General features: G+C 46.0%; 1 protein-coding gene across 3 annotated transcripts; it reads right to left on the reverse strand.

Annotated features, from left to right (window-relative positions):
* Window positions 1-3,268: 3,268 nt before the first annotated feature.
* Window positions 3,269-54,649, reverse strand: SETDB1 (SET domain bifurcated histone lysine methyltransferase 1). 3 transcript variants are annotated; one of them, XR_010086302.1, is made up of 23 exons: window positions 54,462-54,649; window positions 38,077-38,290; window positions 37,159-37,319; window positions 36,307-36,347; window positions 35,550-35,628; window positions 35,133-35,318; window positions 33,906-34,107; window positions 32,391-32,464; window positions 31,440-31,630; window positions 30,884-31,013; window positions 30,398-30,524; window positions 28,490-29,188; window positions 26,264-26,842; window positions 24,826-24,942; window positions 23,314-23,483; window positions 20,821-21,389; window positions 15,405-15,430; window positions 15,163-15,292; window positions 13,270-13,426; window positions 12,177-12,376; window positions 4,472-4,560; window positions 3,533-3,705; window positions 3,269-3,502 (listed from the first exon to the last, which is right to left on the reverse strand). XR_010086302.1 is itself a non-coding variant. In XM_063439807.1 (22 exons), exons 2-22 carry the CDS (start codon window positions 38,286-38,288, stop codon window positions 3,588-3,590), a joined length of 4,254 nt encoding a protein of 1,417 aa, XP_063295877.1. In that variant the 5' UTR covers window positions 38,289-38,290; window positions 54,462-54,649; the 3' UTR covers window positions 3,269-3,587. The 3 variants fall into 3 exon arrangements, 2 of the variants coding, with proteins under 2 accessions (XP_063295877.1, XP_063295876.1); XM_063439807.1 differs by having other exon boundaries at window positions 3,269-3,705; window positions 36,307-36,344; XM_063439806.1 differs by having other exon boundaries at window positions 3,269-3,705.
* Between the last annotated feature and the right edge of the window lie 17,440 nt (window positions 54,650-72,089).

Consider the following 72,089-nt stretch of genomic DNA (forward strand, 5'->3'; position numbering starts at 1 on the left):
TTACATCCCGCTGTAGTGGTTATAGTGCCCTCCCAGAATAATTTGTTAAACAGATTGCCAACTTACCTGAGTCCCCTGGTCACACTCTGTTCCTGGTTTCTCCTGCTGGAAATACTGGACGTCTTCCCTGAGCTAAGAACAGGGCAATATAGGGGCGGCTCTGCTTAGGTCGATGGAGCATCTGGAAACAGGCTGTGCAGCTGTGGGATTAAGGGAGAGCGCAAGGGCACCATAACAACTACAACAGGCTACAGTGGTTATGTTGCTTGGACTGTTCCTCTGCTGCAAATTAAAAAATAGTTTGCGAAATACATTTGTTCCTGCAATACGTACAGTTGCAGATCATGAAAGGCTGATCTACAGCAGAGATTAAGATCTTGTACTCCCATAATGCTTAGCCAGCCTGGGAAAGCATCAAAAAAGAGTTTTACCTCTGGAACAGCTATAGATCGGCTTTTGACCACCCTAACCAGTCTATAGCGTTACAAGAACTGCCACTCCTATGATGGATACTCGGCTAGTCGGCAAAACAGCATGTGAGTTACAGTCCTGCCAGAGATGGTAGACCAGCCCTAGGCTTCAAGGCTATTCCAATTTGTTGCAGGACTGCAACTTCCATAATTCCCAGCCAGCAGGTCTAAGCTTACAGGTAGTCCATTAGTACTAATAGAAATGTATTACAAAACAAAATATAAACTCAGAATTCTAAACTTAGGTAAAGGAATCCATAATGGTTTCTTGGCTGGTTTTAATGCTTCAAATTGAAAAAAAAATTTTTTTTTTTAAAGTTTAAAAGGACATTCAATTTTTACCTGCGTTTTTCCCACCCAAATACTAGTCTTGTATCCTTATAAAGGGAATGGTGTAGCATAAGCGAACAAAATGAAGGACACTTTGGAGACTGTTCATTAAATCCCCAACAGCAGCCAGATGTTGAGTTTTCAGAGTTTGGAGAGATTTTATATAGAACATCTGGCTGCTGTTGGGCATTTAATGAACAGTCCCCAAAGTGTCCTTATTTTTGTTCACTGCTCGTATTATTAAAGGATCACACCAAGCATAACCTCAACAGTCTGTGGTAGTGGATATGGTACCAACAGTGCCCATGTAAGTAGTCAAACGAGACTAGAGGGCCAGCTGAGGGGTCTGTGACTAGCTCCTAGTGGATCTCACACCACTGGCACACAGTTTGACGTCTTAAAGGAGTTGGATTGTTTCTTTAAAAGGACACTAACTGTTTTATCTCATTGCATTTTATACCATGGCAAAAAAAGAAGCAACAGCCAACACCCCCTTTCCTGCGCAAACAAAAAAAAAAACAATTTCCCAAAACACTTTGAATATTCAGACATCTGCCTAAGCGGTCACATCTAGGACCAGCCCTGTGCCATTATTCAGTCTAGAAATCTGTTATACATATAGCAAGCAGAGCACTTAATTCCTTGTACTTGTTTGTTTAACAGGGCTCCTATTACTGAAAGGTGAAACTCATACGCATTGAATTTCATTTGTCTCTTCAATTGTACATGTTGTATTGTTTAAACTACTGAAGAATATAGATACAAGAAAACAAGCCCTACAAATCACGTTGGTCATCCAGGGGCCAAGTTTATTAAGTATAACACTGTCTAACACCACAATGGATCAACAGTGGGGCATTCATTGCTTTTAGTGTACACATGGGTCTTACATTTGAAGGGGAAATTTGTAGAGTGAAACATTGCTGGACCTATTCATGTTCCAAACTACTACCTACCCATCTATGGAGCGTGACATTTGGAATTTATTGATTTGACTGGATCTGCTAATTATTTACTAGAGCACCTCTTCTGAGGCTCACATACTATGAGATCACTGGATAAGAAATATAAACCGATATATGAAAATTCCTTTAATATTAAATTAAACTTGGGAAGTTGTGCAGACAGTGAGTATATCTATATATACGGCTTCACCTTAGAGGAACACTAAACCGTTAGGAATACAACCCCCCCCCCCCCCCCCCCCTTTACGTATTAAATCCTTCTCTGATCATAATGAACATTATTAAAGGGACACTACAGCTTATTGAATTTGTTCTGGTGAGTAGAATCATTACCTTCAGGCTTTTTGCAGTAAACACACTGCCTTTTCAGAGAAAATGCAATGTTTACATTACAGTCTAGGGATACATCCACTGGCCATGCCTTATATGGCTGCTAGAGGTGCTTCCTGGGGCAGTGCTGCACAGTGTGACTGACATTCAGTGTCTCCTCCCTCTGCATGCAGACACTGAACTTACCTAATAGAGATTCATTGATTCAATTCATCTCTAAGAGGAGATGCTAATTGGCCAGGGCTGTGTTTGACTTGTGCTGGCTCTGTCCCTGATCTTCCTCCTTGACAAGTTCAGCCAATCCTATGGCATAGCATTGTGATTGGCTCCGAGAATCATTTCTGATGATGTCAACCAAGCAGGCAGATTAGGGGCAGAGGCAGCAGCTGCAGACTTGTCTACAAGTAAGATTTTACTATATTTAGGGATGCAATGGGGAGGGCGGAGGATGGGGGGGAGGGCGGAGGATGGGGGGGAGGGCGGAGGATGGGGGGGGAGGGCGGAGGATGGGGGGGGAGGGCGGAGGATGGGGGGGGAGGGCGGAGGATGGGGGGAGGGCGGAGGATGGGGGGAGGGCGGAGGATGGGGGGGGAGGGGGGTCAAGATGGTGGTTTTAACACTTTAGGGTCAGAAATACAAGTTTGTGTTCCTGACCCTATAGCAGTGGTGGTAACCTTGACACCATAAATAGATTCTGGACTACATTTCCCATGATGCTCAGTTAGCTTTTAGACTCTAATCATCACTGCTCTATATAGTTCCTTTAAACATAATATACATGGTGGTTTCTAGAAAGGGAAAATCAGCACCAATCATTAGGGCTGTGCAGCTGTCATTTGTATATTAAAGATTGGAGGGAATTGGTTTATTTAAATAATATGTCTAGTCAGGGTTGAAGGCAAAAGTGACAGACTGTAGTAATATTTAGACATAAATAAATGTAACTACCAGGTCTATTAGCTACTTCTATGCTCGATCTAAAACCAACCCCTTGAATTCATAAAGTTCTTTTTTAAGGCATTATGGTCGGTTAGCAAATCACATTTTAAGCAACCCTGCGCGGTGTCAACATTCCATAACTAAATAAACAACTAACATACAAAATATACATTAAACAGAATTTCTTCCCTTTCAACCTCAGCATTTCCCGAAAAAGAAAGCTGAAATTGATCATCTTTTTATAACGCCCAACTCTGGCAGGGATTAACCGGTTTTATTTCATACAGATTTATACAGTTTATTTAAACACAGACAAACATATATCAAACATTACACCTATAACTCTACAACTAAGAAGTTCGGTTTCTTTTCCATCCTTTGCAAAGTAGCTTGATGGGGTCATATGCAATAGGTCCGGAAAAAGTAAAAGATACAGTGGAGGGGCTCACAGTAGTGTACAGACCCAAAAATCTGCTGTAAACTGTAAAAGGGAGTGAGAGGTGGGGCATTTAACCTTTCAACTAGGTAGCCAAATGAATTGAGCTGCATGCCATTACAGAAGGCGACCTCTGCAGTCAGTAGATCCACAGCAGCATAACAGTTTCTTTCCTTCTACACTTCCAACCTCGTAGTTATAATCCCAGGTCAGCTCTGTGCCGGCTCTTATCCTCCTGCAAGAAGAAAAACAAGAGAGTCAGAGAGTGTTGCCTAGAATTGACATTATTCTTCTAAGCTGAAACCTTCCAGTAGCTAAGAAATTTAACACGGCGTAAAGCTGGGCTGTCCAACCTGCGGCCCTCCAGATGTTGCTGAACTACAACTCCCATGATTCTTTCAATGAAACCGATAGCCAGGGAATCATGGGAGTTGTAGTTCAGCAACATCTGGAGGGCCGCAGGAAGGACAGCCCTGGTATATAGAATGCTTGCCTTCAGACTAACGTGTGAACTGCTGGAATGCAAAGTGCATTTAAATCTTAAAGGGACACTGTAGGCACCCAGACCAACTCCACTTGTTTAAATTCATTAGACCAATATCGACGAATAAGTCAAATATATTGTGCATTTGGCTATTTTGCCCAAAGCTTTTAAAATTATCTTTGAATTTTCACCAATCCACATTTTTGTGAAAAATTTAATTGTCCTAGGTTTCCAGTGCTTTTTATTTTGTAATAACATGTATCTGTTTTTGTGTTTAGTTTAGTAAAAAGTTGGGCACAACTTTAACCCCTTAAGGACCAAACTTCTGGAATAAAAGGGAATCATGACATGTCACACATGTCATGTGTCCTTAAGGGGTTAAAAGGGGGAAGAAAGCCAAATTTTCATCCACTATTTAATTGTATCATTATCTCTTTACCCAAAGTACCCTTAGACCAGGCTGATGTGTATGAGATTTGCATGTTAACAATTTAACGGTAATATTAAACCTTCTTACTTGCTAGCAAAGAAAGCCACCCATGGAAAGCGCAGGTCATGTGTGTCCACAAACACATTCTGTACGAACAGGTTAGGGCTGCAGCTGTGCTGTAATGGGACAGAAGAGAGTCAGTTCGGAAACATATTGGGCTATATCAATATAGTAACTTCAAACCAGTTGTATATAAAAAAAGACAGGGCCGGCGCCACCTGTAAGGCGACCTAGGCAGCCGCCTAGGGCGCACCTTAGCAGGGGGCGTCGGATCCCTGTGCCCGGAGTACCCGCTGTGGCACCTCATGCTGCGCTGCCTGAGCGCTTTGGCAAGCCTCAGGCGGCGCAGCACTGCTCTATGGAGGGCGGGCGGGTTTGAGTGACCGGCAGGAGGGAAGCGCAGAGCGCTCCCTCCTGCCGGTCACTCTATGTAGAGTGGCCGGACGGCGCGGAACAGGAACTTCTGTTTCCTGTACCCGGCCGCCGGCGGAATGACAGGAAGTGAGCACCGGCGGCGGTCAGGTACAGGAAACAGAAGTTCCTGTCCCGCGTTCCGCACCGCCCTAGCCATGCTACATAGGCAGGAAGGAAGAGGAGGGTAAGGACCATTAGGGGAGGGGAGGGGGGGGAGCAAGGACCATTAGGGGAGGGGAGGGGGGGAGCAAGGACCATTAGGGGAGGGGAGGGGGGGAGCAAGGACCATTAGGGGAGGGGAGGGGGGGAGCAAGGACCATTAGGGGAGGGGAGGGGGGGAGCAAGGACCATTAGGGGAGGGGAGGGGGGGGGAGCAAGGACCATTAGGGGAGGGGAGGGGGGGGAGCAAGGACCATTAGGGGAGGGGAGGGGGGGAGCAAGGACCATTAGGGGAGGGGAGGGGGGGAGCAAGGACCATTAGGGGAGGGGAGGGGGGGGGAGCAAGGACCATTAGGGGAGGGGAGGGGGGGGAGCAAGGACCATTAGGGGAGGGGAGGGGGGGAGCAAGGACCATTAGGGGAGGGGAGGGGGGGAGCAAGGACCATTAGGGGGGGAGGGGGGAGCAAGGACCATTAGGGGGGAGGGGGGAGCAAGGACCATTAGGGGGAGGGGAGGGGGGGAGCAAGGACCATTAGGGGAGGGGAGGGGGGGAGCAAGGACCATTAGGGGAGGGGAGGGGGGGGAGCAAGGACCATTAGGGGAGGGGGGGAGCAAGGACCATTAGGGGAGGGAAGGGGGGGAGCAAGGACCATTAGGGGAGGGGAGGGGGGGGAGCAAGGACCATTAGGGGAGGGGAGGGGGGGGAGCAAGGACCATTAGGGGAGAGGAGGGGGGGAGCAAGGACCATTAGGGGAGGGGAGGGGGGGAGCAAGGACCATTAGGGGAGGGGAGGGGGGGAGCAAGGACCATTAGGGGAGGGGAGGGGGGAGCAAGGACCATTAGGGAGGGGAGGGGGGAGCAAGGACCATTAGGGAGGGGAGGGGGGAGCAAGGACCATTAGGGGAGGGAAGGGGGGAGCAAGGACCATTAGGGGAGGGGAGGGGGGGGGAGCAAGGACCATTAGGGGAGGGGAGGGGGGAGCAAGGACCATTAGGGGAGGCGAGGGGGGAGCAAGGACCATTAGGGGAGGGGAGGGGGGAGCAAGGACCATTAGGGGAGGGGAGGGGGGAGCAAGGACCATTAGGGGAGGGGAGGGGGGAGCAAGGACCATTAGGGGAGGGGAGGGGGGAGCAAGGACCATTAGGGGAGGGGGGGAGCAAGGACCATTAGGGGAGGGGGAGAGACTAAGGACCATTAGGGGAGGGGGAGAGACTAAGGACCATTAGGGGAGGAGGGGGAGCAAGGACCATTAGGGGAGGGGGGGGGGGTAAGGACCACTAGGGGAGGGGGGGGGGGGGTAAGGACCACTAGGGGAGGGGCGGGGGGTAAGGACCACTAGGGGAGGGGGGGGGGTAAGGACCACTAGGGGAGGGGGGGGGGGTAAGGACCACTAGGGGAGGGGCGGGGGGTAAGGACCACTAGGGGAGGGGGGGGGTAAGGACCACTAGGGGAGGGGGGAGCAAGGACCATTAGGGGAGGGGGGAGCAAGGACCATTAGGGGAGGGGGGAGCAAGGACCATTAGGGGAGGGGGGAGCAAGGACCATTAGGGGAGGGGGGAGCAAGGACCATTAGGGGAGGGGGGAGCAAGGACCATTAGGGGAGGGGGGAGCAAGGACCATTAGGGGAGGGGAGGTGGGGCAAGGACCATTAGGGGAGGGGAGGTGGGGCAAGGACCACTAGGGGAGGGGAGGTGGGGCAAGGACCACTAGGGGAGGGGAGGTGGGGCAAGGACCACTAGGGGAGGGGGGGGTAAGGACCACTAGGGGAGGGGGGGTGGTAAGGACCACTAGGGGAGGGGGGGTGGTAAGGACCACTAGGGGAGGGGGGGTGGTAAGGACCACTAGGGGAGGGGGGGTGGTAAGGACCACTAGGGGAGGGGGGGTGGTAAGGACCACTAGGGGAGGGGGGGTGGTAAGGACCACTAGGGGAGGGGGGGTGGTAAGGACCACTAGGGGAGGGGGGAGCAAGGACCATTAGGGGAGAGGAGGGGGGGAGCAAGGACCATTAGGGGAGGGGAGGGGGGAGCAAGGACCATTAGGGAGGGGAGGGGGGGAGCAAGGACCATTAGGGGGGGAGGGGGGGAGCAAGGACCATTAGGGGGGGAGGGGGGGAGCAAGGACCATTAGGGGGGGAGGGGGGGAGCAAGGACCATTAGGGGAGGGGAGAGCAAGGACCATTAGGGGAGGGGGGAGCAAGGACCATTAGGGGAGGGGGGAGCAAGGACCATTAGGGGAGGGGAGGTGGGGCAAGGACCATTAGGGGAGGGGAGGTGGGGCAAGGACCACTAGGGGAGGGGAGGTGGGGCAAGGACCACTAGGGGAGGGGAGGTGGGGCAAGGACCACTAGGGGAGGGGGGGGTAAGGACCACTAGGGGAGGGGGGGTGGTAAGGACCACTAGGGGAGGGGGGGTGGTAAGGACCACTAGGGGAGGGGGGGTGGTAAGGACCACTAGGGGAGGGGGGGTGGTAAGGACCACTAGGGGAGGGGGGAGCAAGGACCATTAGGGGAGAGGAGGGGGGGAGCAAGGACCATTAGGGGAGGGGAGGGGGGAGCAAGGACCATTAGGGAGGGGAGGGGGGAGCAAGGACCATTAGGGAGGGGAGGGGGGGAGCAAGGACCATTAGGGGGGGAGGGGGGGAGCAAGGACCATTAGGGGGGGAGGGGGGGAGCAAGGACCATTAGGGGGGGAGGGGGGGAGCAAGGACCATTAGGGGAGGGGAGGGGGGGAAGCAAGGACCATTAGGGGAGGGGAGGGGGGGAGCAAGGACCATTAGGGGGGGAGCAAGGACCATTAGGGGAGGGGAGGGGGGAGCAAGGACCATTAGGGGAGGGGGGGAGCAAGGACCATTAGGGGAGGGGGAGCAAGGACCATTAGGGGAGGGGGGAGCAAGGACCATTAGGGGAGGGGAGGGAGGAGCAAGGACCATTAGGGGAGGGGAGGGGGGGGAGCAAGGACCATTAGGGGGGGAGCAAGGACCATTAGGGGAGGGGAGGGGGGAGCAAGGACCATTAGGGGAGGGGAGGGGGGGGGAGCAAGGACCATTAGGGGGGGAGCAAGGACCATTAGGGGAGGGGAGGGGGGAGCAAGGACCATTAGGGGAGGGGGGGAGCAAGGACCATTAGGGGAGGGGGAGCAAGGACCATTAGGGGAGGGGGGAGCAAGGACCATTAGGGGAGGGGGGAGCAAGGACCATTAGGGGAGGGGAGGGGGGAGCAAGGACCATTAGGGGAGGGGGGGAGCAAGGACCATTAGGGGAGGGAGCAAGGACCATTAGGGGGGGAGGGGGGGAGCAAGGACCATTAGGGGAGGGGAGGGGGGAGCAAGGACCATTAGGGGAGGGGAGGGGGGAGCAAGGACCATTAGGGGAGGGGGAGCAAGGACCATTAGGGGAGGGGGGAGCAAGGACCATTAGGGGAGGGGAGGGGGGAGCAAGGACCATTAGGGGAGGGGGGGAGCAAGGACCATTAGGGGAGGGGGGAGACTAAGGACCATTAGGGGAGGAGGGGGAGCAAGGACCACTAGGGGAGGGGGGGGGGTAAGGACCACTAGGGGAGGGGGGGGTAAGGACCACTAGGGGGGGAGGGGGGGGGGGTAAGGACCACTAGGGGAGGGGGGGGTAAGGACCACTAGGGGAGGGGGGGGTAAGGACCACTAGGGGAGGGGGGGGGTAAGGACCACTAGGGGAGGGGGGGGGTAAGGACCACTAGGGGAGGGGGGGGTAAGGACCACTAGGGGGGGGGGGTAAGGACCACTAAGGGGGGGGGGTAAGGACCACTAGGGGAGGGGGGGTAAGGACCACTAGGGGAGGGAGGGGGGGGTAAGGACCACTAGGGGAGGGAGGGGGGGGGTAAGGACCACTAGGGGAGGGGAGGGGGGGGGGGGTAAGGACCACTAGGGGAGGGGAGTAAGGACCACTAAGGGGTTTGGGAGAGGGAGGATCACTAAGGGGGGGGGGAGGACCACCAAAGAGGGGGAAGGAGGGAGGACCAGTAAGGAGAGGGGAGGAGAAAGAGAGGGTAATGACCACTGGGGGGGGGGGGGTGAGGTGAAGGTCTACTAAGGGGTTTGGGAGAGGGAGGACCACTAAGGGGAGGGATGGAGGACCACTAAGGGGAGGGATGGAGGACCACTAAGGGGGAGAGGGGGGAGTGAGAAGACCACAAAGGGGGGACTGCAGAGGGACAGGGGGCCAAGGAGAGCACTAAGGGACTGAAGGGGAGAACACGGAGGGACAGGAGGGAAGGGGAAATCAATAATTGACAGGAGGGGAGAGCACTATGAAAATGTTTTAAATAAAGAGCTGCTCCCCTCTCAGTCCCTAGCCTACCCCTCAAATCCTCTCTTTTACACTACACACACACAAACATACAATGCATTCCTACTCACACACAGACACACCATGCACCCTTTACGTTCACACAAACACTCATTCTCTTAAACACAGAAACAAATCGCATCTCTTACACAATCAATGCACCCTTTACAGAAACACACCTTGCACCCCTTACACACACAGAAATATACAATGCATTCCTTACACGCAAACACACACTGCATCCCCTATAAACACACTACATCCCTTACACAAATTGGTATCCCTATACACTACATTCTATAAGAACACACACACATTGCATCCTCTACAATAACACAAACATCCCCTACACACATACACTCCACTTCCTGTGAGAGAACTCATGGGTGGGCATTGTAGGCATACTCACGGTCAAGCCCTGGGGCCCAAGACCTTGAGCTGTGTAAGGGGCCCAAGACCTTGAGCTGTGTAAGGGGCCCAAGACCTTGAGCTGTGTAAGGGGCCCAAGACCTTGAGCTGTGTAAGGGGCCCAAGACCTTGAGCTGTGTAAGGGGCCCAAGACCTTGAGCTGTGTACGGGGCCCAAGACCTTGAGCTGTGTAAGGGGCCCAAGACCTTGAGCTGTGTAAGGGGCCCAAGACCTTGAGCTGTGTAAGGGGCCCAAGACCTTGAGCTGTGTAAGGGGCCCAAGACCTTGAGCTGTGTAAGGGGCCCAAGACCTTGAGCTGTGTAAGGGGCCCAAGACCTTGAGCTGTGTAAGGGGCCCAAGACCTTGAGCTGTGTAAGGGGCCCAAGACCTTGAGCTGTGTAAGGGGCCCAAGACCTTGAGCTGTGTAAGGGGCCCAAGACCTTGAGCTGTGTAAGGGGCCCAAGACCTTGAGCTGTGTAAGGGGCCCAAGACCTTGAGCTGTGTAAGGGGCCCAAGACCTTGAGCTGTGTAAGGGGCCCAAGACCTTGAGCTGTGTAAGGGGCCCAAGACCTTGAGCTGTGTAAGGGGCCCAAGACCTTGAGCTGTGTAAGGGGCCCAAGACCTTGAGCTGTGTAAGGGGCCCAGACCTTGAGCTGTGTAAGGGGCCCAGACCTTGAGCTGTGTAAGGGGCCCTAAAAAATGGAGCTGCTTCCTGTGTGTTAATTGTTGTGAGCACTGTTAAAAACAGTCTCCAGAGAGCCTCTTCTACACCAGACCTGTGGAGCCAGACTGAGCCCACCATCAGCCTCTTGTCCTCATCTGGTGTTAAGTAGGCAATCCAATATATTATTAGTTGCACTAATCTCACATTAAATGGATACTATAGTCAACAGAAGCACTACTGCATAATGTAGTGGTTCTGGTGTCTATAACCCGTGCATGTAGGCTTTTTAATGTAAACACACTGTCTTTTCAGATAAGAGACACTTTGTGAAGACTGGCGTTGGCCCATATGGCAGAGCATATGGGAAGGGCATTGTGATGTCACATGGTGGGCAGGACATATAGGGGGGGGGGGAGGGGGGAGGCAGCAAAAAAAGGTTTTGCCTAGGGCGGCAAAAATCCTTGCACCGGCCCTGAAAACAGATGGGGCGTTTTACTCACCAATTAAATAACTACATTTAAACATTTCTATTTTAGATTACAGTAATGTCAGACAGCGCTCAGCGTAATATGCAGATCATTTAAAATCTAGTCGTTGGCTAGTCCAGCAAGTGCATTTTTCTGCTACGTTAAGATTTGTCAGGTTAAGATTATAGGCTTCCCAATGAGAAGCATCTGATTGGTTATTTCCACGTAAATAAACGGTTAGTCTCTTCCAAGGAATAAGGGGAAGGCTTGCCAATGCTGCGGCTTTTACAAGCTCTTGTAAGATATATCCCTAATGAATACATACACGAAAATGCATGCACGTATTCATTGGGGATACCCAATCAACTACATATTGACTTGCACCACTTTCGGCAGTGGAGTGTCCTTTAAAAACCCCAGATGGACTGCAAGCAGAGCTGAAAACGTTGGTCATCAGTAGTCATCCTTTTGCTGGGTTACATTATTTTGCCATTGTGTGAGGATAAAGTAATATAGGTTTACCAATATGTTTGTAGGGGATTTTGCCAGAACAATGTACACCCAACTAAAGGTAATTTTTCAATGGATGTGTATTGTAGATAACAGATTTATTATAAATACACTAGTTTCTAGAAGCTAAAGGATAGCTGATCCTCCAAAAATGAGATCCAGAATGAACAATTTGTTTGGTTCATTCATTAAATCAGTGGACATACCGGGGTGGGAATGTCTGCTTACAGCCTGTACTGGCTATAAATAAATAACAAGGATCAAACAAGTAAAGGCTACATGTACAGTAACACATTCTGAAAGTTAAAGGACTAGTGGTTTTTAAGCCCTGTGTCTGAAACCCAAAATTGGCTGTCCATTTGATTTCATTGGATCGCCTATAGGTGAAAGAAACATCAAATCCAACAAGCTCTAACTGGCGGCAATAAACAGGTTACTGTAGCAACAATCCCTTCATCTGTGCAATGGTTTAGCATAACTAATCACAATATTTATTCCACAAGATTAGAAGAATAGGCCACCTAGTCATCTACAAATTTGTGCCCCTGCGTCCAACAAACACAGTGTGAATACCCCAACACAGCATTGTTGCTTTCTCTTTGCGTCAGAGCTACAATCTTCCAAAACACTTGATTCTGATGTCAACAGTATAAATTGTTTAGTTATGTATCATTTAAATTCCTGAAATGCACATCATATGTGCTTTCTAGTTCTTCTCGTGGATTTAAGCCTGTAGTGCCGTTTATAAGCCAAAAGAGTGATGTCTATGTCCGCTGAATATAGTGGAACTTACATTCAAATATCGTCCTAGGTTCCCTTCCAGCTTTGCGTCAATAATGTAACAAGACTCCTCTCCATCATAGAACTGCCGTGTTGTCCTGCGCCCAAGGCCTCCCTCGACAGATGCCATATTAGATTTAATAGTGATACCGTGAGTTGACTTCAGGGCAAACCCGCGGGTGGATTTCACAGCCACTTGTCGTTTAACTGGGCCTGACCACAAACAAAGAAAAAACAAAAAAGATAAGTTCATCTTTCAGGCACAACTGTAATCATTTGATTAAATGATGTTGTAGAAAAATCAGTGGAGCATGTTAAACGTGACATTGTATTATGCTTAACACAGAATAAAACTAGGATCAGGAATCTATGGCACACAGGTCTTACCTGTTCCTAAACGTCTCTTAGAATTGCATTGGATCTCTGTTCTGTTTTTCAGAAACTAAACTTGAATTACTTAATAGAGTGATCAGGCCTTGAACTGCTGAATATTCTGGTGGCTATTTAACTCTCCAGATAATCGCTCACTGAACAGAAATAATGTCCCTTCATCCACAAAAGGTGAATAACAAGACAGTGTAATAGCAAAGGCAGGAGAGGCAAATCTAGTTAAGAGAATACCCCACTCCCAAAATGGTATTCACAAATCATATCAGTTTGCCCACTTCCAAAGGCTGCATCACAATGTCCATCAAGCACTGCAGGACACTGCAGGACACTGCATGCATGTATATGGAAGCTGGGGGGGAAATATAGCAATATTTTTACCATATGTTTGCAAACATTTTGCGATTCATGCATTACTACTCAACGTAAATTACGATTTTAATTAATAATGCATTTCCCATGTACTGACGACAATGGATAGACTATATAGTTGCTAGATATGTAAAAATCCCACGTTTCCATTGCCTGGCTGCCTTGTCTATCCTGTAGACTTTAGCTGTAGCAGTGAGCTTTGTCCAATACACGGTTTGTATTGAGGAATTAAATCTGGTGCCCTGATGTCACACACACACACACACACACACTCCCTGTATAAAGTGGACTTGTTACATATGGGAGGGCAAACTACATTAACAGATAAAGATGTATGATGCACTCACCGATATTGGCAGATATGTTCTTCTTTTCCTCTTCCTCGTCTGAGCCCGAGGAGATGGTCTGAATATCGTCGCTGTCATTGCCCGTGGCCTGTGCTGCCTGTTTCTTGCCACTGTTTGCCTCACTCTCCGAGCTGCTGGATAATGTCAGGATTTCCTTCTACAAAGAAAGGGTACTGGGTATAAAGAACTATAGAACAGATCGACTGATAATATTTCATCATTGGTGGAACAAACCGTAATAACTGCCTATATGTCATGCAGACGTTTTAAAATCTATTCAGCAGCTGGTTTTAACTAGAAAATAAATAAAGGATTTATGGTTAACCCGGAAACATCACGTGCTTCAGCAAAGGGGTCACACAACCATGTTTTTTCATTCTATTCACAGTGGAGTTTTGGAAGTTAAACAGCTGGGATCTCAGATTCTGATTGGCTGCTGACATCACACTCTCAGCAGCATTTTTGTTAAATTTTAATATTTGTCAGTGTGAGCATAAAATCACGCCATTCATAAAAAGTCTTTTGAAGATAAATTAAAGGAACACTAAAGCATTACGAATACACTTCTGTGTGCCTATTGCTTGAGAGTCCCTGACCCTCTCTAGTAGCCTTCTCATCCATTCGTTTTACTTACCTTTTTCCAGCCCCGGGTTTTACTTACCTTTTTCCAGCCCCAAGGCTCTCTCTGAGCCTCTTACCTCTCCACCTCCTGCGGCATCATGGAGAAGGCAGGGTCTCCTCCTTTGTGAGTCCAATCAAATGCTCCTCATAGAGGACCTAATGTGCATGTGCGAGCGCATCACATTTCCCTACAGCATAAAATTAGATCAAGGCTTTCCTGTGTGGGCTACAGTCATGTGACTGAATTTTACTGTGTTGCTGCAGCAGGATATGCCTCTAGTGGCTGTCACTGTGAGAGCTACTGGAGGAGTGTTTAACTCTGAAATGTAAACAACTGCTTCTTTAACTGCCACATCTTCAATCAGTGAAGCACAATTATATGCAACTGTTATTTATCTGTTGCAATTATGGTTTTAAACAGATTTATAGAAGAAAAGCTCAAGGTCCATCAGTATGTGCAAAGGATAAATAAGACTAAGTAAGGTTAACGTACTAGTTTTTATTTTACATTCACCATGTAAGGATAGAGACATAGAATATGACGGCAGATAAGAGCCATTCAGCCCATCTAGTCTGCCCAATTTTCTAAATACTTGCATTACTCTCTTAAAGCTAGGAGAGCCTTATGCCTATCCCACGCATGCTTAAACTCCCCCTCACTGTGTTAACATCTACCACTTCAGCTGGAAGGCTATTCCATGCATCCACTACCATTTTCAGTAAAGTAATCCTACCTGATATTTTTAAACCTTTGTCCCTCTAATTTTAGACTATGTCCTCTTGTTGTGGTGGTTTTTCTTTTTTTAAATATAGTCTCCTCCTTTACTGTGTTGATTCCCTTTATGTATTTAAAAGGTTTCTATCACATCCTCCCTGTCTCGTCTTTCCTACAAGCTATACCTGTTAAGATTCTTTCATCTTTCCTGGTAAGTTTTATCTTGTAAACCAGTTTAGTAGCCCTTCTCTGAACACTCTCTGAAGTATCAATATCCTTCTGGAGATACGGTCTCCAGTATCCACTGTTCTATCTAAACACACACTGACCCAAAGCACTAAGCAACCACTTAGAATTCAGCCATAAAGTGAACCTGCCATTTTCATTACGTTCATAAAGAAAGATTTTATACAAAAAAAAATTAAAATCCCAGTAACAGCTGCTTTGAAAATAAAGACATGCTACAGTGTATTGTGGTGCCAATGGTCCATGGGGTCTTTGGCACCAGTTGTGAGGTTGATCACTGCAGTAGGTTTTAATTATCTATTTATACTTACCGCTGGAGGTTGGGTATGGTTGGTCAGTCGCCTGATTTGGTGCATGGATGTTTTGGTCATAGGCCTCCTAACTCCTTCTGGCTTGGCTGGGGAAGGGTTATATCCGTACAGCCGTGTGCTGCCTCCAGCCCTGCAGACAAGAGCAAAGACTGAACATGGATATTCACACGCAATGTTTGGGAAAAGCAATCAGATGAAAGAAAAATAAAAAAAAAATATATGAAATGATATGTGATGCTTACCCCGCGGTCCGGTTTGAATCTTCAGCCTGAAAGGAAAGACATGTCTTTATTACATCAATAAAAGGATTAAAGAAACAACACACTCAGTAAAAATAAGACTAGCTACTCTGATTACATACTGTGTAAAAAACTTTCTATGTTCCAGAGCACCCTTAAGGGGACACTGTAGGCACTTTTACAACTTTGTTTTAATGAAGTTGTCATGGTGTCTGCAGTCCTGCCCCCTTCACCTACCCCTTTAAAACACTGTAGTAAATTAGAGGGCATGGAAGCACAGTCCAGGCACTCTAGTATGAGAGCCAGGAATCTTACTTCCTGGTTCTCATACCATAACATACCAGGCCATAACGCATGCACACACAGTGCCGTCACAGTCAGCCATAGAGAATCATTGTGTTAAATTATTCTCTATGGCAGAATTTAGGCACATCGTGGCGAGCATCGAACATGTGCCTTTGGTCCCCAATGCTCCTCTAATGATAAACATTGGATTGGACAGTCATCCTGGGAGGCATGTCTCCGGGAGGACATCACTTGAGGAGGAGGTTCCTGCTGTGCCGAGGGAGACTCTGTGCAGGAGAAAAGCCAAGTTATTTGTTTTAATTGTAATTATTTTTTTTATCTTCGACTCAAAAACTTATAGCTGCTTGTTATCCACACTGTACTGACTGTGGGTGTTCTGTATCCTACGAGTGCTGTATATGATGTAATTTCTGTTTTTGTGTGCTTGTTTTAAGAAATGTTCTCTCCAAGTGAGAAACAGAACATATGCTGTAATTTATGGAGAGAGATTGTAGAGCTCTTTCTAGTATAATTAATAAAGAGGCCATACATCGCCTTGCCTTGACTGGGATGCAAGTGAAAGGGTTACTCCAACATCCATGGCTTCTGCTTTTAGAATGGAGAAAGGAATCTGTATGCGAAGGGTTTCTGCTTTGAAAAATAAGATATTTGCAGTATTTTGCTGGGGAATAGTTGCACCCTAAACACATGTGGTTCGGGCAGCCCCAAACTCTGCTCCTGGCTGGCAAATGTTAAACCTGTGAAAAAAATATGTCTGTCGTCACCATACATTGCAGGTGACAGACATTACCTCCTACCCTTGCATCAAATTTCCACCATTCATCTGCAAGGAGAAGCTTCAATGCCTCCCTCCCAATTAGTGCAATCCAAGCCCTGCTGCATTTGGCAGCAGGGCTTGGATTCCCCCCCCCCCCCCCCCCCCCCTCTTTACTCTAATCCCTATCTTCCCTCTGACCTCCTCCACTACCTACCCGGCTTGGCTTGGAGCGCGCACACATGAGTGCTCTTAGCCAGTGAGAATGGTTTAATCAAATGCCTCTCCTTGACCATTTAGAGGAAATGAGTGACAAAACGTGATGGGAGGGAGCATAGTTCATTGCCTGGTGCTAGTTTCCAGGTAAGATTTAAACTAATTTTAGCGTGGGAACCTATTAACTAGTACCCATAGGACACCATACAAATTGTTGGAGTAACTCTTTAAAATATAAACAAACCGATTTAAAAATATTTTAATATTTTAATATTAGCTATTTGGTTGTGCTAAAAGTAAGGAAGTGACAGTTTCTCCTCAAAATTAAATTTAGTCCATCAAGTCTCACTCATCCTCAATTATACTCTGGGAATAACCAGTCTGTAGAAGAACACATTCCCCTCTGCAAGAAGTCACTGATTTAATGCCAGTAAATTAGCTACTGTTAGCGTTTCCAAACAGTACAGGAAGCTTCAATGGGTCATATTATTCCTCCAGACATTGACTAATATTTTAATGTCGGCTTTATATTACATTTATATACCTTTATTTTAGAAATATACTAATCTAATTTACTGTATGTGGGCATTATGCTGAAATGCAGACATTCTTTTTACATTGTTATTTTTAGTAAGCTGCACTGCTAGTAATGCTTTCAGAGTCTATACAAATAGCGATAAGCAGGATATCTGACCATTTTTATCTATTTTGTTCACATCTACTATAAACAACTACTGTTATATGAAATATTGCAGGATTAAGGACTAAAGATTTTTAATCACCCAAATGTTTTTTTTATGAAGGAAGAACAAATAAATAAAATAAAAATTACAATTGTGTAAACTTGCATAAATCTAATTTTGACATTTGTCTGCAAAGTAATTATACATAAAATCTCTGTATGATGATATGCTTATATGCTAGCTTATACATCCTTTGCTTCAAATACATGTTAATATTTTTTCAACTAAAAAGTGCTCGGCTGGGATGGGGTTAACGAACAGGGACATGATTGGAAGAGATGGTTCATGGAAACTCTGCATTGTTTCAGCACTAATCCTGGATGCAAGACGATCCAAGGCCTGGTGGACACAGGACACAGTATGTACACTGGGAGATGCGTGATGCAGCTTTATATACTTGTGGCTTAATGTGAAGTCTTTGCCTGGTTTACAGTAAGCCAATTTACCAAGCAGCATAACCACATGTTAATAATCACAATATTTGTGTGTTTTGTTTATCACACATGTGCCAGAGAGTTATAACAGTGAGAATTACTTAGTGAAGGTTACAGTACGGGTGATATTTGGGTGCCATGTGATGTACAATATTTAGGTCCTAAAATTTTCCGCTGGCTCAAACTACTGGTCATTATATGTCGTGTCCTGTTCTGCATTACTGTGGAATGAGTGATCGCAAATCATGTGTTCCTTCCAAGGGTTAAAATTTACAATTATACTCCAGGGAAAGAAAATGAGAAAAAGTCACAGTTCAGTTCTATAATTAAAAAAAAATATAAATCATAGGTTCCCAAATAATATTTTAAACCAATATATGGACAATAAATTCTTTGGCAGAATATGGATACATGTTATTTCTGTTCTATGTGCCCGGTTTCCAAACTGCAGGGTAAATTGTGGAGACTGTGCTATAATTTTTTAATATACTTTTTTTTGTGGCTGGCTGTCCGTGCGCTGTCACAGAAATATAAATCTTGTGGTCACTCCCTTCTACCTCCTAATGGCACCTACTGGGAACATAAAATGCTGCCTCTCAAGGTTTTGCACCTCCCCTACAAGTATGCCAAATTTGCTGCCACAGAATTGGAATCTGAATACATGGAGGTCAATCTACATATATTCCTTTGGTAAAATGAGAGATACTTATAGGTCACAGCCATTTGAGACAAGCAAGATTGTTCACTTAAAGGGACACTATAGGCATTGAAACAACTTTAGGTTAATATAGCCGTTTTTGTGTATAGATAATGCCACTGAAGTCTCACTGCTCAATCCTCTGCCATTGAGAATTTAAATCACTTTTGTTTCTGTTTATGCAGCTCTAGCCACACCTCCCCTGGCTGTGACTGACACAGCCTACATGAAAAAAAAAATTTTGTTCCATTTTCAAGCAGGTGTAACTTACTTAAGAAGTTTTTATCTCCTGCTCTGTAAATTTAATTTTAATCACACACAGGAGGCGGCAGGGTTTCAAAGGCTATCGACAGAGCAGGAGATAAGACCTTCTAAATTATGTGTGCAATAAATTAAGTGCAAACATTAGATCTCACTTTACAGGAAGTGTGTATGAAGGCTGTGTAAGTCACATGCAGGGAGATGTGACTAGGGCAGTATAAACAAAAAAGTGATTTAACTCCTAAATGGCAGAGACTGCAGAGACACTATCAAAACACCAAACCTGCTTTACTAAGCTAAAGATGTCTTGGTGCTTATAGTATCTATTTAAGTCAAAATTGTTGTGAAATCAAAGTGAATTTCAAATTTAAAGTGAAAAGAACAGAACTGGAAAAATTCTCTAAGTCGGCTATGCTTCAAGTTCAGCTACGTTGGCCTTAAATCTAAAACTCTTTCATTTCTCACTTTAGTGAATAACTCTGAAGGAATCAAGGAAATTATTTTATACCTTGACACTTTTTTTTTTTTTTTTTAAACCATTACTTATTTAATATAAGCAAAGATTAAATGCATCACAATAGGTGCATGTAGGTCCGCACACAGACAATCCTACATAATCCACAGAAAAATAATGTATATGAAAAGAGTGCATATTTATTGATAAAAACGTATGCACATCAAAGTGTAATTGTATCATGCGGTCACTGCAGCCCACATAGATGCTAAAGGTAGCACAGGCATATCACACCAAAACATTGTAGTACGCTGAGATGACACAAATTTCCCAGCACTGTTTTCGTGTGGATTATTAGGGATTACCCATGTGTGCGGACCTACATGCACCTATTGTGACACATTATTCATTTTTGGGAAAGGTTTAGCACCGTGGCAAGAATCCTGTTAATTTAACGATGAAATGACTCACAAGTACAAGCTAATATTTTTGGGGCATTTCTGAGATAATTTGGTGTTGCGGCTACACATGTGAATGGAATATTATTTCCTGTTCACACGGTCTTTAGTTATTAAAGATTCAATGCAACTTGCACACAGAGGAAAACATGAGAAGCATTAATAGATCATCCTGTGATGGGCACTACCATTGTCATTGCGAGACCTGCAGAGTGTGCCACAAACTCGCACTGCATGTGAGGGGATTATCCGTGTGGTTTCAAAGCAGATTATTTTACAAGTCATCGCACACCTGACACATGTGGCTGTCAGTAGAGGGGTTAAAGGAACACTCCAAGAACCAGCCATAGTAGTTATGGTGCCTGGCTCCCTCCTAAAGTAAGTTGCCGAACCATTTTAGAACAGTTTAACAACTTACTTTTTTCAAATCAAGCACCCGCATATGCATTCTTGCTACTGGATTCTCCAATGAACTTGGCAATAAAACTCTCAATGGCTGAGAGCGTCCACTCAGCTCTGCCAGGCAGTGAGTGCAGTCTTGGATTGACATGGTTTAATGAAGACATGCAGCTCCTGCAGGGGAAGACCAGATGAGGCATGAGGCCCAGGGGACTCAAAGTTGTCAAAATATTCCAAAATACTTTGAAGAATTATTTTGGGAGGACACTCATGCCACAGTAACCGTTTCAGGCGACTCTAATGGTTACGGAGTTGGGAGTGTTCCTTGCAGTTTTATAACTGAATAGCTCCACGCCCTTATGCTTCACCCACTCCTCTTCTCCTGACGAATCAATTGCTACCATTCTGCCCATTTACCAAGTGCATGTTGCAGTTGGGGGGTCTGTTGCGGGGAGTAATAGTTACAGATAACTTTAAGCATAGGACTTTAAAACTTTGAGGCTGGATTACTCTATTTTTTTTCTGCATGCTACTTTCAGATTAAGGACATTACAAACCATGCATAAAAAGAAGTACATTTGGACATTGAATGACCATCATCTGCAATTTCTAAAATTGCAAATGTTCAGATGTTAACCCACACAAACCTAATGAAATTTGCATTTGGTAGAATTTAATTGCGTAGAAAAAGTCTCACCTTAACATTCTCTTCTTTCACTGCAACTTTCGAAGAGGGATCCACACTAGGAGGATTTCCCTTATCTGTCGCTGGTGTTTCTCCCAGCCGTAAAGAAGATCTACTGTCTGAGTCCATAAAAGAGTCTGCCATAGTGTTCGAGCTTAACCATGAAGCCACCTTGTTTTTGGAAGTCTCCTCAGGCAGTTTGCAGTCATTGGTCTCCTCTTGACTGGTCTGCCTGGCTAGAGCAGAGTCCTTGGAAGCAGTCTCTGATGTGCCATTTTCTTTCTGACCCCTTGTTTGCCTACGGGTGGCATAACTTCGCCACACAGAATTAGTGGTAATGTCTTCATTCTTACCAAAATTATCATCTGAGCTGTCATTGGACTCATCTTGGTCATCACTGCCACTGTTCTCCTCTTCGTCCTCCCTGAGGTCAACACCACTGCTATCAGACGGGGACTTGACATCACTCTCATAACCGTCTTTGTAGTTCTCCACACTCTCAATGTGGTCCAAATTAGCAAAGTACTCATCACCCATTTCTAGCCCTTCCTTATCTGCAAAGTCATCAGTCAGGATTTTACCTGTGCGGGAGAACAGGAGAGAGAAAGGACGGGACATGAAGAGTTTAACTATTGCAATAGAGTCCATCCAAACATCTAAACATGATCCAAAGTCCACTGCAGGTATTAAAGGGACACAATAGTCACCTGAACAACTTCAGCTTAATAAGGTTGTTCAGGTGAGATCTATAGCTCCCTGCAGCCTCTCTTCTGAGAAAATACAGTGTTTACATTCAAAGCTAGGAACACCTCCAGCTGCAGTCACTCAGACTGCCACCAGAGGGACTTCCGAGTTGATTGAGGCATAAAACTCCTCTCAATCCACTCAGATCTGCTGTCAGCAGACAGAGGGCAGCTCTGTGCACGAGCATTCTGTCTGCAGGCTGTCACGTGGGATTGAGAGCTGACAGGCTAGAGGAGCTGACAGGATGAAGACCTGAGACTGAGCAGGAGGGGAGGATTCAAACTGTAAGTGAGTGAGTGAGTGAGTGTGGGTGGGTGGCTGAGGTTGAGAGGGAGGAAGAGAGAGATAGAAAGGCATAGAGAGATAGAAAGGCATAGAGAGATAGAAAGGCATAGAGAGATATATTGATAGATAGAGATAGAGATATAAATAGATAGAAAGAAGTAGAAATAGTGTGTATGTGTGTTTAAAGGAACACTATAATCACCTAAATTACTTTAGCTAAATAAAGCAGTTTTAGTGTATAGATCATTCCCCTGCAATTTCACTGCTCAATTCACTGTCATTTAGGAGTTAAATCACTTTGTTTCTGTTTATGCAGCCCTAGCCACACCTCCCCTGGCTATGATTGACAGAGCCTGCATGAAAAGAAAAACTGGTTTCACTTTCAAACAGATGTAATTTACCTTAAATAATTGTATCTCAATCTCTAAATTGAACTTTGATCACATACAGGAGGCTCTTGCAGGGTCTAGCAAGCTATTAACATAGCAGGGGATAAGAAAATGTCAATTAAACAGAACTTGCCATAAAGAAAGCCTAAATAGGGCTCTCTTTACAGGAAGTGTTTATGGAAGGCTGTGCAAGTCACATGCAGGGAGGTGTGACTAGGGTTCATAAACAAAGGGATTTAACTCCTAAATGGCAGAGGATTGAGCAGTAAGACTGCAGGGGCACGTTCTATACACTAAAACTGCTACATTAAGCTAAAGTTGTTCAGGTGACTATAGTGTCCCTTTAACAATATTTATTTAAATTGTGTGTGTGTGTGTGTGTGTTTGTATGCAAACATTATGTATAGAGAAATCTCTATATATAGTGTTTGCACACAAAGTTTGCACTATGAGGGTTGCCGTAGGAGGGGTGCTGTCAGTCAGCTCAGTTCGCAAAAGCGCATTCCGCGCACATGCGCGGTAGAGGCGCTGAGTTCATTCATAGGGCGGCATTTAATGCCAATTTATGAAGAACGCGATTGGTGCAGCGCAAAGCCACGCATGCGCACCACATCGCCATGACGCCTCTCTGAGAGAAGCGTCTGATTGAGCGCCACGATTTCGTCATTTTGACGAAAAAGGGGTCGTGGCATGGTGGGGAGCTCGGCGCTGGAACAGAGGTAAGTTTTTAATATATAAAAGCTTCGAAAATTGTTTTTATTTACTGAAAGTTCGTATAAAAGCAAGAAGGAAGGCTGGGGGACCTGTCTTTCTTGCTTTTATATGTAGACTATAGTGTCCCTATCCCCTGAGTGACGGACCTTGTCCGTCACTCGTCATTAAGGGGTTAAAAAGGATCAATACAAACAATACTTAAAAAAAAAAAACTTAAATAGAAAAATGTAAAGTACATCATCTCAGATTATTTCCCTTCAATGACACAGTAACTCCATTATATATCGTATCTCACTCAATGGAAATTTATATTGTCAACAGTAGACTGTCCCTAAAAGGGTTTACCCATCGGTCTCAAGACGTTCCAACATACCTGCGTAAATACAGACAAACGAGCCCTTGGCTATATCATCCAGACATCGAATCCCCCAGCCCTTGTTTTGGGTTTTGAAGAGCTGAAGACGTACTTGGAGTCCATGTTGGACTAAACGGTTGTTACACATATTCAGATTGCATTTACACATCTTGTTGCACTCGTACACCCTGCACAGAGGGGAAGACATTTCAAGTTTAGGACACAGACATTTTTAAACCACAAGGACATAGATACTAAACATAGTGAAGTTTAAAATAAAGGCAAGATAAAAGCTTTGATTAGAAAATGTACGTCATGTGAATATCACTTTCCTCCCGATGGCCGTTGCAACAGCAACGATAATATCCCAGAATGTTTAGCACACAGTGACACCCTATGCATTGTGGGAGCACACAAACAGTGGCCATTGGATTCACATTTGCATTCTTATTATAGTTGTGGCTTAGCAGAAATTATTTTCTGAAGAGTAGGGGGTTAGATTATGGGTAACAATAAAACAAAGCATTTTGCCAGCAATTTAGATCACAATGTTTGAATTAAAGATTATCCCCTTCAAAAAGTCACCACTTATTTTAAAGCCATAAATGCTTTAAACAAATCTGGAGCAATTTGGAGAAAAGGTGATATTCCACCGAGTTCCATGGGCATTACTCCACTTTTCCCCAGAACTTCCTTAAATCAAGTTTTTATTTGGTTGCTGCTGTATCTTTACTAACTGTATAGGCTTCATTTCCACGTTACACTTTGAGATTCATTAGCTTTATCTGCTGTGTAACTTGGTTAAAGGGACACTGTTACCAAAATAATAACCACTGTTTAGTAGATATACCGCAAATGAAAACTTGCATTGCATTTAATTATGCATTCATTTCGTTGAGTGTGTATCTAATACCAGCTTGTAAAAGCTGCAGTACTCTTGTCTGCAGGCTTTGCAAGCCCTCCCCTTCTAACCCCGCCCAGATTTTCTGTGGCTGTCCAATCGCAGACTTTCCAATGCAGCTCATTGAGTAGTCTTGTAGTAGTCTTAGGTGCCCTGGGCAATTAATTTCATTGCAACTAAACTCACTGAACCATGAAGTAACAGGACCGGTTTTCTGCTTGAAAATCCAGGGCAGGTGGGTGGTTATAATTCATTTCTATTAAAAATTGTTTTCCATTTAAAAAAAATAAAAAAATAAAAAGGACACTTTTCACACAGATAATTTCCGGAAGTTAAAGTGCGTAAGGGGTCCGGAGTGTCCCTTTGATGGATGATGTTAGTCTGTGGTCATGTTAATCTTTGTGAATTTTGGGGAGAAAAGGAAGGCTTTAATAAAAAAAAATAAAAAATAAAGTCACTGGCACAAATTAACTTTGTGGCTAGTTCTCAGAGAGCTTACAGATGGGTTGTAAGATAAAATATTATCTTATCAGAGCATCTCATTTTAAACAGGGCATATTTTGAAAAAGCAAAGAACCCTCCAGGCAGCTTTAAACACGCAAAGACCAGGTGAATGTATCTGTTCTTACCCTGTGGGAAGGCACTCATCCAGACGCTTGTGTAAGTACCCAGCGGAGTGGTTCATCTGAGCTCCCGGCGTGCAGCCTGTGGCCTGGATAGTCAGTTGGTGACAAGCACATTTGGACCTGAAACAAAACATTCTCTATAGTTAAGACTCGAAAAGATAAGCAGTAGTAGGATTCAAAGAGGATACAGCACTTTCCCAAATGCTATATTGTTTAGTTGTGTGTAATTAATAAATGTATGATTAAAGATATACATTAAACATGAACATATTAGAAGGATTGTTCTCCCATCAGAATGAGCAGCTTCAGCCATAGTCTAATAAAGCTGTCCCTGCACTTTACAGTAAGCGGACCGGTGCTGCCATCTGTAGGAGGAGTTATTGGAGGAGAGGATTTTTTTTTTATTTTATTTTTTTATACTGATTTTGCCCCACGTGTCACTGAACTCAGTCCTGCTGAAATAAGGTAGCCCTTACCTGTCCAATGAAGCACCTTTTAAAAAGAATGAGTTAGAATGATTTTATTTTTTTTCTCATTTAAAAACGTATTGTTGTAGGATTCAGTTAATGTAACAGACATAATAAGGTCCGTACCGTGTATAACTGCACATTAGTGCCTACAAAATGTATCATTTAAAACAAAATACAACTTAAAAAAAATCAAAGAAGACAGCATATTTTGAAAGCAAAAAAGTGCTTAGTAAACCAGACATCAAGAACCAACCATGGATTTTACCATTTGTCTACAAATTGAGATATCAATTAAAGGCTTTCTCCACATTTTTTTTTTTTATCTGTGAATAATGCCTCATTGGCATTATTCTTCAGGGTCCCCACCAAAAGAACGATTGCAAAGCATTTTAAAATAAGGCTTTACTACCCTTAATGCAGCACTGGGCAAAGAGAGAAGCCTTTGATTTGACCATTTAACTAGCTCCAAGCACATGTGCATGTTCTGAGACGGCTAGGGGAGGGGGAGTTAAGGAGGGCTGGGGAAACAATACATTTCGGGCAAGATAGGGAGGTGGGAGGGATATTATTAAGGAGGGGGGAGGGGGAAGCAATCTGAATCCAAACGTAGAAATGTTTATGTCTGCCAGCAGAGTGCAGTTCGCTCTGACGACAGACGTGTTTTAGGCACAGAATAGACATTAGGCAGTCTGGAACAGAGCTTTGTCTTCGCTAGGTCACATGTGCTGGGGGTGAAACTAGGCCCTAGCACACAATTAACAAAACCTCTGGATGTGCAGTGTTTCAAGCTGAAACACGGCACATTTGGACTTTTACCACCCTGACCACTTAAAAAAAGCAGAAGTGGTCATGGTGTTGGAGTAACCTTTTAAGCTTAAACCATAGGTAGTAGCCAAAGACTAGTTCAAGAAACACTGGTGTATGACGCACTAAAGCCTGATGATTTCTTCATAACAATATCTGAATCTTACCTGTCTCTGCAGCCATCGGTGCAGTCACATCCCACCAGGAATTCCGCACCAGTGTTAATAAAGACCCCTTTGCCTGGAATCCGCTCCTTGCTATAGGCCACCTGAGGAGGGGGTGTTCTGTCTATTTCGTTGACACAGGAGAGTGGCACATCCTCCTTTCCGTATGTGATATCTGGGATGTAGTAAAATGGTTTCTGTGGTTGGAATTTGCGGTCTACAAGCACGTAGGGGTCAAGACAAAACATTTCCAAGAGGAGCATGTCACAGTTCGTCTCAAAGATGTAACGTTCAATTTCTGGCATGGTACGCAGACTTAGACCGCATGGTGTCTTGTAGATGACATGGAAGCCCATCTTTCTGTTAACCCTCCGGCGAGCAGTCATGCGTCGAAAATCATACAGCAGCGGTACCAGTAGAGGATTCTTGCCTTTGGAAGTGCCAAGACGAATACGAGCCAAGCACATGCGACTGCAAACATGAGGATGGTAGACAAGCTTGTCCATGGGGGCCTTGTAGCTCTTCTCCTGAGGCATGGGTTCTGATGGTAATATCGGGACTGGCTGGACAGTGGTCAGGAACCTACACAGAACAGGAAAGGTTTATATAACATTCCATAAAAAGAAAAAACGGCCAACATGTATCTCAACTCTGGGCAACTGTTCAGGAACACTGCAATTCTCAAAACTGACATAATATTCAGTAAATATAAAAGCTGGCCTAACTTGGAAACAAGCACTATCAATGCCTGATCAATACTATCAAAGATCTCCTACATCCGGCTCCTATGGGGACAAAAGGTGGTCCTAAGCTAAGGGCCAAACATTTGCCTGGATTTTTTTAGAATATCAATGTGTATCTAAGGGCCTGTGCAGTGTCGGTTAAGCCTTCAACCATCAATGTGCAGTGCACTGCATAAGAAAGGGGGGGGGGGGGGGGGGAGGGGAGACTGCACATAAATTGTGTAGGGAAAGAGATACTCACCTGTGAATTCACGCATTGTTAAAGTGACACTCTAAGTACCATAACCATTACAGTTTATAACCGGATTATTAAACCGGGAGCAGCACCTGTTTACCACAGCTGGCTGCAATGTTTATATTGCTTTCAGTAACTCATAATGTAACATTCCAAACATAGTTTGGTAACTAGCTCTGATACTCAAGAAAAAACAGCCGCTTATAGTTACATATTAGTCATGCTTTAAAACCAATCTATAATACATTTTTATTTACACACTTTGACTTTTTCCTTTATTCCCCGATGACAGGAATATAAGGAGAGAGACACAATATATATGTTCTAGTAATTTTTCAGATATGGTCTGAGCTATCAAACTGTTTTCGTAACATATAGTAGATGTGACGAAAGGAGACAAACAAAAAATGCACCAATACCCTGATTACAGGTTTTTGTACGGGGCCGGATGGTAGGGGCAAAAAGACAGAAATTAATCAATAAAATTGTGTGTGGAGCTATATAAACTACTATCATTTTTGCATTACAAAACATAGGTTAAACCTGAATGTACCTGCTTAATGGGAGGGAAGAGGTTAAAGTATTCTTTTATTTCTAGATCTGGGCCCAGAATGTTACCCATCACTCAAGAGAATTGAGATGCCCAATCTACACATTATCAGGGTCTACGAGAGGCCTATATTACTGGTGTATTGACTATGGTCTTTTATATGGACTCACTAAATTAGATACAAGTAAAACAAATGAGGAAGAACAACTTTAAAGGGACACTATAGTCACCAGAACCACAACTGCTTAATGTAGTGGTTCTGGTGTCTATCGTCTGTCAATAGAGGCTGAGTACTGTAAATGCTGCCTTTGCAGAGAAATGGAAGTGTTTACATTGCTGCCTAGCACCCCTAGTGGCAGTCTCTCAGACGTTGCTTAGTAGTCTAGTGCTGCACAGTGTGCAGGGAGGCTAGTCACCTAAACAGCCATTTTATGACTATAGTGTCAAGAATGCATGTTTGTATTCATGCCACTATAGTATTCCTTTAATAATTCTTTAATACATCTTTGGATGAAAGCTTTCCTTTTTCTTCATATTTTAAATCATTATCCATACAAAGAATTACACCACCAGTAAATCCCTCATTTAAAAAATGGATTATTTTCATAAGTTGGGTTATAAAAACACTTTTAAATAGATAAATAAGCCATACATAAATAGAATTTTAACAAATTAAAGCATAGTACGCAACAGTGACCCACCTGTTTGGTTGGATGGTCTGTCCACTCTGAACAAACTGGATTGCCTGCCCTCCTTGAATGGCTTGTAAAGTCTGTCCTCCTTGAATGGTCTGTCCGCCTTGAACAACCTGAACAGTCTGTCCGCTCTGAACAACCTGAACAGTCTGTCCGCCTTGAACAACCTGGACAGTTTGCCCACCACGAACGACCTGGACAGTCTGCCCACCACGAACAACCTGGACAGTCTGCCCACTCTGAACGGCCTGGAAAGTTTGTCCACTAGGAATGGCTTGAAAAATCTGCCCACCTTGAATGGCCTGGAAAGTCTGTCCACCCTGAATGGCCTGGAACCTCTGTCCTTGTACAGTCTGAAAAGTCTGTATTGTCTGGAGGCCTTGCATAGTCTGAATAGTTTGGAAGGTTTGGTTGGGTTGCAAGATGTGAAAGGTTTGGTTTGGCTGGAGAGTGTGAATGGGTTGACTGGCCTGAAGAGTTTGAGCAGGCTGGATGGCTTGTATGGTGTGGTTGGGTTGGGGAGGTTGGGGAGGTTGGGGAGGTTGACTGGGCTGAATTGGCTGGGTAGACACATTGGGCTGTGTAGGGCGTGGACCAGGTTCACTGAGGACAGGTGAAGATTGGCCAGAGCTCACCGATCCCGGCCGGAATGATGTACTTTTCTTGGCAACTTGCTTCTTTGACTGAGCCTGCTGACTGTCTGAACTGACAGAAGCACAGAATGAACTTCAAATTTCAAGTAGGGCTCAAAAAGTGTTGGGAAAGGACCCAACATAACATTTAGGAACAGAAAATACTACTAGAGAAAGCAAAAAAAAAAAAACTCAAGAAAGGCCCAACATAACTTGGGAGCGGAAAAGTCTACTAAAGAAAGCAAAAAACAGACAAATTTAAATCAGCAGACAGATGCAAAATTACAGAACAGGCAGAGCGTTAAATACAACACAAAATAAGAAACTTCTCAGGAATTCTTTTCATATTATCAAGTACTTTGTATAATCAGAATGTCTCAGATCTGAACTGTAACACTCAGATTTTACATCCCATGAATTTCAATAAAGTGTAGACATTTGTTCATTAAGAGAATTGTGTTGTAAAATGTTAGCTTCAGACAAGCTTATAAAAGTAAGCCTTACCAAAAACATCTAATGATCTTAATCAGAGTTCAGCTACACTCCATGTTTAAACAGATACGGGTGAAGACCAGGAAAAATACACAGGAGTTAACTAGTGTAAGGCCCGGTAAGAGTACTGTAGCCTGGAATTTCTTCTAAATCCCCCAATTTTGGTAATATAGGAGGATTGCCCTATTATTCGTTACAGCATAAATTTGCAATAGTATTCTCTCGGTTACCAATTATTCTGTTTTTGGGATTCATATCCAATGGTAGTGATTGCAATTTTGTTTTAAACTGCAAAGAAAAGAAGTAACGCTTGTATATCAGAGCATCTAACGTACGAAACTTATGTTCTCATCAGGAATTAAACGTATAATTAATAATGATTCATTGGAGACATTTTAGTGTTTGTGTTGTAAAGTCGCTTGGTGTCTGGTTTTATAATAGTTATTGTGATGAATAAAAATAGTCTGTTTCAGTGACATCTGTCATTCTGTACTATATTGATGCTTGTTTTTTTTAAATGCTATGTTGTTTTATTTGTCATTTTAAGTAGATTTTGTTACATAGTCATGTAGCTAACTTTTATATAGCTTTTACTTTATAATAAAAGCATATTTTTGCATCAATGTCTGTTTAAATTGACATCCATAAGGCCAACCTCCATGTGCCACCAGGAAAGCTGATTGCTTTCATCTAAACTGCCCACAACATCAGCAAGAAAAAGAAAATGAACTTGCTTCATCCTGGCAGTTCGCTTTATCTGTAACAAGTGTAAAGCAGAGGCAACACTTACTCAGTATCAATGAGCTGGGGTGATGGTATGGACTGTGGTGAGGATGGGGCAACATTTTTGCTTGGCGTTTCATCCACTGTCAGATCATGAGTGTACTGTACCACAGGTCCTTTGCTACGAAGCGCACCTAGGGCCAGAACATTTTTTTATTAGCTTACATCATTTCACATGTAAAATTCCCACCCCTTTTCGGTCATTAAAGTAAAGGAGTTTTAAAATATTACGTGTTCAGAAATGTAGGAAAAGAGACGGTGTACAAATACCGCAATATCGTGCTTCAGCTGGTCGCAATACATGCCACATCAAAATGAAAAATGCTGCTTCGAGGGACAGATTAATAATAGGAAAACGCTACCAACTACGGTTTACTTCTGAGACGACTACAGGTGCAAAGAGATCACTCCCTCCTCCAGGGAAATAAAGAGGAACCCCAGGCATTTCTATGTAAAGCTTTATGAGAGCATGTATTGTTTTACTTTGACTCACCCATATTAGGCCGCGTCCTCTGATGTCCAGACTGTTTTTTCTCTTGTGCAGTGGCGTTGGACGTCTTCATGCTGAACATGGGTTCCAGACGAGTGGAGCCTCTGTATATCCACTCACACCTCTTGTCATCCTGGAAGAGAGTAAAAGAGGAGGATTTAGATCTTCCAATCAAGTGCACTTTGAAACACACCAAACGGACAAGAAGAAATATGACTGATGTCAACAAACAGATTCGGGTTTTGCAAAGCTCCCACTACGTTCTGAAACTGGCTCTGGAACTTCCCATCAGTCAAATTATGCTTATAGATTTATAAAAAAAAAAAAAAGGGGGTGGACACTGCTGTCAAAAAACATTTACCCAAATTTTACTTTTTTTTATTTTATGTTTAAATTGTATACTTATAATTAACCAATATATTGACTTTTCAGGTACTGTCCATATTACCATTATATAATTATCTTATAGTTTTCTTAAAAGCCTACGGGTATACACACACGACATAACAATTCACAATTTAAATTGTCCAGAAAAGAAGCAGATGATGGCATCACCTACCAGAAATAATATCTTCACTAAGCTGCCATCCACTTCCTCCACTTTGGATTTCCACCATGTTCCCTCCCACTCTGTCTTTATCATCTGACCGCTCTTCAGCAGGACCATAGGCCTGTTGGGATAAGCTGTGACATACTCCTCAATAAAGTCCCGGCAAGATACGTCTTCAATGTCCTCCCACGACTTGTTTACTAGAAGAGAGGTAGGATACTTGGTTTGGATTATAATCAGTATAGCCATAGAGACTGAAAAAAAGTCCCAATACAATACTATTTTCTATCCTAATTTTAAAAAAAATCATATAAAAGTCCTACATAAAGCACACAATTTTGTAGTATTTACAACAAACAAATTACATCTACAAAATGGGTAGTCTGACACAACAACAACATTATTAAGATCATTACTAATCTTACAGTCAAAAGCAAACTATTTGTCAGAAACTATGATTTTCTCTCATTTGAGTAGGGCTCTCTCGCCTCTCAACATTACTTTGTATATCAACAATTGTTTTATATCCCCAATGTATGTGTCATTCTGTTAGAATATAAAAATATGTGTATTATTGTAAAGTGCTAAAGCACATGTAGGCACAAGGTAATGATAACTTTACATGTTAGGTACAAGTATGCAGAATTCCACAGAGATAAATTACTCCAACGACACCAGCGACCTTGTTACACATTCTTTAAATTAGATTTTGCTAAAGTTGTAGCACGCTATCACATTGCTGATGCGTCTAGTATGACAAGATTGGAAGCTGGAGTCAAGTAAGCTGACATAATTTGGGAAAGTGCTACCCAAGGACCTAAGGAACAGTACACTGGGAGCAAAGTGGTAACATATCTACCTATAAATTAAACAGCTGAGAAATTAGAAGAGAGGTAATGTATACAAGTGAAGGTTTCTTCCTCTATACACAAGCATGGAAAATAACAAAGAAGAACTCACGGGGCCTGCACACAGAATACAGCTCTGTCTGTGTAACGTAGGACGCATACCCATCATCAAAGAAGATCAGATATCTACAAAACAATTCAAACATGTTAATCTTTATTCAAACTTACCGTAAGCCTATTTAGAATCTCTATAAAAAAAATAAAAATTAAAAAAAAGCTTTCAGCAATGCCAGTCCATTTCTATTGCTAAAAAGAGGAGAATCTCCCTCAAAATAAGTTAAGGATTTGTCATCCAGACTTTTGTCGGTTTATATTGATAATGTGTTTCTCCCATTGAAGAACAATTAGAGGTAATCTGGGATGGCATTGGAAGTTTCTGTGAATAAGGCAGGGCTCGACAAATCACAGGCGCCAGGTCGCCATGGCGACTAGAAATTTTGGCCTGGCGTCTGGGATTTGTCATACTTTTCCCTAAAGAGGCCGGCTGAGCAAACAATGGAGCCAGCTGGGTGTCCGCCAACGGGAGCATGGAGGCGGCAGGCTCAGGGAGCATGTAGCTGACCACCCTGGGAGGTATGGAGGCGGCCGGGTTCACGAAGCATGTAGCTGACCGCCCTGGGAGGTATGGAGGCGGCTGGTTCACGAAGCATGTAGCTGACCGCCCTGGGAGGTATGGAGGCGGCCGGCTCTGGGAGCATGTAGCCGACCGCCCTGGGAGGTATGGAGGCGGCAGGCTCAGGGAGCATGTAGCCGACCGCCCTGGGAGGTATGGAGGCGGCTGGTTCACGAAGCATGTAGCTGACCGCCCTGGGAGGTATGGAGGCGGCCGGTTCACGAAGCATGTAGCTGACCGCCCTGGGAGGTATGGAGGCGGCCGGTTCACGAAGCATGTAGCCGACCGCCCTGGGAGGTATGGAGGCGGCAGGCTCAGGGAGCATGTAGCTGACCGCCCTGGGAGGTATGGAGGCGGCTGGTTCACGAAGCATGTAGCTGACCGCCCTGGGAGGTATGGAGGCGGCCGGTTCACGAAGCATGTAGCTGACCGCCCTGGGAGGTATGGAGGCGGCCGGTTCACGAAGCATGTAGCTGACCGCCCTGGGAGGTATGGAGGCGGCCGGTTCACGAAGCATGTAGCCAATCGCCCTGGGAGGTATGGAGGCGGCAGGCTCTGGGAGCATGTAGCCGACCGCCCTGGGAGGTATGGAGGCGGCAGGCTCAGGGAGCATGTAGCCGACCGCCCTGGGAGGTATGGAGGCGGCAGGCTCAGGGAGCATGTAGCCGACCGCCCTGGGAGGTATGGAGGACCTTACATAGGTCCATACATAGGATAACACATAGCATTATCCAATTAAGAGAGAACATGTCCTGCAAGTCTATCAGGGTTAAGGCTGACTTAATAAAATAATTTCCCACAAGACTTAGCTACTGACTAACAATCAACTGACTGCAGTTACCATCACACAATGGTTCTATCCCCTAAGAGGACTTATCCCTGACTATTGTGTTTGAGGAGAATCATTATCTATCACCAATAGTGGGTAAGGATATAATAAAAGCTGGACCGTACCTCATTTTATTTTTGCTGCTGGGAGGTTCTGCCACAATTCCAGCATATAGCCACATTTGGTTCCCGTCCTTATACTTGGCTACGACCCTGCTTCCTACAAACAGCTTTTCGGTAGGTGGGTGGTAGTCGTATGCGATGTGGTTGCCGGATAAAAGGCTCTTCCCTTTATTATCAAATTTCACCTTGAATTTTTTTCCTGGACCTTTATAGAACAATACAGAATTAAAGTACAACAGAACACCAAATTATCTAGATCGTACGGGTTGCATGAAATGGTTCTCTACAGCAAGGAGTGGTAAAGGGATATAATCATGAGAAGGGATATGATAACTTTATACAAATATATTCGGGGCCAGTACAAACCTTTATCTGGAAATCTATTCATAAACAGGGCTATACATAGGACACGAGGTCACACATTTAGGCTGGAAGAAAGGAGATTTCATCTAAGGCAAAGAAAACGTTTTTATACAGTAAGAGCAATTAGGATATGGAATTCTCTGCCTGAAGAGGTGGTTTTGTCAGTCACTACAGATGTTTAAACTGCAATTGGATAAATACTTACAAAAACATAACATACAGGGATATAATTTCTAATTAGTGGGGTAACAGCTGCTTGATCCAAGGAGACATCTGACTGCTATTTTTGGGTCAAGAAGGAATTTTTTCCTAGTTTGTGGCAAAATTGCAAGCGCTTCAGACTGGGTTTTTTGCCTTCTTTTGGATCAACAGCAACAACATATGTGAGGAAGGCTGAACTTGATGGACGCAAGTCTCTTTTCAGCTATGTAACTATATGTAACTATGCCACAAAATCAAGACACTATATCACAGCACCAAGGTACCTTAAGACTGAAATCAAGTCTTAATGAAAATTCTAATCGCAATGGTTCTGAACCCATTAAACAGTCACCATATCTGTTATCAATATCTGTATTTAGTAGCATTACATCAACAGTGTTGATCTATTAGTTTGTTGGGACTTATTGCAATATATAAACGAACAACCTGCCTTATCCAAATAAAGATTGTCATTTGTGGACGATATAAGGAGTATGTCGATACAGACAAAGTTGGCTCGGCCAACTTTGGACATCATGCAAAAGTTTGCATTTTAGTCTCACATTTATCACACTTGAGTTTGAGATAAGGAGATCATCCTAACAAGGTCTAGATAATGAAGAAATATCTCTTTAGTTTAACAACGCTGCAGCAGGCAGCACTCACCCATTAGTTGGATGGAGATTAGGGTCCCTTTATGCCAGGTCTTGGTTCTTTTCTTTCCAAGAATTCGCATTCCAACCACGAGATCTCCATCTTTGCTCATATCATTGAGCGTGGTGGTCTGGTTGGAACCACCTACTGAGCTAGTTGGTGAAGAAGGACGGGAAGACACTTTGCCTTGGGGTCCATCTAACAGAAGAAAAATAATAATTTTAATAATTAGAAAAACAAAAGAAAAAAAGGTCTGACCTTTATATTACTTGTTCATGTTTCAGATACTACGTAACCCTAAGCCCTCTCCTTTAATTCCAGACACTTACATAAAAATATCACTTTTCAGAAGAATGTAATGAAGCGAAAAACAAAAAGCTTTTTTAAAGTTACAATAGAAAACACCAGTGTACAATAAATTACTCCTACCAGATTTTTTCTGGATGGCTTCAACGATGTTCTGTACATCTTGTCTGGTTCTCTTCATAGCAGCCATTGCCTCTTTTAACTAAATCAAGAATAATCACAATAAGAGACAGGAAAAAAAAAAAAAAAGAAATCAGTTGGGTATTATTAAATCAGGTTTAATAAAAATAAACGAATCATGGTTCGCATTTGATAACAGAGTGGTCAGACACCATTAAGTTGGAATAAACCCATGGTACATGTTTGTGTACTGTTAGCTCAGTGGACTGCACGGATCTGAATATCCATCAGAACTATCGGCTTTCATGTCAAATCAGAAGTCAGATGGAGAATCTAAACTTCCTCCTTTGCCATCCAAATACGATTACTAGTTTTTGCAGATGACTGTTACAGTACCCTTAAAGCACGTTAATCCATGAAAGTGTCCTTTTATTCACTTATGAATCCACAAACAAATTTCAAAAATTAACAACCCAAACAAGTTTATACTCTAAAATGTGAATTGTCAAGAAAACCGTTTCATCTATTTTGCACTAAAATGTGAAATTCCCTTTGAATATTTAGTGAATAATCTTTCGAGTGTTGGCTATATGAGGCGATGACGTTCTACTATGTATTACAGTAAGTTCACTAGTGTATGATCATTCTGCCCAGTAGAATAATTAATTAGTGGTTAAGGTAAACTAGGAAGTAAAATAAAAGAAACCCGTATCATTTACAAGTTTTTAGATTCCAGTATTCATACAGTATAACAACTTACCAGATGCTTTTCTCGTGGAGTCTTACCATCACCGTCACCTGCTTAGGAAGGAAAACATTTGACATGTCACCACATTGTACCAGTTATATAATATTTATACTATGCATCAGCATGCTCAACTAAAAAGACCAAAAAAGTGCATTCATGCAGAAGAGGTTCATGTGAAACAGTTTTAGACCCATTGGGGATGGAGCCTTGGCCCTGAAGAGCAAGTGTACATGAATGCCAACATCACAGTATCACGCTATGTATCTTTTCCCGTTTCCTTTTTTTCTAAGGTATTTCTACTAAATTACTGAGCCCCTGCAAAACACCACAACATTTGGACTCTGTTTTCAGGACTTTGTCTTAGACAGAACTTTTGGACACTTTCTTTTTTTATATGACTTTTCTATTTCTGCATATTAATGCACCCTCTTTAATTTTAAAGGGGAACATTAACTTAGCGCTGAAAAATTTTTTATTGCAAATTTGTATTTTGGAATTTGGGAAAATTCTTGTGTTTTAGCAGCTATTATTGTTTGAGTACCAGAAGGTACCATATTTTGTGTATTATCCACACTACACAGACTTTTTATATAGGTCTTTTATTTTCGAATTGCGCTCTCTTTTTAAGTATTTCTATATGAATGCCAACATACAGATAAATAGAGATGGATAGGTGGAGATAGATAGAACGATGGATGGATGTGCGTACAGCTAAAAAGCATGGGCAAAAATCAAACTTTAGGACAAAATAAAGACCATCAATTCTAGAGAGGAATAAAAAGAATAGCACTCCAATCTCACAATTCCAGTCTACCTCCCACGTAAATCCTTAATATGGTGATTTCACAGCTGTGTTCTACAAACCTGAAGCAATACTCAGTACATCATCATCTTCTTCATCGGGAATCTCAATCACTTCAACAGGTTTCTTGTTTGATCCCTCGTCCTCTGAACTGCTTTCTTTATAGGTCAGTCCCATCTCACTGTACAGTGCTTTCACAAGGATTTCACAATCATTCACAGCCCTAGTGCAGAAAGAGGTTAGCTGGGAGCCAATTCAGAGCAAGACTTCATGCTCTGCTTGCAGTTCACTTTTTATATATATTTTATCATAATCAACTGCATTTTTATGTATTCATTATTTAACAGTGGCTTTAAACGGAAAGCTCTCAAGGAGCACAGACCCGTAATTAAATCACTTTTCTAAGGGCACTGCTCAGCAATACACAATGCTACAGTGGATTTCGTCAGAAACTATTTGGAACAACATATAGCATTTTCAAAATGGCCACTAATTTTAATTTGAACATTTTGAACTTGTTCAGCGGTTTTATTAGAAAAATAAATAGACTTGCTATGAACACGCACCGACAAAAGGCAGTTCAAATGTTGCACTACCTATATTCTGCACAGTGGAATGCTGGGAGTTAATCTGCTCAGCTCTAGAAAGGCAAGGTTTTCATTAGTTGCTGGAATCACAAACACAGCAATCTTGTTTGCGGTCAGTAGGTTCCAAATCTGTGAGCCAAATTCAAGACGACCAAATCCACTCCAATATAACCTATAGCAAAGCAGCTTTAAGGGCAGGCAAGCTTACCTTTGAGGGACAATGAAGGAAGACCATAAAAAAGTAGTGAAAAGTTGTAATTAGTGATGACAACGCTTTGTTCACTTTTAGAACTTTCACCACTATTCTGTTAAAGACACTTTTATAAATCTGCCCAGTCTGCACGAAGCTGCCATTTTTATATGTGCCCTGTCCAATGCAACCGAAAAAAGTACCTTGAAGCATTATCAAATAGCTTGTCCACCCGTTCCACCTCGTCCTCCTTCTGCTTCACCCACTGCTCCAACTCCATCAGCTGGCCCTTTCGTTGCTTCACTATCTCCATCTTCTCCACTTCCTTGTCTATGTACTCACGGAGCTCACTCATGGAGATACCCAGCTCCTCGACCACCATCTGCTCCATTTCTGCGGTGTCCTGCACATCCATGGCTGTGGACAGAAAACACAAGCATAGGGCTTTATTTATTAAACATTGATCTTGCCCCACCCTCCTAATCCTATTTGAAGATCTTCTACCTTCAGTGGTCTTTTACGCTTGCACTAACCTGACATCAGTAGCCTATTTCTTAACTTCTATTTAAAACCAATTCACTTATTTCACAGATTCTAGAGAATAGACATATGCGTAGATAGAATTGCTCTCCCTCACAGTCACAAATATATATAAGAGTAGACTCCTTCAAAGTGAACAGTATTTTAAGTTAAATTGACTAGATCACGTAAGAATTTTGAGAAAAATCAAAATTAGGTTTTACAGACTATAACGTGTTTAATTGCATGATGTTTCTGAGGAGGTACATAAATCCTATAGGGCCAAAAATGTTTTGCTGCTGATTTTGGTTTGTACTCTGTGTCTGGTTAATCACATTGTAATGTTCAACAACAGTCAGCCAGCACTGATGGATTCTAGCTGCCCTGTAGCAATTTCATGGTGAAACCAAGATTTGTGGGGAAGAGGGCTAAGTGTGAATGCCAGAAACGTATGTTCAGTGTGATGTTGCATGTCATGGTTATGTCACGATGGGTAGGGGTCTCCTCACGCTTATCTAGGAAAGTCAGTATGTACAACCAGTCCTAACAAGCGGCTGGGCTTAATGCTATCATAAAAGCAAGAATGGTCGGAATACAAGCAGAGGTCGAGATAGAGAGAATGATAAAATGGAGGAATTGACATGGCCAGGGAAGAACAGAAGTAAGACTAGTCAATATAGATCAAAATGCAGAAGGAACGAACCCACGGGCTACTAGAGACCATGACACCGATCTTCTAGTGAGTCAAGTTTAAATAGACCTGGCGTCTGACAGCACCAGGGAAACTCTAAAACATCATTCATGTAGCAAGGTAGGGAATTTTGCAAAGTTTTTTTTTCAACTTCAGTCAATATTTACACGAGAATTCCCAGATTTTACTAGTAACATGACGTAAAGTCATGATTTTATTAAAGACACGGAGGCGAGTATTATGCATAACTCTTTCTTTATTTCCTCAGCAGCAAAGATAGAGGAATATAAATATTGTCAAAATGAAAGAAAAACTGTATAGGCATAACGGGTAGCCGATCACATGGTAGAGGAAGTAGCTATATAAGTCCTGTGTCTCCCACAATCCCCCTCTTTCTTGCGAAAACCGAAGACCAGGTAAGAAGAACGATGTCCCACTTGATCAACACAGGAGACAGGAACAATACGATAACTTCAAGCTAAAAAAGACGGAGAAATATGGTAATTTCCAGACTCAAAACTGTAGACTTACCAAACATCACTGTGAGGAGTCACAAACAACAAAACTGGATTCTGAAATACAAAATATAAATAATTAGTAAAAAACATAATGAGACGTACAAATATCATCCAATCATATAAATAAATATATATAAATAAATACATACCTAATAGAACAGCAAAAACCCGTAGAGTCTCAAGCATCTCGTATCCCAAATCCACACTGGGAGGGTGGGAGGGAATAATACTCGCCTCCGTGTCTTTAATAAAATCATGACTTTACGTCATGTTACTAGTAAAATCTGGGAATTTTATTAAAGACACGGAGGCTCATATTATGCAAGTTCAAAGCTGTGCAACCACTCGAGATGCGATGTGTTCAATAGGTCTGAAATAGAAGTCCCTAAAGGTCGATTCTCTGGACCAATCTGCCGCCCGCATAATATCCTCCAGACGACATCCGACTGAGGAGGCTTTCGAAGCCATCGCGCCCCGTACAGAATGAGGCGTAAAAACAGAGGTGTCTATACCTGCAGAAGATAGTAACCAACGCACCCAACGTGCTAGAGTAGGTGTCGAAACTGGCCGGTGAGGTGACTTAAAAGATAAGAACAAATCATGTAGATCAGCGGAGCGGAGGGAACGTGTAGCATCCAGATAAACTTTGACGCAATCCACTGGGCAAAGTGCCGGACAACCAGAAAACCTAGGGTATGTAAAGGACTTGGATGCAGATTTCGTCCTCCTGGATATGTCAAAAGTAACGCCTTCCGGGGTGAATGCAACGGCGTCCCAATCCAGGGCCCTGACATCAGAGACCCTCTTGCAAGAGACCAAACAGAGTAACATCACCAGTTTGGATGACAATCGCTTTAAAGTCAATTCTTGGTTCGGGTACCATGATGAGAGGAACTGCAACATCACGTTGACGTCCCAAAAGGCAGAGAAACGAGGCCGAGGAGGACGGGCAAGTCGAATACCTTTGAGAAGGCGACATACAAAAGGATGTCTGCCGATAGGGGAACCATCCAAACCCTTGTGTCCGGCCGAAATAGCCGAGCGGGATAGGTTGATCGTGCGGTAAGCCTTACCCGAATCAAACAGGAATGTGAGGAACTCCAGGATCAAATGTAGAGGGGCAGATATGGGATCCACTGCCCGTTCCATGCACCAACCAGACCACGATCTCCATGAAGCTCGATAAGCTGTTCGTGTGCCTGGGGCCCAGGCGTTATCGAGGAGTAGGAGAGTTGTCTGCGGAACGTCTGAGACAACCCAAGGTCCCCTGAAAGGAACCATGCTATCAGGGGCAGCAGGTGTTGCAACACCAGTTCGTGCGAGTTCCCATCCGGATCCAGAAGGAGGTCCTGGAAGATTGGGATCAACCGAGGGAAATCTATGGACAACTCCATCAAGCGAGGGAACCATGGCCGAGATCTCCAGAGAGGAGTGACCAGCGCCACACGACAGTCGTGGCGAACCAGTTTCGAGATCGTGCGTGCGATCATGTTGAACGGGGGAAAAGCGTACAGGTGACCCTGTGGCCAGTCTTGGAGGAAGGCATCCGTCGCCACCGCTGCCGGGTCCGGCCTCCAACTGTAGAACTTCAGCAGTTGTGTGTTCAGCCGTGATGCGAACAGATCCATCTGGAATTTTCCCCACAACATTTCCAGGCCCTGGAACACCGAAGCGTGCAAACGCCAATCGCCAGAGTCTCTTAAGTGTCTGGAATTCCAATCCGCTCCCGAATTGTCCAGACCCGGAATGTGTTCCGCTGTCACCGAGACGTTGTTGTATAGGCAGAACTGCCAGAAATCTTTTGCAAGCATCGCTAACATTTTGGACTTCGTACCTCCCAGGTGATTTATGTAACGGACCGCCGACACGTTGTCCATCTTGAGGAGAACGCAGCAATTCGCCCGCCCTGGGGTAAGGCTGCGGATCGCGAACGCCCCTGCCAGGAGCTCCAAGCAGTTGATGTGCAACGACTTCTCCATGTCTGACCATCTGCCTCCTGTGGAAACGTCTCCACAACGAGCACCCCAGCCGTGTAAGCTGGCATCGGACTCGATCACTACGTCCGGGATGGAGCCGAAAATGGCCCTCCCGTTCCACGCCTCCATGTGTGCCAGCCACCACACCAATTCGTCCCTGGACTCCGCGTCCAGGCGTATCCGAGATTCGTAGGAGTGACCTGACCGAAGGTATGCCCCTTTGAGCCGCTGGAGGGCTCGGTAATGTAGTGGACCTGGGAAGATCGCTTGAATAGAGGCCGCGAGAAGGCCAATTATCCTCGCCAGTTGCCTGACGGACAAATCTGGGACGCGAAGAGCCCTTCGAATTTCCTTCTGGATGGCTCTCACCTTGGGGCCCGGTAGAAACAGAAACTGTCGGACGGAGTCCACTCTGAAGCCCAGAAATTCTATGGACTGGGCGGGATCCAGGACCGACTTGTCCCAGTTGATCAGAAAACCTAACCTCTGCAACAGTCTGGTAGTCCACTCTAGGTGAAGAAGGAGATCCTCCTTTGATTGGGACAAAATCAGAATGTCGTCCAGGTAGATAATGAGACGAACCCCGCGGGTTCGAAGGAACGCCACTACCGGCTTCAAGAGCTTGGTGAAACACCAGGGAGCCGAGGAGAGACCGAAAGGCAGGCAGGTGAAGCGCCAGCGACGCCCATGCCATGTGAAGTGGAGATAGTCTCTGAACTCCGGAGCAATAGGGACCGTGAAGTAAGCGTCCTTCAGGTCCAGTTTGGCCAGCCAGTCCGACTGGCGTAGAAGGTCTCTGAGGCAGTGTATACCTTCCATCTGGAAGTGTTGGTAACGCAGGAAGGCGTTGAGGGGACGAAGATTTATCACAGGGCGAACTCCGCCCCCTTTCTTGGGCACCAGGAACAGATTGCTCGTAAAGCCCTTGGCGGTGAACGGCAGTTCCTCTATAGCGCCCTTGGACAACATTTCTGTGACCTCTGCGGAGATCATCTCGTCCTGATCTGGTGGAAGAGATAGTTCTCTGGGAGAATAAAACTGGACAGGCATGGAAACAAACTCTAGGCGATACCCCCTTACGCACTGCAGAACCCAAGCATCCGAGGTGATATTTTCCCACTCTCGGTAAAATAGGGCCAACCTCCCCGCTACTTGAATGGCAGGGGAAGAAAGGGTACTTACCATAAGGACGTCTGCCGGGGTTACCGCAGCGGGAATACCTGGAGCCCCAAGCCCGACCTCTGGCCGGGAAGAAGGGAGGGGTTCTCTGGTCCTGAAATCCCCGGGAGGGAAAAAAGGAACCTCTGGTTGCGCGGAATGCGCCTCGGAAACCACGGCCGGGTGGACAGTTCCTGCTACGCCCGGCCCCTCCGAAAACCTTAGGCGCGAAGACGCGCTTCATATTCGCCTGTGCCTTGTCAATGGCAGTGAAGGTCTTGACAAAAGACCCCATGTCTTTAACAAAAGAGGTGCCGAACAGCAAACCCTCATCGGTCGGATCAGGCTCCGCCACAGTCATAGTGGCCAGTTTAGGGTCTATCTTCAAGAGGATCGCTTTACGCCTCTCAGTGGACATCGCCGTATTGGCGTTCCCCAGTAGGTATATCGCCCGTTGGACCCAACCTATGGCCACATCCACATCAACAACAGAGTCTCCCGCTCTAGCAGAGTCGAGGAGCTCATAGAGCTTCGACAGGGGTCCCAGCGTATCCAGGATCTTGTCCTGGCAACCCTTTAGGGAATGGTCAAGGCCCTTCTTAGATTCCCACCCCGACTTATTCAAAAACTGGGCAATCTGCGGATCAATGTCAGGGGTCTTGCATGCAGAGCCCGGGAGGGAGGGTCATGGGCATTCGGCGCGCAGCTTATTGCGGCCTTCCCTAGAAAGGGGCGTGCGGATGCGTTTAGCCACATATTGGGCAATATGATCCGGGGGGACCCATTCAGCGGACCGGGGGTGGCGCAAATCGTCAGGGTCGAACAGGGGGTTACCCTGTGGGTCAAGGATCGCCTTGGCGTCCCCGGAGGGGCCTAACAACTGGCCCCGGTCCATGGCGGAGGACCCCGAGGGGGTGACGCCCGTAGGGGGCAAATCCTCGCCAGAGTCATTATCATCAAAGGAGTCGTACTCCATAAGGTCGGATTCATCGTCCACACTCCGGTCGGTATCCGACCCATCATCAAGGGCTCTAGCCCGTTTCCATAATCTAGCCTTTTTAGCCCGGCCAGGGGCTCTTTTGCGCGTGGGGTGCGCGCTGTGACCGCCTCCAGCGTGTCAGTCATGGCAGGAAGCACCTGCATAGAGGAGTGGGAGCCGACATTCTTAGACTTAGTCCTTGCCTTACGGGCACCAGGCACAGTCTGGGCAGGGGAAGGGGAACCCACACCTAGGGGGGTAGTAGGGACCATATTAGGTAAAACCACAGAATGCAGGGACTGTGAGAATGAGGAGGAAACAGCCCCCATGGCTGAGGCAATAGCCTTCTGGATTGAAGAAGCCATAGTGGCCTCCAGCATGGCCTGAAACTCTTGAGAGGCCATATTACCCTCAGGATTATCTGAGTGAAAGTCCCCAGGGGGGCCTACAGGGCCATCCTCCCTATCCTGCATTTTTGCAAAACCACAGTGAGCTTAAGTGAAGAAAACTGACAAATTATACTAATGGGAGAAAAAGGGTTGAGTAACCCACAGAAATAGCAGGGAGAAACAAAGAAGGACCAGACCGTCAGAGTGCCAGGGGACCCAGAGGACGAAACGAGGCGACCGACCGCACGGCAGCACTGCAAGCAGAACGGAGTCTGCCCAAAATGGCCGCCGCACGTGAGGGAGGCGCTCGCGACCGGGTGCCCGGCGGGGGAAGGGGCGCGTGCACCTGAGCCGCGCGGGCAGCCGGCGAGAAGGGAGAGGAGAGCACTCAGCCGCGGCCGAGGGCAGGAGACGGTCGCGGCAGCGAGGCAGAGCCGGGTCCCGCGCGGGAGAGCGGGAGAATAGGGGAGGGAGGGGAAGGGTGGAAAAAACCTCCGGCTAGAAGGGTAGAACCCCCAAGGAGTCCGAGGCACTGACGGTACAGGTCAAGACGGAATAGAGTGCACAATAAGGCAAACAGAATAAATAAATACAAGATGAATACAAATACATGTAAAACACCAAACTGAAAAATCAGAATCAAGAGCAAACAAGTAACACTTATCTGTCTGAGGAAGCAGCAAAGAAAAAGGGGGATTGTGGGAGACACAGGACTTATATAGCTACTTCCTCTACCATGTGATCGGCTACCCGTTATGCCTATACAGTTTTTCTTTCATTTTGACAATATTTATATTCCTCTATCTTTGCTGCTGAGGAAATAAAGAAAGAGTTATGCATAATATGAGCCTCCGTGTCTTTAATAAAATCTGAGAGCACTGTGTTACACTGAACACAGTGACACTGACTGACATCGAAACCAACCCAAAAATGTGACAGGTTTTGTATGCTATAAGAAGTTTGCCTATCAGCTGAATGTAGTTTTTTGGTTATGCGGTTGTTAAAAAAATTCTCAACGACATCTTTGAATGCTTAAAAGGAGATGATCTTTCAATCGCTTCAATTCTTGGAAAGGTCAGTCTTAACCCCTTAAGGACCAAACTTTTGGAATAAAAGGGAATCATGACATGTCACACATGTCATGTGTCCTTAAGGGGTTAAATAACAAAAACCTTCATCTTCCTTGTTCATCGCCTTCAGAAACTTTAAAAATCAATGAAAGAGAGGCAAAATTATATTTGTCTTGTTGACAGAATAACTTATTCTTTAATGTAATAAAATGATACATAATAGTTAAAGGCGATTATGCGAGAAGCAGCCAAAAATCTATTAAATAAAGCTCAAATTGATTCTCTGGAAGTAATGCAAGATGCAAATTCACCAAGATCTCTTAAGCGTACATAACTATTTATGGTACAGAGAGAATAAGAACTAGGTTCTTTTCATACTCTGTATGTTTCCGTGCATATACATTTGTTTTTTCTTATAGACAACAGTTACCTGTAGATAAAGTAAGATGCGACAGTGGTGACTATCTGGAAACGGAGTTTGGTGGTATTATTTTACATCAACTCATTAATATGTAAGTACACTCTTGAAGCAAAATATCTTCAGGACGTTCAACAAGTTGATAAGTATGTTTAAACTGTCCTTAATTAACTGTGCCTATCTCACGCAGGTCCCTAGACCCCATCATCATCCTGCGAGATCCTCCATAGACCTCAGAGCTGTACTCTCGTGCAAATTATGAAAAAAAAATCAGTGATGGTCACAGAGCCACTTTAACATTTTTGAGAATCCTTACTGGCAGCAGAAGTAATGCAGACTTCCACCTCCATGACGCACAGCACCTTCATAGTAAACACTACGAATATGAGGGCTGATTATTTAATACGCTCCTATAACTACCAAGATTGAATAAACTAAGAGAGAAATTAGCAAAGAAATCAATGTGAAAAATAGCAGGTACAGGACTCAATGCAGTTACAATTCGGTTGATAGTGAATAAAACGAACCTCGGACGGCGTTTATCACCTCGACTAACGAAATTTTAACCAAATGGAAGTTACCAACAGCAATTTTGGCATTTACTGAAAGGTCGTGTGTGCAGCATGGAGGAGATTATTAGGTACGCCTTAAAAACCTGTACCTAATAATCAGAAGTGAAAAGGAACGCCAATATATTACATTTCATTTGCCATTAAAAAAATACAGTGCAGACAGTTTGCCAACAAAAGCTATCATTAACCATGAATTAAGTTTCTGAAATCTATGCCTGTGCTCCCCTGATACCACAACTGGGCAAGCTGCCAGGGACAGGCATGGCTGCCAACGCTGATACCACTGATGAAGTATGTGGGTGTGGCCACACAAGTAAAGTGGGGACAAATCAGAAAAGTGGTGTCAGATTTTCTGTGTTTACACACCGCTGGCGTAGTAACAGGATACACAATGAATAAAGGCTACATGAGGAGAACGTACACAATGCTTGTGTATATATTAAATATAAAGGGTATTTTGTTCCTGGTACATCCTACAAGCAAAGAAGGAACGACCCCAAGAGATAAAATCCCCAAGGGTCATAGGTTTGGAAGTCCCTGGAAGTACTGTGTATGTATATATTGAATTAAAACATAACTTTTATTCATCACTTTATCATGAAAATTGTAATACAAGTGTTTCGTGATTGTGAAGCTTGTGCAACAAGAAGAAAAAAAACAAAAAAAAACCCACAGGCTAATAAGTCATATACTGATTCAACCCTATAATAGATTGGAGCCCAGATAGTGTGCTTAGAGCATATCACGAATTACACCATAATGGCATGCCCCAAGAAAGGGTCCGTAGCTCTACACAGAAGAGGTAAGCCGTGCGTGCTCTAGTCTACAGTAACTTATAAATTATGGTGAGTACAAGGTGTCTTAAGCTAATCGCACTTATGCACATCTATGGTATGTGCCAAAATGTCACCTTTTATGTTGACCCTAGTAGGCTATATTAACAGCATAAAGTAGATACCCCAGTAGCCAGCTCTAAACATCCGGTATATAAGCATAGCCTCTAGGGTCAAATAGATAAACTGGAAGGTAGACGGTGGTCCAAGGGAAACCCTAGGTGGGGGAGTTTAAACCCTACATCGGTGCGGTCATGCCGGAATACCCCGTATTAAGTCCCCCACCATAGCCTTAGATCCAAGAAAGAGCTAAACGGCTAAGGAATTAAAATAAGAAAGCCTGTCTGCGAGCCTGCCTGTTACAGCACCTGAGGTTCCTAGTTGGTCTCCCATACAAGTACTAACCAGGCCCAAGTCTGGATGGTTTCTGAGATCTGGAGAGATCCGTCACTTTCAGACTGGTATGGCCGTAGGGGTTACTATACTATATACTTCTTTGTTTCACATCCTACAAGCAGGCTAGTGTTATAGCGGGAAGGATGTGTTTTAAGTACTGGTTAGCTAGGATGGGGTAGTTGGAGAGTATATCCAATCACAGCATTGACACATTTCCCAATAGGATTTTTAATTCAGAACATAAAAATGGCTGACACCACATCTGCAGTCAGAAAAATAACCAACCAGGCCATTCCAAGCTACTGGTGTAATGGAACGGAGTGCTCATAATTTGTAGGTAAACTGTCACCCAACACGACACTAGCTAAACTAAGTATCAATTTAAATGCAAGCACAATTCTCTTAAAATAACGTGCAGCAACCATAAAGACTATGTGAATTAAAATCAAAACAGGATTGTTAACTAAATGATGTGCAAAAATATACAGTGTGTTAAGAATATTCAATAATTCAAATGTGTTTAAAATCAACGTGTCCCTTACAAATCAACAATAAACCTTTACGGTGGCTCTATATTAGAAATATATTATTCACTAATTTGTGTCTATATGAATCCCAGTCACAAGAAAGCAATGATATAAAGTGCCAGGCTCAGGAAGGATCAATTCCACAGGCTACGTTGAATCCCAATGACAGTAAGCTCATCCACATTGAATGGAAAAACAGCCAGTCTTCCAAACACTTAAAGCAAGAAGTGAAAAACAAGATGGAAAGTGGGGGTATGAATAAAATGCGAATTATTAGCAGATGCGCCAGTATTCGGTTCAATCTCTACCATTTTCTCCCCGCTCCGTCTTCATTCACCTCAGGGTCCGACGCAGAGTTCTGCCCGATGGAGGAGGTGTGGGTAAGATTCATATATACAAACGTGGAACTTCTTATCATATTCATTTGAACTATTGCCCTTTAAATCTTCATTTTTAGGTTTACTTGTAACAAGGAGCAATACTGGTTCATAAATATTTTTGTTTTTTTACAATGTATTATGCCAATAGCATATTTTCTAATATAGAGCCACCATTGGAGTTTATAGTTGCCTTACATATAACACTTTGGGTTTATATATTATTATAGTGTATATTTTGGCGCACCATTTAGTTAACAATCCTACGGCACTAGCTAAACCCGGGGATGCACGCAGAAAATGCATAAATAAAACAAATACACTTTTTTTTTTTAGTATTAAGATATAAATTGGGATGAAGTTCTCCATCAATTAGAAAACATAAAAATAAATAACTCAGACATTAATCATTTTATGAGCAACATCATGCTACTAGCCAGGCCTATTGCAAAGTTCCTCCTACCACGCAATTCATTGATATACAATAACAGTATGTGCAGCAGCCCTCCGAGTTAAAAGAACATGCTGGACACTATAACAATTTCAGAAGTGTCCAATTACCAAACCAACTTGTGAAATGTACGCTCTCAGCCTATCAGCCGTGCCCAGTCCTAGAATTCCGGTTTCAAGCCTCAGACTCAAACAGATGTGGAGGGGCAGAGGGGACAGGCGTTGGACAGAAGACTATGGGGTTCAACCGTTCATTTGTGGTGTAATACCTGAAAGTAAGCTGGCACCAGGGGCCTCCTGGCATCCTTCATTTCAATGAAATTGCGATGAGATTCCATTAAATCACAGTACTGGTTAGGGATCGACCGATTATCGGTTTTACCGATATAATCGGCCGATATTCGGTATTTTCGGCAATATCGGTATCGGCCAATAGGGATACCGATATTGCCGATAATACCTCCCAGGACCGCCAGGCTCATTACAAGCCCGGCGCTCCTGGGGGGATGGGCAGCAAGCACTTACTCACCTCCCAGCAGCTCCTCCAGTTCCCCAGTGTAAATCTCGCGAGACCCGCGGCCAGCTCTGACGGCCGCGGGTCTCGCGAGATTTACACTGGGGAACTGGAGGAGCTGCTGGGAGGTGAGTAAACGCTTGCTGCCCACCTCCCCTCCCCTCCCCCAGCTAAGCCAATGCCACTGGACCACCAGGGATTAACATATCCCCCCTCCCTGGCAAGGCAACAAGCAGGGAGGGGGACAACAAAAAATAAAAATTAAATATATAAAAAAAATTATAATTTAATATAATTTTTTTTAATAAAAAAAATGCCCCCTCACACATACACTATTATTATACACATACACTACACAAACACACTGTGTATATAATGCAGTGTGTTTGTATAGTGTGTGTATATAATGCAGTGTGTGTTTGTATAGTGTGTGTATATATATAATGCAGTGTGTTTGTATAGTGTGTGTATATAATGCACACTACACAAACACACTGTAGTATATACACACACACTGCATTATATACACACTATACAAACACACACTATACAAACACACTGCATTATATACACACACACTATAGAAACACTGCATTATATAAACACTACACAAACACACTGCATTATATAAACATTACACAAACACACTGCATTATATAAACACTGCATTATATACACAGTGTGTTTGTGTAGTGTGTTTATATAATTCAGTGTGTGTTTGTGTAGTGTGTTTATATAATGCACACTACACACACACTCTGCATTATATACACACACTACATTCACTATACACACACTACACACTCTGCATTCCTTATATACACACACTACACAAACACACACACTTTGCATTTAGTATATACAGCATGCACTTTACACACCCTGCATTCACTTTACGCACACTACCCACACACTACACAAACACTCTGCTTTCATTATATACACACTGCATCCACTACACAAACACACTGCATCCACTACACACACATACACAGCTCCCCTGTCTAAACACACTGCATCCACTACACGTGGCATGTATATTTTGTGCATTTACCTTTAGAAATACCGTATTTTTCGCTCCATAAGACGCACTTTTTTTCCCCTCAAAAGTGAGGGGAAATGTCTGTGCGTCTTATGGAGCGAATATGAAGCTTTACTTACCTGTCTTGCAGCGTTGGCCGGCAGCACAGGGCGCACCGCGGTAGTGGAACTTGAATTTCATGTTCCGGTTTCCGGCGGGACTGAAAGGAAGTGTGCACAAGCTGAGTGCGCACTTCCTTTCAGTCCCGCCGGAAACCGGAACATGAAATTTAAGTTCCACTACCGCGGTGCGCCCTGTGCTGCCGGCCAACGCTGCAAGACAGGTAAGTAATTATGGGACAAGGGGAGGGGGACAGTATGGGAGAGGAGAATATGGGTAGGGGGGGGGATGAAGTCTATGGGGAGGGGGTGAGATGAAGTCTATGGGGAGGGGGTGGGTGAAGTCTATGGGGAGGGGGTGGGTGAAGTCTATGGGGAGGGGGTGGGTGAAGACTATGGGGAGGGGGTGAGTGAAGACTATGGGAGAGAGGAGAAGACTATGGGAGGGGGGGACACTATGGGACAGGGAAGATAAAAAATATTCTGTACAAACTGTCCCATAGTAAGAAACACTATGGGACAGTTTGTTCAGAATATTTTTTTTCTGGGTTTCTTCCTCTAAAAACTAGGTGCGTCTTATGGTGAGGTGCGTCTTATGGAGCGAAAAATACGGTAGTTTTTTTATTTTCCAAAATGGTAAATGTACAGAATATCTGCAAATTATATCGGCTATCGGCCTGAAAGTTCACAGAATATCGGTATCGGTATCGGCTCTAAAAAATCAATATCGGTCGATCCCTAGTACTGGTTAATTATGAATTTTATTTTGATTAGCATAATCTTCTTTAAGCCCCCCGCCCCCCTATAAATCAAGGGTAGGCTGCTTGTTGCAGCATTTGCAGTAGGCCCTGCATGGTGCCTGAACTCCACTGGGGCTGGAAAGATGGTTACTACAACCACACAGAGCTACAAGAGGCTGGTGCCACAATACCTGCTGCTTTTAAAAAAGCGTTGAGGATCGTCACAGGCACAATTACCATGACTACATTTACACTTGTGGAAATTTTGAGTCTAGGCAAGAGGAAAATTTAATCTTCCTGAGAAAAGATGAAGATTTGAATGATGAAAATGAGGAGAGAATTCTTTTAAAGGTCAGAAGACCTAGACGTGGACGGAGGTAGAATAAGACACAACGTTAAATGACAATTTCGATTTGACCCCAAAAAGTTATGAAGTTTTGCAGTTTTCGAAAAAAGAAAATGTAAAAAGAAAAAAACGATTAGTGTTTTTCAGCTAGAGAACGTCACTATTGCTGAACATGATACAGACTGGGAAACAAAAAGGATTGTTTATATACAGTAAAAAAAATTTATATATACATGTATTTATAAATTAATAGTGCTTGTTGTCATCGTAATTCACTGTTAGCATTTCTAACGTTATAATGTCCCTTTAAATCCCAATAGGAACAAAATGAATAGTGTCAAAGCAGAATAAAAACTTATCAAGGATGACAGGAAAGATTGTGCAACCCAGGTGAGTATCAAACCATTCGAAAATAGTTTGAAGGCATCAAGGGACTCCTGGCACCATAATTACTACACTACAGCAGGCTGAAGTGCCCATTTAACACACAAACTAATATTGAAATGATATTTTCAAACATTTGCAACCAATGTCATTTTTCCACAACAAGTGCACTTTGGTTATTGAATAATTGGATAATTATAATATTTATACTATATTATGAGACATTAAAATTATTGTTCATGCATAATTTATATCAACGTTGGTTAGACCAATATCATAGATTTAAAAAAAGGGGACGATTTAGATTGGAACAGTTCATTGCTGCTAATGTGTATATTCCTCCTGTTAGTGGAGACATAACTTTGAGGTGATAATTGTAGTATAAAGCTTATGGGGGGCAGAGATTAGTGCTGCCAGAATAGTTATATGCATTTATACCCCTTTAAGAATAGAGAACACATTGTATGGAACACAGGTACCAAGAGAAGGCAGCACCCAGGCAGACAGTAAGATTACAATATCTACTTTATTTGGACTCATCACTCACATTAATAATCATTACCCAAAAAGTGTTGTGATTCAATATGTAGAATTCAAATGTTGCCAGAGTGAATCCAAGTCATTACTCAACCAGGAATTCTGCAGCATCTGAATTCTACACAGTGTGTGTATATAGAGTTATAATGAGTACACCCGGGGTATATAGAGTGATAGTGAGTACACCCGGGGTATATAGAGTGATAGTGAGTATCCCCGGGGTATATAGAGTGATAGTGAGTATACCCGGGGTATATAGAGTGATAGTGAGTATACCCGGGGTATATAGAGTGATAGTGAGTATACCCGGGGTATATAGAGTGATAGTGAGTATACCCGGGGTATATAGAGTGATAGTGAGTATACCCGGGGTATATAGAGTGATAGTGAGTATACCCGGGGTATATAGAGTGATAGTGAGTATACCCGGGGTATATAGAGTGATAGTGAGTATACCCGGGGTATATAGAGTGATAGTGAGTATACCCGGGGTATATAGAGTGATAGTGAGTATACCCGGGGTATATAGAGTGATAGTGAGTATACCCGGGGTATATAGAGTGATAGTGAGTATACCCGGGGTATATAGAGTGATAGTGAGTATACCCGGGGTATATAGAGTGATAGTGAGTATACCCGGGGTATATAGAGTGATAGTGAGTATACCCGGGGTATATAGAGTGATAGTGAGTATACCCGGGGTATATAGAGTGATAGTGAGTATACCCGGGGTATATAGAGTGATAGTGAGTATACCCGGGGTATATAGAGCGATAGTGAGTATACCCGGGGTAGCAGAGTGTGTGTATATAGAGTGATAGTGAGTATACCCGGGGTATATATATATATATATATAGAGTGATAGTGAGTATACCCGGGGTATATGGAGTGATAGTGAGTATACCCGGGGTATATAGAGCGATGGTGAGTATACCCGGGGTAGCAGAGTGTGTGTATATAGAGTGATAGTGAGTATACCCGGGGTAGCAGAGTGTGTGTATATAGAGTGATAGTGAGTATACCCGGGGTATATAGAGTGATAGTGAGTATACCCGGGGTATATGGAGTGATAGTGAGTATACCCGGGGTATATAGAGCGATGGTGAGTATACCCGGGGTAGCAGAGTGTGTGTATATAGAGTGATAGTGAGTATACCCGGGGTATATAGAGCGATAGTGAGTATACCCGGGGTAGCAGAGTGTGTGTATATAGAGTGATAGTGAGTATACCCGGGGTATATAGAGTGATAGTGAGTATACCCGGGGTAGCAGAGTGTGTGTATATAGAGTGATAGTGAGTATACCCGGGGTATATAGAGTGATAGTGAGTATACCCGGGGTAGCAGAGTGTGTGTATATAGAGTGATAGTGAGTATACCCGGGGTAGCAGAGTGTGTGTATATAGAGTGATAGTGAGTATACCCGGGGTATATAGAGTGATAGTGAGTATACCCGGGGTAGCAGAGTGTGTGTATATAGAGTGATAGTGAGTATACCCGGGGTATATAGAGTGATAGTGAGTATACCCGGGGTAGCACAGTGTATATAGAGTGATAGTGAGTATACCCGGGGTAGCACAGTGTATATAGAGTGATAGTGAGTATACCCGGGGTAGCACAGTGTATATAGAGTGATAGTGAGTATACCCGGGGTAGCACAGTGTTTATAGAGTGATAGTGAGTATACCCGGGGTAGCACAGTGTATATAGAGTGATAGTGAGTATACCCGGGGTAGCACAGTGTTTATAGAGTGATAGTGAGTATACCCGGGGTAGCACAGTGTATATAGAGTGATAGTGAGTATACCCGGGGTAGCACAGTGTATATAGAGTGATGGTGAGTATACCCGGGGTAGCACAGTGTATATAGAGTGATAGTGAGTATACCCGGGGTATATAGAGTGATAGTGAGTATACCCGGGGTAGCACAGTGTTTATAGAGTGATAGTGAGTATACCCGGGGTAGCACAGTGTATATAGAGTGATAGTGAGTATACCCGGTGTATATGGAGTATACTGGCCGCCCACGTGGGTCAGGGTTGCTGAGCTCTGTACCGGCAGATAATGACGGAGGCGGTCACGCACTCCTCCCCCTCGGGCTCGGTGCGGCGGGAAATTCTTCCCTTCTCTCTCCTCCGGTTGCCGGGGCGACGAGCCGGAAGTCGAGCTCCGGAACCGAGCTCAGGTTCACCGAGCGCCGCCGGACGTGACGTCAGCGTCGAGCGCTCGCCAGGCAAGGAGTAGGCGGAGCTTAGCAAACAGCGCGGTTAAAAGAGGGGTGTGGTTACAGATCGATAAAGGGGCGGGGCCCTATGAACGCTGTAACACTTCGCTTACATAGCGAGTAGGTGGGACTAGTCAACTGCAGTAGGCGGGACTATAGGGTTAGTTTGCAGAGAGTGGGCGGGATTAGAAGTTTGGGGCGTGTTCCTACATTATGTGGGCGGGGTTAGAGGAACCCAGTATGTACAGGCAGTGCTTTGTGTCCATGGCAGAGGAGACTATGGGGGGCGGGGCTTTATATGGCCTAGTCATGGCACAAGGCCAGGGTGCATTCTGTGAGATGTAGTTCTCCAGCATGCAGTTATTATCACTACTGTAAGCCCAGGAGCAGCTACCACCCCTCCCCAAAATTAATATTTAATACAAATAAAGTGTTAATAAAATACTCAGTATTTAATAAAATACTCAGTGACTGATTTTATCTACCGTACAAGGGACCACCGAGGAGATGGAGTGTGCCGTCAATTGACCGCCCAGAAGCTGCGGTTAGCCGCAGCTTAATTGACAAACACTGGGTGGCCTTTGTTCGTCAAACGAACACGTGTTGGCGGCCATCTTAGCTCCCGAACAGCGGTGTTTTGCCGTCGAGTGTCTGGAACTAAAATCGGACACTCGACTAAGCAAACACCGCTGAGACCTCCAGACTTCCGTGGATTCGTGCCGCAACTACCAAACGAGCCGCCGTTCGGTAGAAAGACTAATGTTCACATGGGGAATTTAACGAACCCAAGGAAACCCACGGATGGCAAGCCGTTCGGGACTTTTTAATACAGTAACAGAGACCGACCGCAAGGCCAAACCTTATGGAACTATTTTCGGTTACTTTGCCTGTGCGGTCGGTCAATACTTTAAAGTCCCATAACTCCCGAACCCTTTATCCGAATGGGCTGATTTTCAAATATGTTGTTCCTTCCGACTAGGGCTATCTGGAGATACAAGTATTTAGGGTACATCCAAAACTCGGGGGGGAACTATGTACATGTTAATTGTACTGTAAATCCCTCCCTTGCATGGGAGAATCCTATATAAGCCTGTTGTGTGAATAAATCGTTGTTGTTGCTGTTTAACCCTGAAGCTGAAGTGTCGTCTCATTCTTGGGGGGAATTTGACTGTATGCCAATTGCCAGGAGTGTAAGCTGTTCGTATTGCTTTTCCTGTTCGGCTGCTTCCAGGGTTCGTGTGTCTGCTGTTCGAGAGTTGGTGAATACGTGCAGTTTGGAGTTTGGGAGGTTGGTGATTGCAGTAGCTGCTGGTCTATGGGAAAAGGGATTATTGCCTAAACGGTTTTTATCCCCTCTTGAGCGAAACGGTCCGTTACAGAAGCGCATGCCAACACGGCCTGGACACTATGCCCGACCAAATCATGGTCAGCTCGGGGAAGAGGGTCATACAACTAGCCAGATCATGCCTAATCACAGTTTACGTTTTTTTGGTCATTCGTTTAGAAAATAATTGCATTTTCAGAATGACTGAATATTTCAACGACCGATTTACATTGGTCATTTAGGGAAGCGCAGGATAACATTTGCCCAATCATAGGAGATTCAGTCTTTTAGCTAGTTATTTCTTTGTACTCATGTTATTATTGGTATTTATATAGCGCCAGATTATGCCACAGTCTTTTACAATATTATAAAAGGGGGCAAGTCAACAATAAATTAGTCAATTACAAAATGATACAATAGGTTGATGAGGACCCTGCTCCAACAAGCTTACAATCTATAGGGGTTGGGTATAAAATCACAACAAGAAGGGCATCGAGGGGATAACAACCAAACGACAAGGTGGGAAATGAGCAGAACTGGAAGGTGAGAGGGAGTGTGGCCATTTAGGAGAGAGGAGGAGACAGGTTTGTGAAAAAGATGTTATTCTGGGATGCAATAAGATTTTCTGAAAAGGTTGGTTTGGAGGGACTTGGAGGTAGGCCGGCTGTTCCAAAGGAAAGGAGCTGCCCACGAGAAGTCCTTCAACTGCTTGTTAATAGTAATGGTGTAAGCAGCTGACCAGAGAAGGTCACCAGCAAAGCGGTGAGACCAAGAAGGGGTGTCTCTACAAATTAGTGAAGTAATGTAACAGAAGCTAGAGTTGTTTAGAACTTTATAGAAGGGTTAGTATTGAATTGATTCCAATGGGATACAGGAAGCCAATGTAAGAATTCACAGAGGGGGGAAGTGTTAGAGAAGTGAAGGGGCAGAAAATTAGCCAGACTGTAACGAGGCAGTACAATTTCTGGGTAGGCCAAGTCGGAGAGAATTGGTTGCCACAAACATAACGCCCCATAAAAAGCTATAGGAAATCAGCACAAAATACGCCAACCTCAAAGGCCGAAGAGGCCACCATCTGTAAAACCCTAATAATCCACGAGGAATGTCAAGGGATACCGGGCTCTGGAATCACCACCCCCTAACAAACCAACAAATGATAAACACTTTTGAAACATCCTCTATGTATCCATGAAATTAAAGAGAAGGGAGAGAGACGAAAGATTCCTTTCCACTACTTTCCCAGAAAACTCTTGAACATACAGACCCGACAAGTAGGACAGGGTAGCAGTAACCCGGTCCGAACCCCTCCTCCACCCCTATCCACGCTGCGCTATCTGAAACCACTCCCTCCAAATCTTCTCGTATCCCTACGGGGCTTATCTACTATCTGAAACCACTCCCTCCAAATCTTCTCGTATCCCTACGGGGCTTATCTACTATCTGAAACCACTCCTTCCAAATCTTCTCGTATCCCTACGGGGCTTATCTACTATCTGAAACCAATCCCTCCAAATCTTCTCGTATCCCTACGGGGCTTATCTACTATCTGAAACCACTCCCTCCAAATCTTCTCGTATCCCTACGGGGCTTATCTACTATCTGAAACCACTCCCTCCAAATCTTCTCGTATCCCTACGGGGCTTATCTACAGACTCCTCATTAGACGCAGTAGGAAAGGAAATCTACAAATTCCCCATGCAGGATGCTCTCCCTGACTTCCAAAGGAAAACCCAGGCAAAGAGGAAACAATTCACTAACGGGGATGGCGGCACCGCAGGAGCCGCAGCAAGTTCTGAGGTAATTGTCAGCACAGGAAAAGCAGGGGCCACAGTAATGGAAGCAGAGGCCCGAGCAGGGGACTCGCCAAGCACTGAAGGAAACCCAGCAACTCTTCCCCAGGTGAACCCCAACCCCAGTAGACAGACAGGTTAGGTAAAGTTAAGACAAAAGGGAATTTGGGGCACACCTGGAACATACATTTTTCAGGAATGATGCTGCCATAGTGACCAAAATTCATAAATAATACAGATTAAGGAACAGCACACACATAAAAAATTGTTTTACATTATATAAGGCTACTTAAAATCACCTCAGCAAACAAATATGAGGATTTAGTTCCATAATATATATTATGTGAAGCCCACCACTACTTCACAGTATCGGTGGGTCCTACACTAATTCCAACGTGGGAGACAAGTTAAATAGTGCTAGTGCTAAATAAGCTAGATTGTATTTTAATAATCTGTTGTAAAAGCATTATGAATATGTATAATGCTAAATTAATGTGATAAATGCAATATAAAAAAAAAAGCAGTGTTAAAGCTAAACAATTCAAGTGATAGTGCTTTGATGTATATACTCACAATGCACTACATAATCTATATCTGTTCTATGAAAATTACTGTCCTAACTACTGCAAATTAATTTTTCCAACATAAAAACTGGTGGGGTGCTGCCCCAAGTGCACCTATGGACGAGCCTTTCAAGGTTGTCACAGACAAGTCACAACAAGCTTTTGGATGGTGATTCCATTATTCAAGCTTCTAAACAACCACATGGAAGAAGTCCTACCAAGTCGTGAGATTGAACCTGGAGTGAGGCTGCTTCCAGACATGAATGGTTTCATTAGAAGGTTGAAGGCTGAATTGAAATGATGGAAACCACTCCAGAGTTAATGCTACTCCTTGTAACAGTGTCAGTACCTGTGTGCCGCAGAGATCCTCCTCCTTAGCTGGTGTTTGTAATTGTTGTGCTAAAGACAGAGAAAGTGGAACAGCAACGGTTTGAGACCAGGTCCTTACCTGTGCCATGGTGGGTGATACCAGTGGAGCCATATCATCCCAGAGTAGCGCCTCTTAAATGGTTAAATTATACCTTTCAGGACTTATATTGGTTAATATTATGGAGCCTCTTTCTTACTGGGAACAAAAAACTGTCCATGGCTTAGGTTGGTTGCGCAGTAGATACTGTAGCCCCATGTAGCTAGAGCGCAGCTAAGCGGAAAAAGGCCTTGACAGGGGTTAGGAGGCGGGCTTAGGAGGAAGTAAGCGAGGGTTGGAATTATGGGTAAGTGGGATTGGCTATTTAAATGAGCAGCCATTTTAGGTGAGTCATTCTAACTTCCTACCTGGTCGAGTTTGTGTTCGCCTCGGTGTGCGCGGACTTTGCTTGGTCGGATTTCTTTTGTCTCCTCTGCAGGAACAATGGACGACGTGGAGCGTTTGCTGGAAGGGATCAGGTCGGCAGCACGGCATCAAGGTGTGGACTGGCTACGGGCACAGCTTGGCCCTGCCCTGGCGGAGGCGGCGGATCGGGATGGCGATGGCGGGAGACCGGTCCGGGCCCGGAGGCCCCCGAGGAGGCTAAGCCCGGGCGCGGGGCCCGGTGAAGTGGTACCCGGTAGCAGTGGAGTCCCAGTTACGACCGGCAGCAGGCCCGGGAGCCGCGTGGTCGAGGCCTTGCCTCCCCGTGTGCGGACGGAGCCTCGGATGTGCACTAGGCGGCAAAGGGATATCGTGGACGGGGGCGCGGCTGCTAGCAGGTCGGAGGCGGCCGGGCGGCCCCCTGGTGCTTCGAGACCCACGGAGGGGAGGCCCAGGAGGGCTTCCCCCCCTTCGGACAGCGGGGACGATGAGGAGGCTGGATCCGGGAGACCGCATGGCAGGCATCAGGCAAGTGCAGAGGGCTCAGGTCGGGGCCCTCTTGGCGGGAAGGTTGTTCGGGGGAGCTCTGCCACTGGGGGGGGCGGGAGTAAGCCGGTTGGGGGTACACAGGCCTTAGTGGGAAAGGGGGAGGGCCCTGGGGCCCCGAAGAGAAAATGTGGCTCTAAAGGAGTAAGTTCTACGGGTGGTAGGGGTTCCCGGGAGGGGGCCAGGTCAGACAGAGGGTCTCCCGTAGGGGTGGTGGGTAGTTCGGGGCCATCGGGGTCTGGCAAGCAAGGGGTCAGAGGTAAGGGGGTGGGGGAGGGGGTTTCGGAGGTAGCTAGGCAAGGGCGTAGGGTAGGCCGGGAGTCGGGTCTTTCCGTAGTGGAGGGGCGCAGGGGGGGCCCGGGTTCCAGGAGTAGTAGTGACAGTCCCTCGCCCGTTAGATCTCTGGGGTCCCGGGATGCTCGGGGGCGGTCGGGTCGGCACTGCTCCCCCTCGGATAGCTCAGCAGGGGAGGGTGCGGCAGCCCCTCGGTATGGACAGCAGGGGCGGCTTGCTGGTAGAGACGGGAGGAGTCGTAGCCCCAGGGGTTCCCGGGTGCCACGTGGTGGTAGAGGTCAGCGGGAGGCTTCGGTGCAGAGCAGGCGCTCCCGGGGTCGGGACGGGAGGGGAGTGGATGTTCGTTACCCCCTACCCAGGACTTCTTCTCCTTGTCCTAGATTTCGGAGCCGTTCTGCTTCCTCACAGGCTGGGCACCGGGTGGGCTCCCCGGTCGGCGAGATGGCGGCGGAAGTTCCTCTTCCCGGACGTCAGGCGATCTGTACTGCAGCCCCCACCGCTCCGGTGTCGGGGGGCTTGGCCGGTGAGTCCAGTGGGTCACTACACTCTAGCGCACTAGTTACCACACTTCAGGCACTACTCCACTCATTGGGGGCGGGGGGTGACACTAGCGGCGTTGGTCAGGTGTGGGCTCCGGGTGCAGTGGCTTCAGGTTCTCGGATCCGGGATTCCGCGGGACCTAGTTCGGGCGGGGATCTGGTGGTGCCGCAGGACGTAGGGGAGGTTGGGAGCGAAAGGGCTGAGTTGTCCGGGGGTATCCCCGACGCGGCTAGGCAGCACGCGTACGTATCTTTTGCGGGCCCACTGGGGGTCCATTTGAAACAGGACATGAAGGATAAGATTTGGAAGGGCGAGTTCTGTGAGATTTTCTCCCTCCTCCCGTTAGAGGACTTCATTGACCTCAAGGAGGAGGATAAGAAGGATGAGAAAAAAGAGGAGGAGGAGAAGAGGAAGCGGTACCGCAAGATACCGAAGTCCTTCGGTAATTGGTTGCGGGCTTTTTGTGTGCTGGCTAGCGTGCTCGGCGAGAAATCGCCGGGGTTGTGCTCGTCTTTGTTCTGCTATTTGGATGGCATTTGGGAGGCGTACCGGACTTACGGGGGGTTGGCATGGTGGAGGTACGACGAGCAGTTTCGGCAGCGGCTGGCGGCTAACCCGGGTATGCGGTGGGACCAAATGGACCTGCCGCTCTGGATGAAGCTAATGATGGCGCAAAAAGCGCAGCCCTTTCAGAGCTCGGCCGGCGCCAGGGGGCAGTCCGCCTCGTCGGCCACCTTACAAAAGGGCTTATGCTGGCTCTATAACGAGGGCCAATGCAAATGGGGAGCCTCCTGTCGTTTCAAGCATGAGTGCTCCGGCTGCGGGGGAGCTCATGGGCTCAACCGCTGCTTTAAGAAGGGTAAGTCCGGAGGCGCCGGCGCGGCTGTCGCGCCGGGGGGAGGGGGTGCATCCGCTTCCCCTGGGCCTAACCCCAGTGAAGCTAAGCGCGATGGAGCCGTGGCTAGGCCGCTACGGTAACAGGGCGGACGCTGCGGTGCTCCTGGCGGGGTTTGCGGTGGGGTTCTTTATTCCGTTTCAGGAGCGACGAGGGGGTCAAGGGAGGCTGCGCAACCTGAAGTCTGTGGCGGACTTCCCGGATGTGGTTAGGGAAAAGCTGGGCAAAGAAGTCGGACTGGGCCGCATGGCAGGCCCATTTGTAGTGCCTCCGCTGGAGGGCCTGCGGGTTTCCCCACTTGGGGTGGTCCCCAAGAAGGAGCCGGGTAAATTTAGACTCATTCACCATCTCTCATACCCGAAAGGGGAGTCGGTGAATGACGGTATTCATAAGGAATTGTGCTCGGTGTCATATGCATCTTTCGACCGGGCGGTCGATTTGGTCCGGCGGGCCGGGCATGGGGCCCTGATGGCTAAGGTGGACATCGAGGCCGCGTTCCGGCTGCTACCGGTCCACCGGGACTGTCATCACCTGCTGGGGTGTTTCTTTGAAGGGGCCTACTTCGTGGACTTGTGTCTGCCCATGGGCTGTTCCATTTCGTGCTCCTATTTTGAGAAATTCAGCACTTTTCTCGAATGGGTGATACGGGTGGAAGCGGGGAGTCGTCTTATTGTACATTATCTAGATGATTTTCTGTGTGTGGGACCGGCCGGTTCCCTGGATTGCCTGCGCCTGCTGCGGACGGTTGAGTGGGTGGCGGGCCAATTCGGGGTTCCGCTGGCGGCGGATAAGACCGAGGGCCCGACCACGTGTCTGAGTTTTCTAGGTCTGGAGATTGACTCTGGGAGGGGGGAATGTCGGCTGCCCCAGGATAAGCTGGCAAGGCTTCGGGGGGCGGTGGCTGCCGTTGCTGGGGCACGCAAGGTGACTCTGGTGCAGCTACAGTCTTTGATTGGGTTGCTCAATTTTGCGTGTCGGGTCATCCCGATGGGAAGGGTGTTTAGTCGCAGCTTGTCGGCCGCTACCGCGGGGGTTAGATCCCCGCACCATTTCGTACGGGTGTCGGCGGCCATGCGAGCGGACTTGGGCATCTGGGATGCCTTCTTGCGGGATTTTAATGGGACGGTGTTGTTCCGGCAGGAGGGCCAGTCGTCGGCCGAGCTGGAGCTTTTTACGGATGCTTCGGGCAGTATAGGCTTTGGGGCATATTTCGGGGGCTCCTGGTGTGCGGAGCGGTGGCCGGACTCTTGGGGTTCGAGCCCTCTTATGCGCAACTTGGCTTTCTTGGAGTTGTTCCCGTTGGTCGTTGCAGTAGCGTTATGGGGTGACAGGCTGCGTGATCGGAAAGTGGTATTTTTCTCGGATAACATGGCGGTGGTTCACACGGTGAATCGCCAGTCGGCGGCATCAAAGCCGGTGGTTCAGCTGCTTAGGCGACTGGTATTGCTGTGTATGTCCCGAAATGTTGTTTTTCGCGCGCGCCATGTTCCCGGCTATTTGAATGAGGTGGCTGATGCTCTCTCGTTTTCAGTGGTCCCGTTTCTGGCTGGCGGCGTCGGGGGCATCGAAGGAAGGGCTGGCTTGCCCGGACGAGATTTGGCAGCTGGGGGCGTCCTGCTTGGAGGACTCGTGAAGGCTTCTCTGGCACCGGCCACTTGGGCCTCGTACAGTAAGGTTTGGGGCTTGTGGGAACGGTCACTGGAGGGGTTGGCCATGGACAGCGGGGAGGCCCTGCGGGACGCTTTCTTGTGGTACACCTGTCAGTTGCTGACAAAAGGGCCGTCCCCTGCCGTGGTGGACAGATCCATGGCGGCTATGGCGTTTTGGTTTCGGTGGCATGGGAAGGAGGACTTTACCAAGACCTTCGTCATCAGGCAAGCCCTGAAGGGTTATCGCAAGGGGCGCAGGGCGCCGGATACCAGGCGCCCGGTGTCGGTGCGGCTGCTGGGGGACTTGGTGGGTATATTGCATGAGGTTTGTTTTGATGGGTTTGAGGCTTTACTGTTCAAAGTAGCGTTTGTTTTGGCGTTTTTTGGGGCATTCCGAGTAGGGGAATTGGTGAGTGCTAGTAAACTGGCGCAGGGGGGCCTGCAATTGTCGGGGGTCCGTATCCTGGATAGGAAGGTGGTGGTGCACCTTGGCAGGTCCAAAACGGACGTCCGCGGCGTGGGCCGGGACGTGACACTGGGGGCCTTGCCAGGCTCGGCTTTGTGCCCGGTGGCTGCTACGGTGGAGTATCTGGCGCGGAGGCCAGCGGTGGGGGGCTCCTTATTGGTGCATGCTGACGGATCGTCCCTTTCTCGGTTCCAGTTCACGAAAGTTTTTCGGTGGGGCTTGGGCAGGTTGGGGCTTCAAGCTGCACGATTTGGGACGCACTCGTTCCGTATTGGGGCGGCCACGGAGGCCGCACGGTTGGGATTGGGGGACGAGGTGGTGAAGAGGATCGGGAGGTGGGAATCGGTAAGATTCCGCTCCTATGTCCGGTTGGGTCTATTGGATTAATGGCAGGGGACTGTTTCGTATTTCAAAAAAAAAAAAAAAAAATGTGTAGAACCATCAAATTCGAAAGGTTTTGTGTTATGATGTGAGGGGTAATGGCTATGTTGGGATGTTTCGCTGTGTTGGTTGGGGATGGGGTAGGGGTCTCTGTTGGACTTCCCTCATCATTTGTTTTCTCCCCCCAGGGCGTGTGGCATGGATCGTGGGCCATTCGTTTGTCTTCTGGGCCGAGAGGAGGGCCGCAGCTCGAGCGCAAGGCCAGCAGCTGGGTTTTCCGAGAGGCCAGTTGGCAGTTCGTTGGTTTGGGTATCGGGGTTTTTGCTGGGGGGATGTTTGTGGGAAACTGTTTGGGATGCTGGCAGCAGGGTACTCGCCAGACGTGCTGGTATTACATGTGGGGGGAAATGACCTGGGCCTTACGCCGCAGCGCCGGCTGGTGAAGTGGATGAAGCAGGACATTAATAAGTTAAGGGGCCTGCTTCCGGGGGTAATGTTGGTCTGGTCTGAGATTGTCCCGCGGCGCCGGTGGCGGCACGCTCGGGACCCGGGGGCTATGGAGAGGTGCAGGAAGAAGGTGAATAGCTTGATGGCAAGCTTTGTGCGGAAAGTAGGGGGTGTAGTGGTACGGCACCTGGAGTTGGAGGAAGGGTTGCCAGGATACTACCGCTCGGATGGTGTTCACCTCTCGGATGTGGGTCTGGACCTGCTCAACTTGGGTTGGCAGGATGGTATAAGGATGGCTCTGTTTCTTCGGGGTGGCGGAGCTCAGACAGCTTAAGGGGTCAAGGTCTGAGCTTGTGGCGGGACGGGGAGCTGAAGGAGAGGAAATAGGCTCCCCTGGATGAACGTGAGGTGGAATAAACAGATTGTGGTCATCGGTGGTTGAGAGGTTTCGAGTCCTGGAGGTGGCTCAGAACCTGGTGGGGCAGGGGTATCCGGGTATACCCCTGCCGTGGTTAATGGTGGTTGGCACTTTGATATAAAGTTGGTGTATGTTATAATTATGTATATATGTGTTATTATATGGGGGTCATTGCCTTTTGTATGGTAGCCGAAGGAACAGGATGCGAGGGGGCGGAGTATGGGGGGCAATGACCCATGTTTACCTGTTAATTTATTATCGATATTATTATTATTATTATTATAATTATTGGTTAATAAAGCTGTGGACAAATTTCCCCATACTACTTAGTGTCTGTGTATTATTGGGTTAGGTTATGGGGGTGGTTTGTCCTGGATTCCGACTGCCCAAATGGCGACTATAGACCTGTCATGAATAGCCACCGATAAATGAGTGAGAGCGTCTTCTCAGTTACTGGCAGCATCCTCAATCCCCAGAGGTCACAGCTCTCACCGGATTTAGTTGAGAAAATGACATTTTTAAAATTCAAACTACACAAATCTGGCTACCCGTCTCTGCATGTTACTACTGATCGATTGTAGAGGAGCCTTTAGCCCACAGCTTTCAAGAATGACGGCCACCTCTTCACCAGGCTCACATGCAAACACAGTCTGCTGCTGTCGTCATGAGTTAAAATATCCCCCTTTTCTGGTTGTTGGGACAGGAGTAATGAAATAGCTGGCTTTTCACACTCCCCGCAAGAGAAAGGACTGACTATGTCAGTCACCAGCACTCAGTGCATGCTGACAAAGGACTTTTTTGGCACTAAACTCACATTAGTTGTTACGGAACAGTTTTCAGGGCTGTCCAAGACATGCGTGCAGACAGTATAACTACACCCTGGCACAAGATCAATAATATCTCTGTACAGATTGCTTGCACCCTAAACACTTCTAAAATCTGTATTAATATTATTATTTATAAAGCGCCAACAAGTTCCGTAGCGTTGTACAATAAGTGGACTGACAGACCAGTATTTGTAACCAGACAAGTTGGATGCACAGAAGCAGAGGGATTGAAGCCCTGCACAGTGAGTTTACATGCTAGAGGGGGTGGGTGTAGTGACACAGTAACAGAGGGATTGAGGGCCCTTCTCAGTGAGTTTACATGTTAGAGGGAGTGGGGTGTAGTGACACAGTAACAGAGGGATTGTGGGCCTGCTCAGTGAGTTTACATGTTAGAGGGAGTGGGGTATAGTGACAGTAACAGAGGGATTGAGGGCCCTGCTCAGTGAGTTTACATGTTAGAGGGAGTCGGGTATAGTGACAGTAACAGAGGGATTGAGGCCCTGCTCAGTGAGTTTACATGCTACAGGGAGTCGGGTATAGTGACAGTAACAGAGGGATTGTGGGCCTGCTCAGTGAGTTTACATGTTAGAGGGAGTGGGGTATAGTGACAGTAACAGAGGGATTGAGGGTCCTGCTCAGTGAGTTTACATGCTAGAGGGGGTGGGGTGTAGTGACACAGTAACAGAGGGATTGAGGGCCCTGCTCAGTGAGTTTACATGTTAGAGGGAGTGGGGTATAGTGACACAGTAACAGAGGGATTGAGGGCCCTGCTCAGTGAGTTTACATGTTAGAGGGAGTCGGGTATAGTGACAGTAACAGAGGGATTGAGGCCCTGCTCAGTGAGTTTACATGCTAGAGGGAGTCGGGTATAGTGACAGTAACAGAGGGATTGTGGGCCTGCTCAGTGAGTTTACATGTTAGAGGGAGTGGGGTATAGTGACAGTAACAGAGGGATTGAGGGCCCTGCTCAGTGAGTTTACATGTTAGAGGGAGTGGGGTATAGTGACAGTAACAGAGGGGTTGAGGGCCCTGCTCAGTGAGTTTACATGCTAGAGGGAGTCGGGTATAGTGACAGTAACAGAGGGATTGTGGGCCTGCTCAGTGAGTTTACATGCTAGAGGGAGTGGGGTATAGTGACACAGTAACAGAGGGATTGAGGGTCCTGCTCAGTGAGTTTACATGTTAGAGGGAGTGGGGTATAGTGACACAGTAACAGAGGGATTGAAGCCCTGCTCAGTGAGTTTACATGTTAGAGGGAGTGGGGTATAGTGACACAGTAACAGAGGGATTGAGGGCCTGCTCAGTGAGCTTACATGTTAGAGGGAGTGGGGTATAGTGACAGTAACAGAGGGATTGAGGGCCTGCTCAGTGAGTTTACATGTTAGAGGGAGTGGGGTATAGTGACACAGTAACAGAGGGATTGAGGGCCCTGCTCAGTGAGTTTACATGCTAAAGGGGGTGGTGTATAGTGACAGTAACAGAGGGATTGAGGGCCCTGCTCAGTGAGTTTACATGTTAGAGGGAGTGGGGTATAGTGACAGTAACAGAGGGATTGTGGGCCTGCTCAGTGAGTTTACATGCTAGAGGGAGTGGGGTATAGTGACACAGTAACAGAGGGATTGAGGGTCCTGCTCAGTGAGTTTACATGTTAGAGGGAGTGGGGTATAGTGACACAGTAACAGAGGGATTGAAGCCCTGCTCAGTGAGTTTACATGTTAGAGGGAGTGGGGTATAATGACACAGTAACAGAGGGATTGAGGGCCTGCTCAGTGAGCTTACATGTTAGAGGGAGTGGGGTATAGTGACAGTAACAGAGGGATTGAGGGCCTGCTCAGTGAGTTTACATGTTAGAGGGAGTGGGGTATAGTGACACAGTAACAGAGGGATTGAGGGCCCTGCTCAGTGAGTTTACATGCTAAAGGGGGTGGTGTATAGTGACAGTAACAGAGGGATTGAGGGCCCTGCTCAGTGAGTTTACATGTTAGAGGGAGTGGGGTATAGTGACACAGTAACAGAGGGATTGAGGGCCTGCTCAGTGAGTTTACATGTTAGAGGGAGTGGGGTATAGGGGCACAGTAACAGAGGGATTGAGGGCCCTGCTCAGTGAGTTTACATGTTAGAGGGAGTGGCGTATGGTGACACAGTAACAGAGGGATTGAAGGCCCTGCTCAGTGAGCTTACATGTTAGAGGGAGTGGGGTATAGTGACAGTAACAGAGGGATTGTGGGCCCTGCTCAGTGAGTGGGGTAATGTGACACAGAAGGTAAGGGTAGGATAGAAAAGTAGGTTTCTAGAATAATATTCACTGAGGGCTTAGTGATTTGTTTTTGTTTTTTTTACAGTTGCAGGAGAGGAATTAGAATGCGGTTTAATTGATATGCTTTCTTGAAGAAGTAATTTTTCAATGATATTTTGAAGGAGTGGAGAATGGGTGAGCATCCAACGGAGAATGGAAGAGAGTTCCACAGGAAGGGTGCAGCCATAGGCGTGCGCACGGGTGCTAATCCCCGCGGCACGCCTATGGATTGAGATCTCAGGATCCCCCCTGTCAGCTCATGCAGAGCCGGCGCTATCCGAGCGCCGGCTCTGCTCTCAGCCTCCCTCCCCACCGACCCACATGCAGGGAGGGAGGCAGGAGAGGACCCGGGGAGCTATTGCCAGCAGCTCCGCCGGGTTTCTCTCGCGAGATCTGAGCGTTGCCACGGCAACGCTCAGATCTCGCGAGAGTGAACTCTAGCCCCGCAGGCTAGAGTTCACTCACCACTGGACCACCAGGGATGGCAGAAAGGAAGGATCCCCCCTCCCAGGCATAAGGTAACAAGGGAGGGGGGATATTAACTGATCTGCCCCCACCTCCACTGGACCACCAGGGAAGGCAGCAAGGAACAAGAATCCCCCCTCCCTACATAAAGTAAGAAGGGAGGGGGGTATTAGGTAATGTACCCCCACCATCACCCACAGACATACACAGCACCTACACACATATAGCACCCACACACACATACCCAGCACCCACAAACATACACCACCAACAGACATACACAGCACCAACACACATACACAGCACCCACACATACACAGCACCTACACACATACAGCACCCACACCACCCACACACATACAGCACCCACAGACATACACAGCACCTACACACATACAGCACCCACACACATAGACAGCACCCACACACATACAGCACCCACAGACATACACAGCACCCACACACATACAGCACCCACAGACATACACAGCACCTACACACATACAGTACCCACAGACATACAGCACCCACACACATACACAGCACCTACACACATACAGCACCCACACACGCAGCACCCTCACAAACACACACAGCATCCTTACACACATTACACAAACAGCACCTTAACACACAGCACACTAACAGTACCCTCACAAACACAAACAGGACCCTAACAAACACACACACAGCACAATACCAGTACCCTCACACACAAACAGCACCCTCACACACAGTACATTAACAGCACCCTCACAAGCGCACACACACAAAAACCCTCACCCACATAGTACACTACCAGCACCCTCACACACACATCACCCTCACACAGCAGTATGTATGTATGTATGTATATATATATATATATATATATATATATATATATATATATATATATACACACACACATACACATACACATACATACATACATATACGCGGTGTGTGCTTGTGCTTTAGGGTGCACATCCTAATGCAATAGGCTGCCCACGCCTATGGGTGCAGCCCTAGAGAAGTCTTGAATGTGAGCATCAGAGGTGGGAGTACCGACAGAAGATAGACGTAGGTCTTTGACAGAGCGTAGGGGTCTAAGCGGGACATATTTAGGTATTAGGGAGGTTTGGTAGATTGGAGTCGCATTGTGTAGAGAATTGTAGGCATGTACCAGGATCTTAAATTGAGCCCTATATCTTACGGGAAGCCAATGTAGGGACTGACTGCAGTGGTCATTGTGGATGGAGTAAGCTTTTAAACGTATAATTATTATTATTATCTTATTTATATAGCGCCGTCAAATTCCGCAGCGCTTTACAATGGGTGGACGAACAGACATGTAGTTCTAACCAGACAAGTTGGACACACAGGAACAGAGGGGTTGAGGGCCCTGCTCAATGAGCTCAATGAGCTTACATGCTAGAGGGAGTGGGGTAAAATTGACATTATTGCACAGTCGTTATTCGGCATGTGCCAACTATACCTTAATAACACACAGACACCAAGTTTTCTGTTGGAGTATAACGTCCACAGCTTTATTAATTAATATGAATATAAATATAATTAACAATTTAGGGTCATTGTCAACAGTACTCCTTTCGTTACGCTCTTTCCTGTATCATACCCCCGACAATGACCCTACCAAAATAAACATTAACATAACCAATAATATTTACATGTAACTCAACGGCCTACCAAGAGGACCCACCTCCATTTGTCCAACTGCAGGGGTGTACCCAGACACCCCTACACCCCTTGGTTCGTAGCCACCGATGGGCTCGAACCTACCTCCAAACTTTTAACTTCCGGCCTACTTTCGCCTAGACCTTGGCCTACCAATTTCTTAACCCACCAAACTTCCAGTTTAACCAAGACCTTTTCCCGCCGCTGTGACCAAACGGGAACAACTTCCAAAACATAGGGTGGGTGGGAGGGACAATTTACAGGTAAGAAAGGCTCAAATTAGAATGGACTTACCCTAAAATGGCCGCTATTTAACATCCCTTCTAAACCACGCCCCCTAGCACAAACCTTAGGACAACCCCTTGACCTAAACTTCACCTGCCTACTCCTGGCTCTGTCAAGGCCCACTTCTCCCTGCGTTGCTCCGTGGTTTCATGACATTATTGCACAGTCGTTATTCGGCATGTGCCAACTATACCTTAATAACACACAGACACCAAGTTTTCTGTTGGAGTATAACGTCCACAGCTTTATTAATTAATATGAATATAAATATAATTAACAATTTAGGGTCATTGTCAACAGTACTCCTTTCGTTACGCTCTTTCCTGTATCATACCCCCGACAATGACCCTACCAAAATAAACATTAACATAACCAATAATATTTACATGTAACTCAACGGCCTACCAAGAGGCCCCACCTCCATTTGTCCAACTGCAGGGGTGTACCCAGACACCCCTACACCCCTTGGTTCGTAGCCACCGATGGGCTCGAACCTACCTCCAAACTTTTAACTTCCGGCCTACTTTCGCCTAGACCTTGGCCTACCAATTTCTTAACCCACCAAACTTCCAGTTTAACCAAGACCTTTTCCGCCACAGCACTTGCCTTGACCCCTTAAGGACATGTGCGACCCCCACCACACAGAAACAGGGCTTGTGCTATCCCATCTTGCAAACCTAGATTAAAAAGGTCATAGCCCACATCTGACAAATGCACTCCGTCTGCCCGAAAATAACCAGGTAACCGCTCTTCCAATTCCCGATGCCGTACCACCACTCCTCCTAGCCTACGAATGAACGTCGACATGGTCTTGTTCACCTTACCACGGCATCGAGAAACAGCCTTCACATCCCTGGCGTATCTCCAGCATAAACGAGGTACCATCTCCGACCATACCACTTTCACGCCAGGGATAAGCCCCCTCAATTTATCCACATCCCGCTTCATCCATTGAACCAGATCACGCTGGGGAATCAAGCCTAAATCGTTCCCACCCCCGTGAACTACCACCACATCCGGTAAGGCCCCTTCTGCTACCTTACGAAACAGTGCCGTACACATGTGCTGCCAATCAAACCCCCGATAACCAAACCAGAATAGTGCCACCCGGTCCACAGGAAAGCCCAGCTGCGTTCCGTCTCTTCTAACTGCGGCCCTCCTCCGTGCCCAGTGAATATACGAATGGCCGATTATCCACACCGTCCAACCTAAAAGGAAACATAACAGTGATGAAGCAGCACATACCCCCCAAAACACATCCACTTTCAACCCCCAACTCAAACCAGCCTATCTGGCCGTACATAAGAGCGAAAACGAAGCGATTCCCATCTCCCAATCCTTTTTATCCGCTCATCCCCTAAGCCCAAGCGAGCCGCTTCGGTCGCTGCACCAATGCGGAATGAATGTGTACCAAACTGCATGGGCTCCAGACCCAATCTCTGTAATCCCAAACGGAAAACCCGCACAAATTGGAACCGAGACAACGCCGTACCGTCGGCATGAATGAAGAAACATCCTCTCCTTACTGGGCGGAGTACTAAAAACCCCCGCCCGCTTGCCACCGGACACAACCCTGACCCCGGCAATTCAAATAACGTTACCGTGAAACCTTTCCCGAAGACATCCGTCTTCGATCGAACCAGCCGGATCATCACCCTGTCCCCACCAACCGTCACATCCTCCAGCCTAAGTCCGCCAACCCCTTTCTTGTTGGCACTAAGCAACTCCCCAATCCGGAATGCCCCAAAAAGGCCCACGAAAAAGCCACCGTAAACAACGTCACCTCGAACCCGGAAAAACAGATCT

This window comes from Pelobates fuscus, chromosome 13 (assembly GCF_036172605.1).
Source record: "Pelobates fuscus isolate aPelFus1 chromosome 13, aPelFus1.pri, whole genome shotgun sequence".
Classification (NCBI taxonomy): Eukaryota; Metazoa; Chordata; class Amphibia; order Anura; family Pelobatidae; genus Pelobates; species Pelobates fuscus.

Coding starts and splice junctions, on each gene's coding strand:
- SETDB1 (XM_063439806.1), bottom strand. CDS start 38,288: ATGGATGTGCAGGACACCGCAGAAATGGAGCAGATGGTGGTCGAGGAG. Junction 36,348..37,158: donor TGTACTGAGTATTGCTTCAG/GTTTGTAGAACA, acceptor TTCCTTCCTAAG/CAGGTGACGGTGATGGTAAG. Junction 29,189..30,397: donor CCCCAGCTCATTGATACTGA/GTAAGTGTTGCC, acceptor TGCTTCTGTCAG/TTCAGACAGTCAGCAGGCTC.